General features: G+C 39.2%; 2 protein-coding genes across 4 annotated transcripts in view; both read right to left on the bottom strand.

Moving 5' to 3' along the window:
* Positions 1–388: 388 nt before the first annotated feature.
* VPS26A (VPS26, retromer complex component A) lies at positions 389–32,599 on the bottom strand. 3 transcript variants are annotated; one of them, XM_032312618.1, is made up of 9 exons: positions 32,487–32,599; positions 26,100–26,249; positions 15,426–15,501; positions 14,122–14,278; positions 13,373–13,537; positions 10,467–10,573; positions 7,848–7,916; positions 4,089–4,231; positions 389–2,200 (listed from the first exon to the last, which is right to left on the bottom strand). In XM_032312618.1, the coding sequence occupies exons 1-9, from the start codon at positions 32,487–32,489 to the stop codon at positions 2,087–2,089; spliced, it is 984 nt and encodes a 327-aa protein (XP_032168509.1). In that variant the 5' UTR covers positions 32,490–32,599; the 3' UTR covers positions 389–2,086. The 3 variants fall into 3 exon arrangements, with proteins under 3 accessions (XP_032168509.1, XP_032168508.1, XP_032168510.1); XM_032312617.1 differs by lacking the exon at positions 32,487–32,599 and adding an exon at positions 32,134–32,436; XM_032312619.1 differs by lacking the exons at positions 15,426–15,501; positions 32,487–32,599 and having other exon boundaries at positions 26,100–26,174.
* An 18,440-nt stretch (positions 32,600–51,039) lies between these two features.
* Positions 51,040–60,948, bottom strand: part of SRGN (serglycin) — a 12,311-nt gene continuing 2,402 nt past the window's right edge. Inside the window, 2 exon segments of the mRNA XM_032312677.1 lie at positions 51,040–51,940; positions 55,595–55,742. Of these exon segments, the coding sequence (XP_032168568.1) occupies positions 51,694–51,940; positions 55,595–55,742 (395 nt within the window). The 3' untranslated portion in view covers positions 51,040–51,693.

Below are 60,948 nucleotides of genomic sequence, written 5' to 3'. Positions count from 1 at the left end.
CTCTTAAATGAGTATTAAAAAAAAAAAAAAAAAAAGGTCACATACTCTACCAACTAAGCCAGCCAGGAGCCCCTGCTCTTTTTATTAAAGACACAAATTTCTTTTTTTATTTCTAGTTTTTTACTCAATTCATCAAATATTAATTTCCAATCTTTATTCTTCAAATTGGTTATGCAACAAAGTCTGAACCAGACTGATAAGCATCTTATTTATGAGTGTTTTAAGCCACCTAATTAAAAGCATTATATAACTATTTGAAATTGAAACACTTATAAAAATTTGTTACAAAAATAGCTTCCTAAACTATGAGCAATCCTGTCCTCAATGATAAATCTGACAGTGAGAATTGAGAATAGAGCTATTTTAATCATGCAAATAGCAAGCTTGGTTATCATTTCAAATCCTTTATTATACATCATGGTTGCACAATTTGAGGCTGGTTAAACACAATTGGGTTTCCAAAATTTCTTTGAATAGTTCCTAGGTTTACTACATGCATGTGACCATGAAAATATTTGGCATTTTTAAATTTTGAAACTCTGAACAGGCACTTACATGAAGGAAAACATTACCATTCACAGATAGCCACATTTAAAATAGATGCTCCAGCACATGGAACCTTTTGCCGATAATGAAGTTGGTTACTGACCATTTTATCAAAGTGCCATAGTAGTAAACAGGTTTAAAGAAATGTAACTTGGGTTACTTAGCTTACTCATAAAGTAAGGTTAACGGACAAGACTTGCGCTGAAGTGTATAAAAAAATATTGGTACAAAAACCAGTGAACCCTTAGTGAAAGTAGTTTCACACGGCAGGCTTCATTTTAGTTCCTACACCCCACATTTAGTGTATCTGAGATCAGACGCCATGCATACGAACAGATGACTGAAACCTTCTTTTGGAACTTTGAACAAATGACTTGAATTTAGTGTTAGCGAAATTTAAACAGAGTGGGTGAGATTACATTTCAGTTTGAACTAGCCAAAGTTCCAGGTTAACAAACATGAAATTGTCCAGATCTAGATAACTACATGCTTCACAGGGCCTCCTGAGTTCCCCATCCTCAAATTTTCTCCTGGAAAGGGAAGAGAATATTTGTGAAGGCAAGAAAATTATATTTGTATGTATGTGGTAAAAAGATGCCTTAAATTAAGAAAAAAATTTTAAGTAGTTATAGAAAAATTATATAGTTTTAACTAAAACACCAACATAGAGTCAACTCTACATTGCAGAAAACATACAGTGTACCTGCTGGATAGTAGTAGCAAAATAGTTACTTAATATGGCAAAAAAGAAAGAGAGAAAGGAAAGAATGAATGAAAGAAAAAGAACAGAAGAGAAAAGAGGCAGGGAGGGAGGAAGGGAGGAAGGGAGGATCAGGCAAGCAAGCAGGCCACTGTGACATGCCACATAATCTCAGGGAAAAATTTTAACATTCACACCACAGAAGACTTCAAAGAAGATACAATTCAGGAAGCCACGGAATGGTAGAATCGAAAGCACCTACAGTGAAACACTCCCTATGTATTTCTCAAACACACATGTAGAAACATAAATGTATTTCTCAAAAATATTGAGATGCCATGTTTTAAATCTTTGCCGGATGTAAGGCCCAGTCAATTTTTCTATTTCTATTTGAACACAAACTATTTAATTTTTTGCATGTAGAGAATAGAGGTAATTGTTAGCATGAAAAAGGAGAAAAGTATAATCAACATTACAAAGAAAAGCAAAATTACAAATACCAGCCTACTCACATGAAAATCTTTAATGTTTATGTTTATGCATATCTGGGTGCTTATCATCAGGTCAAAGTATGCAGTTAAAAAAAAAAAAAGGAAAGGAAAAAACGGCAGCTTAAGAAAGTTCCAGTGTTTCAAAGAAAGCGCTTTTTTTTTAATGTATATACATGAAGAACATTTAGTTGTATCATAAAATAAATGCAGCACTGTAAGATAAAGGAAGACTATTATAAATGGAGTTTTGGCCTTTCCCCCCCAACAAGCTGCAGCCATCTTTAACAAGCTGAACTTCATCTCAATGGACATAGGAGTTTTTTGCTTTTCTTTTTTTCTCCTATTCAGTTCACATTTCGGGCTGTTCAGCAGATGCCTGTGATTCTGGTGATTCAAATCGCTGGTGAAAGTTTGTTCTCTGTTTCCTCAATTTTTCAGGAGCTTTTCTCCATAAAATGATCTCCTAGTAAAACATGCAAGACATCAACAAATTAATATTCTCATATCACGCCTTAAATCTTCACCATGGAAATAATGCCACTTCAATTTTAACTAAAACAAAATTAAACTCTTCCCAAAAAAAGCTGTTCTCTTTGCTGCGTGACTTACCTTCTTGCAATTCTCATCTCGGACCACCCCTTCTGCCAACCCTGCCGCTCCCCTCTCATCAGCAGCAATGCACACCACCACCACCACCAATCCAATCTGGCACAAAATTCTAGCTATTAAATGCTTTAAAGAATTCCTAAAATCTGTCCTTGGTTTGCTATTTTGCCCTTATCCAAGTTCAAACCTTTATCACTTCAACCTTAGACACCAAAAGAGCTTCCTGGTAGATGCTTCTGCCTCCAGTACCTGAGGCCCCTTTCTAACCCATCCTTCCAGTCACTACCAGAGTAGTCTAAAACACTGCTTGGATTGCACTTCAGTAGTTCTTGGCACCTCTAGGATAAATCTCAAGCCAGGCATTCAAGATCCTTCATAACCTTTATTCAAATTACCCACATCACTCTGTTCCCCCACCAGCCAAACAGTTAACACTCTTCTCCAAAGCACTCCAAATAAACTTGCCCTGCAATTTTTCCTATATATTCTTCAAATACTTATTCCTCTGCCTATTCAAATCCCACTCCAATCAATCCATCCTAAAATTTCTTTTAAATTCTTAAAATTAAAAAATCCCTGAATCTGCTTTATAAACTCATGATAGGCTGTTTATATCGGTCATCAAACACCCAAATGAATGCCTGTGGGAAGCAATGTATTTATTCAATAGGGCTACAATATGTAACGGGTTTGGAAACTGTAAAGTTTACATAATCTATCTTTTTTTACGGGGTGGAGGGCTGAAGAAGAACAAAGAGAAAATCCCAAGCAGGCTCTACACCAGAACAGAGCCCAATGAGGGACTCAATCTCACGACCCTAAGATCATGACCATCATAACCTGAGCTGAAATCAAGAGTCAGACACTTAACTGACTGAGGCATGCAGGCTCCCCTATTCTATCCTGAGTTACAATTACCTATGTTTAATTTTATAACATTATGGCAGTATCAGCATAAAAGGTTTTCTCTCTTCTAAATTATTGTCAAACTGTAATTTCTCTGTTAATTAGCTTTTATAATTTTTCTCTTTCCATACATATGCAATGTGAGGACCTTGAGCACAAAGTATGTTTATAAAAGGTAGTTTTTATATTCTTCACAATACTCAGTGCAGAGCAACTTCTCATTTAGTTTTGAGTACTCAACTGGAATTCAAATATTTATTAATCTGATTCATAAAAGAGCACTCCACTCACAATCTTCACTGAAAAAAAAGAGAAGTAGTTCTATGATAAATATTTCATATAAAAAATATTAGATTTGGTAAATCTCAGGTAAATTTACAACAGCATGGAAAGCCAGACTCCATAAGTTAATGAAATAATTTAAAGTGATAACTGAAATCTACAGGACACTACTGAATCAAGAAGCAAATTAAAAAACAACACACATATGATCTAAATACACACATTCAAGTTTGTCTGGAAACTAATCACAATGGTGGTGGAATTTTTGTTGTCTTGTTCTTTACTGCCTATTTTTTTTTTTAACAAACAGTAGGTATTGTTTTTATAAAAAAACAAAACTTTCAAAAGAAAAATAAAAGCTCTGCCAAATTACAGCCCATTCTGGAATCCTGTAGAATGACAGGAAGAGATCTATCACAACACTATTCCAGTCACACCTACTTCCTTATCACAGAACCTCCCACTTGCTCAGTACTGTAAAGCTGAGAAAGGTGAGAGCTTTCCAGGTGTTTTCAGAACTGCCACAGAACAAAACATCAGCCTACATGGCACCGTACCTGCTGCTTGAAGTACCTTCTGTCTTCCTCATCAACAAGGACTAGATTCAAAAAGTACCTTACTGAAAATTTTTTGTTCACATCTCGCATTGTAGGGGTTGGATCATATCCTGCTAAAAATAGTCTTATTGGGATTGATTCACCTGAAAGAAAAGCAATTTGCATTTAATTTTAAAGATGATTAAATATGATCACATAACACCTAGAACTAAGCATTATAGAGAAGACACTAACACTTCATTTTTTCATGAGATGGCAGCCTAACAAAAGCTTTTTTTTTTTTTTTTAATTTTTTAAAAGATTTTGTCAGAAAATTCGAGAGAGAGCACAAGCAAGGGGAACAGCAGGCAGAGCCAGAAATGGGTTCCTTGCTGAGCAGGGAGACCAACGTGGGGCTCAATCTTGGGACCCTGGGATCATGAACTGAGATGAAGGCAGGCACTTAACCGAATGAGCTGCACAGGCATCTCAATGTAACAAAATCCTTAGACCAGGGACTCGCAGCGGTGGCACTACTGCCATTTGGGGTCCAATAATTCTTCATTGTGGGTAATGTCTTATTAACTGCAGCTTCCTTGGCCTCTATTCACTAGATATCAGCAGCATTCCCCAAGTGCAGCAACCAAAAATAACTCCAGGCAACATCAAATGTTCAGGGGGCGGTGGGTGGAGCAAAACTGCCCCTAGATGAGAACCACTGCTCTAGAGTCAGAATGCCTGGATTCAGGGACGCCTGGGTGGCTCAGTTGGTTAAGCAGCTGCCTTCGGCTCAGGTCATGATCCCAGCGTCCTGGGATCGAGTTCCGCATCGGGCTCCTTGCTCTGCAGGAAGCCTGCTTCTCCCTCTGCCTGCCATTCTGTCTGCCTGTGCTTGCTCTCTCGCCCTCTCTCTCTGATAAATAAATAAAATCTTAAAAAAAAAAAAAAAAAAAAGAATGCCTGGATTCAGATGCCAACTCTATAACTTACTTGCTGTGTGACCCTGGCCAAGTCACTTAACCATTCTGTTTCAAGTTCTTTATCTATGAAATGGAGAAGAGCAGTAATATCCCTCTTGTAGAGCTCTGTATAGACTGCATGAGTTAATATATGTAAAATGCTCAGAATAGTGCCAGCAGGTAAGTGCTGTTCTAGTAGTTTGGTTATTCTTCATGAAGTTCACCATAATTTCTAATCATGCGAGTAAGTTTTTCAATACTTAACTAATTCACCCAAAGCAACAAACATGTTCTAAATGAAGATTATTCCTTCGTTACCAAAAAGATTATTCAGATTCTCGTGGCTTCTTTCCTAAGGGTAGCTATTTGCATATTGTTTTGAATCTTTTATATGTAATAATTTTCTTGTGCACATCCATTTCCTGAAAGATACATGACCCATTACCTCACATCAAACTGTGTGGTTTCTCTCTGCCTGCCTGTCTACCTACTTGTGATCTCTCTCTGTCAAATAAATAAATCTTAAAACAAAACAAAACAAAACAAAAAACTAAGTGGTTGCCAAAATTTTACAAAGTAATCTTGCTTAACAGGAGTATACACACACACACACACACACACACACACACACACGCATGCACGCACGCACACGCGGGTTTTGAAGTTAGAAAGCCCTGGGCTCAAACACCAACTCTGCAATGATTAGCTATTAAAAGAAACCAGATTATGTCACCACAAAATCTGCCTCTTTGACATAAAAATTATTTTGAGCTGAAGGCAATTAAAAAGTAGCAAAGAGCAGAAAAGGCTCCCTATTTTCTGCCTAAAGGCAGGCTATAAATTCTTTTAACGAAGACATATTCTCATTGGCCCAGAGAAGGCTGATCAGAAATCAGCAAATAAATCTTACTCCACTTGTTTCCTCCCTCAGATTTATTTACCTTCGCACAGCTTGCCACACCCCTGGAAGCCTGCAACTACCTTCCCTTGTCCAGTTAGATCTCAAAATTTATTGTTCTTTTGAAGATGCTATGTATGCTGAAATTCTAAGCCACTGTTTTGGTTATTTTTTGTTGAGGTTTTTCGTGCATGATGTGCACTGCATGCATTGATAAACTTTTTTTCCTTTATTAATCTGTCCTTCTGAGAGTCCCAGCTGAAATACTAAGATGGGGAGAGGTAAAGGTCTGCCTCCCCTACACTTTAACAAGTTTTTTAACCTCTCTGTAACTCAGTTTAATCTGTAGAGTAAGAGATACCATCACCTAAGTTAAAGGAAATATCAGAGCACCTCAGAGTACAATGCCTTACCTACAGTTGACACTCAATAAATGATAGCTACTTTTTAAAAAAAATTTTATTTTTTTAAGATTTTATTTATTTATTTGACAGAGAGAAATCACAAGTAGGCAGAGAGGCAGGCGGAGTGAGAGGGGGGAAGCAGGCTCACCACTGAGCAGAAAGCCTGATGTGGGGCTCGATCCCAGGACCCTGGGATCATGACCCGAACTAAAGGCAAAGGCTTTAACCCACTGAGCCACCCAGGCACCCCAATAGCTACTTATTAAAAGAACTACTAATAGAGTGAGAAAAAGCCAAAGATACAAATGTAAAATGATAAATACTGGGGCACCTGCCTGGCTCAGTCAGTAGAGCATGTGACTTTTTTTTTTTTTAAGATTTTATTCATTCATTCATTCATTCATTCATTCATTGGACAGAGAAAGAGAGCACAAGCAGTGAGAGCAACAGGCAGAGGGAGGGGAAGAAGCAGGCTCTCCACTGAGCAGAACCCTGGGATCATGACCAGAGCCTGAGGCAGATGCTTGACCCACTGAGGCACCCAGGCACCCTGAGCATGTGACTATTGATCTCATGGCTATAAATTCGAGCCCCATGTTGGGTATAGTGATTACTAAAAAAAAAATTTAGAATCTTAAAAAAAGTAAAATTATAAATACTGGCTTTATTATCTTGGATACTAAAGATAATAATGGAAATGCTTGTTTTCTTGGGGGCTATAAGGACTACAGAACCCCACAGAAATGAATGCTCAGCTCTACAGCACCTTGTATTCAGCATTAATAAAAAAGACTTACCAAGATAAACTATTGTAACAGAAGACAAAGTATTATAAATTCAGAACTAGAGAAAAGATAATATATAAATGTCTCTTCTAAATACTAAATTTACATTTTCTTTCTTTCTTTCTTTCTTTCTTTCTTTCTTTCTTTCTTTCTTTTAATAGGCTCCATGCCCGGTGTAGAGACCAGTGCCCAGCCTAGTGTCAGCCTTGAACTCACAACCCTGAGATCAAGACCTGAGCTGAGATCAAGAGAAAGAGGATCAACTAACTGAGCCACCAGGAGTCTCTAAATACTAAAATTTAAACTAAGTAAAAAAATTAAACCTTATTTTAGACTTGAAAGTACTATTACAGTCTTTTAGTATCTATACAAAGATGATTTTTAAAACATCATTGTAAAAATCATTTAAGAATTCACAAATACTGGGACGCCTGGGTGGCTCAGTTGCTTAAGCAGCTGACTTCTCAGGTCATGATCCCAGCGTACTGGGATCGAGGTCCCACATCAGGTTCCTTTTTCGGCAGGTAGCGGGCTTCTCCCTCTGCCTCTGCCTGCCATTCTGTCTGCCTGTGCTCACTCTCTCTCTCTGACAAATAAATAAATAAAATCTTAAAGAAAAAAAAAAGAATTCACAAATATTTTTACACTGCATAAATACTTCCAAACTCAACTGCCATGAACACTGCTATGTGTACCACCTATCACACAAAAGAAGTAAATGGGAAGTCTCTTACCTTTTACTGGTGCGCCATCCATTATTTCATATTTAGCAATTGTTTCTGTTTCTGTGGTGGTACTGGGTCCTAGCACAAAAATGTAAATGACATTAAAAAAAATAATGTAAGTGACATGAAGTTCAATATTTCCAGAATACAATTTCCAACCTTATATTTTCCAATTACTTATTTTAGTACTAATTTATCTTCCTATTTTGTGAAACTTATTCTTTTCTATTTCTTGATCTATACTTAACATACTTATCACTCGACTGAAGGTTTCACTCTCTTCTTACCAAATATATATGGTTCAGAATCTTCTCCATAGAGTTTCTTCTATCAAAACTAGCAATATACATAAGAAATAACGGTTGTCATGCTAGTTTTCTCTGCAATACCCAAACTGTCTTCTTTCAGTCAGTTAACTCTAACATGGAGAAAACATCAAATTGAGAACCTGATTGACATAATTCTTTTAAATTTAGGTGTTCCTCTTCTAAGAAATTATCTGACCCAGACATCTGTAAAAATTCTGTAAAAATGAAAAAAGTATACCAAAACATACATTAATGATTCCAATGTTGTAAAATATATAATATGCAAAGACAATTAAACTGTTTTGAATGAGTACAGATTATTTTTTATTTAAACTTTTCTAGAATCAGCACAAGTTTTAACCAGAAAAAGTGTTTAACTAATTTCTTTTTAAACAACAAAAAGAAACCTGACATTTGATTTTAGTATCTTTAAATCACCTCAACTTTTATTAGGTGAAAATAGAAATTAAGAAATCACAGATGTTTCTAATTATGATTCCAATTGTAAATTCTTAAAAAGCGTGGCCTAAAATTTTCAGCAAAAATCCAACAAATGAGACAAATTCAACCTATACACTAATTAAAATTAAAAAGCAGTTACAAATAATTCTGGGGCAACTGGTTAGCCATGTGGAAAAAACCAAAGTTGAATCTATATCAAGACAAATTCCAAAGAAATTAAGAATTTAAACAAAATCCCCAAACTACATTATTTTAGGAAAATCAAAGCGCAGAAAATTACTTTTAGAACCTCCGTGTGAAAAAGGCACACGGAGGCATAAAACCTGTGGCATAAAACCTAGAGTCCATAGAAGTAAAAACTGGTAAATCTGACAACACAAACAAAAAGAACTTCTACATGGCAAAAACCATCTTAAGCAAGACAAACTGGGGAAATTTTTGCTGCATTTACTTAAGTTTATGTATTTATTTATAAAGATTTTTTTTTATTTATTTGACAAAGAGAGTGAGAAAGAGAGCACAAGCTGGGAGAGCAGCAGAGGAAGAGGGAGAAGCAGGCTCCCCGCCGAGCAGGGAGCTGGATGTAGGTAGGGCTCAATCCCAGGACCCTGGGATCATGACCTGAGCCAAAGGCAGATCCTTAATGAACGTCACCCAGATGCCTCTTTTGCTGCTTTAATCCAGAAAAGGGAATTGATTTCCCTAATATATACAGAGTTTCTCCATATCAGAAAAAAAGACTAATAATTCAATAGAGATGGAACATAGGATATAGGCAATATATACAGAAAAGAAATAAAAATAGCTTTTATACACATGAAAAGATGCTTACCCTCATTCAGAAGGAGAAAACTAAATTAAAACTACAATGAGGAACTTTCCTCCCCTACCCATAAGATCAGCTAAAAATTTTCTAATGTTGTATTGGTAAGAATAGGAGGAAAAGGAGCACCTGGGTGGCTCAGTCAGTTAAGCATCTGCCTTCAGCCCAGGTCATGACCCCAGCCAGGCTCCCTGCTCAGTGGGGAATCTGCTTCTCCCTCTCCCTCTGCCTGCTCCTTGCTCAGTGGGGAATCTGCTTCTCCCTCTCCCTCTGCCCTTCCCCCTGCTCATGCTCTCTCTCTCTCTCTCTCAAATAAATAAAATCATAGAAAAAAAAAGAATAAAGGAAAAAGAGGCTTCTTCCACATTTCTTGCTGGTAATATTACAAATTGGTACAACCCCTAAAGAGGACAAACTGATATGTACCAAAACTACAAATGAATATACTCCTTGAAAGAACAATTCTACTTTTAAGATTTTTATCTCACACACACACCTGCACACATGCAAAATGACATTATTAAGTGAAGTTCTGTTTGGAGTAACAAGTGACTGGAAACAACCTATAGCAGACTGGTTAAATTCTAGTATACCCATGGAAAGGAGTACTATAAAAACGATGAGGAAGTACTCCACACATTGATATGGAAAGATCTCTAAGATATAGTAAGCAAAAAAGCAAAATATGTATCGTACATAAACATTTAACTTAAAAGCAGGGGGAAGGGTATAATATAGGGATAGTTACTGTATATGTATAAGTATCAAGAAATATTTTAAAACTATAAACATGACCTATGAATAGCTGGAGTACACAAATAGGATACTTTTTACTATATAATCTTTTAAACTTTTTGAACCATGTGAATTTATAACCTATTCAAAAATTAATTTTTAAAAAAGCATACATATTAAGTAATATTAAGTCTCAAAGTTAGTATCCAATATGTATATTTATTGTATATCTAAACAATATTTTAAGATTTAAAAAATTTTAAGACAGGAATTTTAATTCAAATACTCTTTTTGACTTACCAATTCCTGTGATCTCTTTTTTGATCAGTTGCAACTCCATATGTTGGATTTTTATTCTTACTAATAAAAAGTAAATTTTTCCAACAATCACATCCTTTAGATGATACCTGTGGGGAAAGAACATACCTCATTTACCAAATATCAGTTTAAAAAACAATCAAAAGGAGCGCCTGAGTGGTGTAGTCGGGTAAGCATCAGACTCTTGGTTTCGACTCACACTGCAATCTCAGGGTCGGGAGACTGAGCCCATGTCAAGCTCTAGGCTCAGTGTGGAGTCTGCTTTGTATTTTCTCTCCCTCTCCCTCTGTCCCTCCCACTCTATCTCTAAAATAAGTTAAAAAAAAAACCTTAAAAAAAAAAAAAAGTAAAATATGTCCCAAAAGGCTTTAGTAGAATCTTTGTAACATGAACTATTTAAGAATACCATTCTGGGGTGGCTCAGGTGGTTCGGCATCTGCCTTCAGCCCAGGTTATGATCTCAGGGTCCTGGGATCGAGCTCTGCGTCCATTTCCCCATTCAGTGGGGAGTCTGCTTGTCCCTCTCCCTCTGTCCCCCCACACTCATGCTCTCTCTCTCAAATATATAAAGTCTTTTTTTTTTAAATACCATTTTGACTAACCATATCATGTAACTTTTTTTTTCCAAAAAATATTCACCATTTTACTATAAAAACAGGAATCAAACTTTTACTTGCCCATCAACATACCTCAAAGAGAAGAATTTGCCTTGTTAACTACAGGTCCTTTACTTAGAGGTTAGTTTCCAAAGAACTTAAGCACAGAAAATTAAGATTGTTATGCTTGCAATATTTATTTGGATTATAAAGATGTTTCTGAACATTAAAACTCTACACAAGAATTTAGTGACCTTCTTACTCTAAGTGCTAGAAGAGTGCAGCTAACAAAGCACTTGCCCATAGAGAGAGACACCACAGGCTGAGTCTGTTGCTATGACAGCTAGTCATCAAAGTCCTTTCCCATGTACTCTGAAATGACATGCTAATAAACCTGGAAATTGGGGCACCTGGGTGGCTCAGTGGGTTAAGCCTCTGCCTTCAGCTCAGGTCACGATCCCAGGGTCCTGGGATCAAGCCCCACATCTAGCTCTCTGCTCAGCGAGGAGCCTGCTTCCCCCCTCTCTCTGCTTGCCTCTCTGCCTACTTGTGATCTCTGTCAAATAAATAAATAAAATCTTTAAAAATAAATAAACCTGGAAATTACTACAATCCCCAGAGGGCTTTTTAACTTTCTCCCAGGTCTGAATCTCAAAATATCATCCCAGGAGTTGATCAGTGTAATTATGCTGGCTTGAAGGGAGGCTTCCAGTGACAAGTTTTAGGTCCTAAACAATTTGATAATTTTATTCACAATATAATTTAAGACTCTGAAGGCATGCTTATATCACATTTTTAGTGATATAAACTGGTGAGTGACAACTAAAAAAGTCATGTAACAGAAAAGTACACAGAAAGGTGATGAAAGAATATACATCCATTTCTTCAACAAATAAACTTCAGTGGAAAAAAAAAAATAGAAGGGGAACTTATAAATTAAATTGAAAGAAATTTAAGTGTCAAACAACCAAATGCCATGTGTCTGGATGCCCTGGATTTGAACAAATCTTGTCTGGATACTGATGTGAATAAAGCATGTGGGGGGGGGGAATGACATTTTATGAGACAATCAGTAAAACATGAACACTGACTAGATATATACAGATATTAAGAAATTATTAATATTTTTAGATATAACAATATTATGTTTAAAATGATATACAATTTTTATGGATGAAATTCTGTGTCTGGAGTTGGCTTCAATATAATCTATTGGGAGTGTGAGGGCTGGATCCAGACAAAACAGATCTGACAGTGTACTGAGTGGGAGCTGGGCACCTGGTACCTGAGGATTCACTGTACTGCTCATACTGGTCTATGCTTGAATTTTTCCATAATAAAGTTTTAAAAAGGCATTAAACAATAAACAAAACAGGAGCCCATTTCTGTAAAAACACAACACATATAAACATAATACATACCTTTCCCTCTCTATGAAAAGATATGCAAGAGATCTTAATTGTGATTAAGTGGTAAAATCTATAAAAATAATAAAGTTAAAAATGGGATCTTTCACAATGCCAAAACTTTTTTTCTTTCTTTTTAAAAGATTTCATTTTTTTTATTTCAGAGAGAGAGAGACAGAGATAGCGAGAGAGAACAAGAAGAGAGGGAGAAGCAGGCTCCCCACTGAGGGGAGTTGAACACAAGGCTCCATCCCAGGACGCTGGGATCATCACCTGAGCCAGAAGTGGACACTTAACCCACTAAGTCACCCAGGTGCCACTACACTGCCCCCCCTCAATTTTTTTTTTTTAAGATTTTATGTATTAATTTGACAGAGGGAGAGAGATCACAAGCAGGCAGAGAGGCAGGCAGAGAGAGGAGGGGAAGCAGGCTCCCCGATGAGCAGAGAGCCCGATGCGGGGCTTGATCCCAGGACCCTGAGTTCATGACCTGAGCCGAAGGCAGAGGCTTTAACCCACTGAGCCACCCAGGTGCCCCTTGCCAAAATTTTCAATAATGAAAAGGTACTACTTATGCAGGCAGAAAAAAGTATTTTGTTTAAAGAGATGACTAGGATAAAGTTATACCAACGCAGTAAGGAAAATTTTTACAGAGAGAAGGGATTAGTTCTGAGATAGTAAGATCCTCTACAAAAAATGACCAATCAGAGACTTATTAGGAATTGAATATGAAAGACACCTGCACTGAGTCAAGAAGATAGACTCTCCACTCCAAGATTTTTAGGTTGTTAACATCAAATTAATGTCAATTCTATCTTTACTTTGACCAATTTACAAAGCCCTGAAAAGCTTATTTCTTAAGTTTTCTGTTGTTAAAGATACTTACTTTGATTTATTATATTCAAATTCTATGTGTAGACAATCTTCAATGCCTACTTCCATCTTAATTGAGTTGTTAACATCAGGATATGTGGCAAGCTGGTGAACAATAAGATCATATTCTTTTATCAAGTCTGTCAGTCTTCTTACTATTGTCACTTTAAGAAAATACCTACAAAGTCAACCAAGAGGTAAGTTAAATCTCCTATGATAAATTTTAGTATTTGAAACAAACAGACATTAACTACAACTCAGCTTTCTCCTTGCTGATCCTTTGGGATCAACTTACTTCACAAAAGAATTCTGATCTTTAAATGCTTCTACCCTCAAAAAAAAAAAAAAATACAAAGTGCAATTTTAAGAAGAGTGTATGTGCTTTTTAAGATGCATCTGAAGTGCTTCGGTCATGCCTACCTGAGGAAATCTATTACTTCCTACCATATACCAAATGAGATCTTCTGGGAAACTAATAAATTTTGAGGTAATTCTGTTTATAAGACAAAGGAAGTACCTAGGGGAAGATTCATACAAAGGAAGTATATAATTAAAACTTCTGATGATGGCGGTGTTTAAATCTACGAGAGAAGGCTCTTATTACCTCAGGTGGGCATTAGGTAGACAAAATATGTGGCAGAATTCTTAAAAATCTGAAGTCTATCAGTCCAGAATTATAATTAAAGTTCTAGTAAGACATTTGATAGTGGCCATTACTTTCTGGTTTTGACACCATCTACGGTTGTTAATATACATTCATACCTCAAGCGAACATTGGCACCGATGTAAGATTCATATGGCTTTTCAACTTGCATAAATTCAAAATCATAACTTCTGCTCTGAGTCAATTCTCCAGGCAAGGCTAGTTCTTTCACTAGGTTTACAAATTCATGAGTATTACTCTTGTCATTGAAAAGTTCTACAAAATTTTAAGCAAAAAAAAGACCAATTATACTTAGTATCTATTTCATTAAAACCCAAACTTCTACCTCCAAAGCAAGTAATTTTTACCAAAAGAATTAGTTGGACTTGTCCCTAATCTACTAGAGCTATAACATAAATTCCATCATCCTCATTATGGTCCACCTAGGCATAAAAAAATTCGAGCCACACAGCACAATGAAAATTTCTATTATAAAAGATGTATTCATTCCTTTAATGTAGTTAGGGCTTGCCCAAAATGAAGCTGCTTTAACAGACACATTTCCAGCGATTATTTGAACTTCCTCCGTTCAAGGCAAAAAGCATTCGTTGTTTTGCTTTAGTTAGGCAAATATATTATCTTGATACACTGTAATATACAAAAGACTTATCAACTATCAGTGAATTACTATAACTTGCCCCTCAAGTATAATCTCATCTGGAATAGATATATAAACAAATCCAATTATAATTTTGATACTTTAAAAATGTGTAGTACATCTTAGAAAGCTAGATTTAAAACTATGTATACTATATTAGAAAGACCCATTTTCTTTTCTCTTTCTCAACCTGCAGTACCAAAAGATTTATACAGTTTAACTTCTACTAAACCAAGAATGCCTCTGAAATACATATGTGGAAAACTACACAATGTGATCTAAGTCAAGAAAAAAATTATTATACCTTTCCTTTTCACATGCAATTTTCTCACAGGTGAGTCTGGCTACAGGCTCACATTAGGTTAGGAAGACAAATGGCATGAGTAATTAGAAAGTGAAGGATGAAGGTGACACTGGTAGTTGTAAAGCTGGTGAAAAATGTAGGCAGATGGAAATTTCAGTGAGTCAACTAATTTACTTGAATTATTTTTCAAGGCTGGTAACTTACATAACTCCTTTCATTTTTAGTAATTAAGTTTAATAACAAATAAAGGCACTATGAGTCAAATATTATTTAATACAATTCAAAGAAATATGATTTAATGTTTATAAAATAAATCCTCTTTTACTATCCAAAATCAATTCCTTCCTTCCATGAAACTAATCTCTAATTCAAAATTTAAGTGCTAAATCCAACTCAAATCCAACTTCAAACTCAGTTATCATTAAAAAAAAAAAAAAAAGTAATACTATTTTAAAACTCACCAATTTGACCTACAAATTCAATTCTAATTCCTTGGTGCTCTAGCCTCTTTCCAGGTTGCTTAAAGGCTAGGTTTACCTGCCAAAACATGAAATTGTAAAAGATGTTAACAATCTTTTGAGTGGGCCTACTAACAGATTCCTTCCAGATGAATGCAATATATAAGTATTTCAGGGATTCATTTCTGAAGTTTGAGACACCACCACATACCGAGATCGTTATGACTTTACAGAACCAGAGAAGGTATAACTTACTCATATACAATCACTTAAACATACGCTTAAAAGCACCTGCTTTGTTAGGAAGGAATCCTTTATAAGTTGGAGAGCTATAAAGACTCAAATCAAAAAAAGGAAAAATCTGCAACCACTCAGATGTGTTTTCTGGTCAAATAGTTAAACAATTCTACACAATAACATTTTAATGTAAGGTAATCACTAATTTCAAGAATTTACCTAAAGATCACTTTCAGCTCTTTGTAACCAAAAATATATTATTATAATTCCTAACCTTAAAAGCAACACTTATTCCCCTGAATCTGCTACTCACTCTAAAAATAGAACGTCTAAAGGTTGAAATTGTATGATTTATCTTACATATTTTTGAAGTGAAATATACAACTCTGAAATCCTAAATTCACATCTGCCAAATGGAAGCCTTAATTTTATAAATTTTGATTTTATAAACTTTTTAATTTGACAAAATATTTATAAAGTACATACGTATTTTTTAAATTTCCAAATGTTTAAAGATTAACTAACATACAAAAAAAGCACACTTCCAGATTTATTCTTTACTATAAAAAATATTGTTAACATGACTCTTAAAAGCTTTTTTAAATAATGCTTCTCAAAAGAAAACAGTAATCAAGGGCCAATAAAAACAGAAATCCAGTTACTTCTGTTTGTAAGTCTATTAAATAAAATACTCAATTTTCGAAATCTTCCAAATCTGTAACCAGAATGAGTTAGTTACTTGCCTTCCAAATTAATATCTCAGAGAAAGAAGTAAATAGTTAAATAAATTGTGGTACATCATATGATGGAAAATTATTAAAGTTTAAAAACAATAAGATCAAAGAATTTTTAATGATGTGGGAAAATGTGCATGATATGTTACATGAAGGAAGCATGGTCAAATTGTACACGAGTATAATGCCAATTATGTATTTTTTGATTACACAAAAGAAATACTATTAAAGCAGTTACTTCTGGGATGTATGAGAAATTTTGTTTTCTTTGTAGTATCCAAGGTTTTGTGTTTTGTTTTGTTTTTTTACAACAGGCAACTAATACTTTCAAACTCAGAAAAATACTTATTTTAAAGAAGAAAGTATAGTTAGAGGCTTCACACACTAACAAGTTGAATTTTCGGTTTGAACCTCAAATAATACAAGCCTAACTCGCAACTATTTCACAAGCCAGGCAGTAATTAGAACTATTCCCTAATTTACACTAATAAAGCACATAAGTACACGATACTTTTATTAAATGTCTAGCCGGCAACAGATCTGGGGAATGCTTTCACTGAAACATGGCTGTGTCTGATATTTTTAAGTTTACAGTTCTTCAAAAAACACTCTGACACCATACTACTAAGGCAGAAATTAGTCATTCCATTTTTCTACCAAATTGCCTAAACTCTGAAATTGTCCTTAGTCTCCCACTGATGTCAAAACACAGTTGCTTTTAAGCCTAATGCAAGATATTATGGAATCCGAAAGATCCCAGAGTTGGTATGCATAATCAAGCATTTTTATTTAAAAGCTGTTCTGCAATGGAGCATAGAAATATAAATTAAACTAAGATTGTGAACTGAGTTAAAGAACATTAATACTAACTGTTACACTTCCATAACTTCTATTATAATTTCAAACATAAAATAGTGCCAAGAATAGTACAAGTAAATCCCACATAACCTGTACACAGATTTACCATGTTTGTATTTTGTCACATATGACAAAATATAATTTTATTATATTTATATATATTACATATAAATTATATAAAATTTATAAATTATCATTCTCTCTATATATAAGATGTGCATGCATACATATACAACTTTTTTTTTAATCAGTTGAGAGTAATTTGAAGATACCATGCTCCTCTACCCATAAATACTTCATGTGTACCTAAGAAAATAATCTCTTAATCACGGTGCAATTCAAAATCAGGAAACTTGTAACTCCGCAGTTTATATTCAATTTCCAACAACTGTCCGAATAATGTACTTTACTCCCTTTTTTCTCCTGCCCAGGCTCCAATCCAGAATCACATTACATATAGTTATGTCCCTTTAGTCTCCTTTAATCTCAAACATTTCTCAGTCATTGACTTTTTTCTTTTTTGAGAGTACGTGCACATGTAGGTGGGGAGGGGCAGAGGGAGAGAATCTTAAGCAGGCTCTACGCTCAGCACTGAGCCCAACACAGGACTGAATCCTGAATCTCAGGACCCACAGAGCATGACCTAGGCCACGATCAAGAATCAGATGTTTAACCAACTAAGCTACCCAGGTGCCCCAGTCATTGCCTTTCTTGACCTTGATGTTTTTTTTTTAAGAATACAGGTCACTTATTTTGTAGAACAGCCCTCAATTTGGGTTTGAGGTTTTATCACAATCAGACTCAGCTTATGCATTTTTGGCAAGAATACCACAGAAAGGAAGTTGTGTCCTTCTCAGTGTATCTTATTAGGAAGTACACGATGCCAAGTGGTTATTTTAACTTTGATCACTTAGTGAAGGTGATCTACCAATTTAAAGTTATTATTTTTTCCCTTTGCTATTAGTAATTTGAGAAAGGTAAGACAATGTATACCTCTTTAAAAAAGGCCATGAAAGCAAAACACAGGGAAACTATATAAAACATATTTACTGTTCTAACAAGCCAATCTCAAAGCTCATTCTTCAGCATCTTTAGCAGCTAATATTCTGTAGATGTCTCCAATAATGCTGTCTTCAGGAGCTGTGTAAGGAGTAAAATTCATCTGTACTGTGTTTAAGACAAACACCTATCAATGTACTACACACCATTTATAGGATCGTTTACAGTAAATTACTGAGATATCTGCACTTTACTGCAGCTGAATACTGTGGTTTTCCAAAATTCATTTCCCGCTGCTGCCAGAAGAATGTGGTCCATATTCATGTTGATGAAAGATACTGAGATAATATTCTTTGTTTAAAGAATTAAACTATAAAGCCCTACAATCTCAGAATAAACATATGTCATTGTTCACTTTTGTAATAAGGAATACAGAGTTCATTATAGGTGACGTGGCACTGGCAACACCTCTTTAAGACAATTTACTTATCACTGTCCAATCTGAAAGAATCTTAAGGAATTATAACTTATGAAGCCACCAGAAATATACCCACATTACTACCAAATTTTTCACAATTATTGTGTCTCAACAGTTAATCAGGCAATCTAGTAAGACTCTCTCAAAATTATTCAGAAGGTAAAAAGTGATACAAGCTGTATTTTGAAAAGAGGATACCTAGCTCAAATATATTCTTAAAGCATAAAAAATTTAGGATACACTACAACTGTTCCAGCCTTAAGGAAGAACAGTCACTTGAACATGAACGAAGCAGTAAATATTCTACCTAAGGATTAAAAAAAAAATCTGAGTAAGTACCTTTCAAGAATTTCTCTATCTTGTAATAATATACATAGTCCCACTTGTCTTAAGAAATGCTTCAAAAACAGGGCACCTGGGTGGGTCAGTTGGTTAAATGTCTGCCTGTGGCTCAGGTCAGGATCCCAGGGTCCTGAGATCGAGCCCTCCTTTGGGCTCCCTGCTCAGAGGGGAGTCTGCTTCTCTCTCTCCCTCTGCCCCTCCTCCTGCTCATGCTCACTCCCTCTCTCTCTCTCAAATGAATAAAATCTTTGGAAAAAAAAAAATGCTTCAAAAAAATCTCCAAAAGACTTTTAACAGACAGCAATTAATTTTAGTTTTAAAAGTATATGCTACAAGAGTCCCCAAAGAGTCCCCAAACAATTCAGTAGGGAATGAATATTCTTTTTAACAATATTGCTGGAACTGAATATCAACGTACAAAAGAATGAAGTTGTATCTCTAACTCATGCCATAAATAAGTATTAACTTGAAATGGATCAAAAACCTATGTAAGACAATTACAAAACTCTCAGAAGAAAACAGAGTATAAATCTTCACTGCTTTGGATGGACAATGGTTTCTCAAATAACACCAATGCATGAGCAACCAAACAAAAAAATAGATAAATTGGAACTTCATAAAAATTTAAAACTTTAGTGCTCCAAAGACACCATCAAGAAAGTGAAGACAAAAGAAGAAGAAGAAGAAGAAGAAGAAGAAGAAGAAGAAGAAGCAGAAGAAAGAAAGACAGACAGACAGACAGACAGGAAGGTGAAGACAATTCAGAAAACAGGAGAAAATATTTGTGAAATATAACTGATAATGGACTTGTATCCAGCATATATAAAGAGTTCCTGCAACTCACAATAAAAAGGCAACCAAATAAAAAAGGTCAAAGGATATAAAAAGAGTTTTCTCCAAAGATTTCACCAGCAACAAGCACGTGAAAAGATGCTCAGTATTAGTTATTAGGGAAATGCAAACCAAAACCATAATGAGATACCACTTCATACCCACTAAAATGGCCATAATAAAAAATGCAGACAATATTAAGTGCTGCTAAGAAACTAAAGAAACTGGAACCCATATACATCATTGGAAAGAATGTAAAATAATGCAGCTGCTTTGGAAAAGATTGGCAACTCCTCTAATAGTTAAACACAAAGTTAACACATGACCCAGCAATTCCACTCCTACATATACATCCAAGAGAAATGAAAACGTGTATTCACACAAAAACTTGTCCACAAATGTACAGCATTATTAGTAATAGTCAAAAGGTAGAAATCCAACTGTCTGCAACTGATGAGCTCATAAAGGAGATGTGGTATATTCATATTCCACATGGATATATATTGGAATACTAGTTAATCATTTAAAAAAGGGGTCTGATACATACTACATGAATGAAGCTTGAAAACATTATGCTAAAGGAAATAAGACGCAAAAGGATAAATCTTAAATGACCACTTTTTTTTTTTTTAAGAATTTTATTTATTTACTCGACAGAAAGAGATCACAAGTAGGCAGAAAGGCAGGCAGAGAGGGAGGGGGAAGTAGGCTCCCCGCGGTGCAGAGAGCCCAATACAAAGCTCCATCCCAGGACCCTGAGATCATGACCTGAGCTGAAGGCAGAGGCCCGACCCACCGAGCCACCCAGGCGCCCTTATACGACCAACTTTAAGAAATAACTAGAACAGTCAAATTTACAGAAAAACAAAGGGGACCAGAGGTACCCAGGGACTGGGAGAAAAAGGAAATGGGTAGTTGTTTAACAGGTACCAAGTTTCTATGTAGGGTGATGAACAAACTTTGGAAATAGTGGTGATGGTTGTACAACCTTGTCAATGTAATTAATGCCACTGAATTGTATACTTTAAAATGGTTAAAATGGCAAATTTTATAATATGTATATGTTTACCAATTTTTTTTAAATGAACCTTTAAAGCATCACACTAAGTGAAAGGAGTCAGAGAGAAAAGGCTATATATTCTATGATTCCATTTATATAAAATGTCCAGAATAGACCAATCCACAGAGAAAGAAATCAGATTTGTAGATTAGTGGTTCCTAGGTGTCTCAGTTCATTCGGGTTGCTGTCACAAAATATTGTAGACAAGGGTGGCTTATAAACAACAGAAATTTACTGTTCACAGTTCAGGAGGCTGGGAAGTTGAAGATCAATGTGCTAGCAGATTTGGAGAGAGCTCTTTTTGTGGTTCAAGAATGGCTGTCTTTTCACTGTGTTCTTACATGGCTGAAGGTATAAGGGATATAAGAGCACTAACCCCATTCATGAGGGCTCTGTCCTCATGAGAGATCATGTCCCAAGGTTTCAACACACAAATGAGGGCACAAATAATCTATTCACTAAGGAAGTGAATGCTAATGATATGGTATTTCTTTTGGGGGTGATGAAAATGTTATGGAATTAGTGGTGATGGCTGCACAATTCTGCAAATATAGTAAAAACACTGACTTGTACATTCTAATAGGGTGAATTTCTTGGTATGTTATTATACTCAACAGGCTATTTTTTTTTTTTAAAGAAAAGAAAGTAAATGCTGCAAACAGACCAATGGAACAGAACAGAGAGGCTGAAAAAGAATCACACAACCTCTGCTATGACAAAGGTGATACTGCAGTGCGGTGAAGGAAAGGATAAATGTTCTAGATTCATGAGATACCCATACAGGAGAGTAAAAAAAAAGGGGGGGGGGGGAACTAGCCTTAATTCCTAGGTTGCAAAGACAAAAGCAACTCCAAGCACTCTGAAGATCTAAATGTGAAGTGTAAAATTTAAAAAAAAAAAAATTGTAGGAGAAAGATAACAGGAGAATATCTTCATGCCCATAAGGTAGGCAAAGATTTCTTAAATAGGATACAAAACACACCAACAAAAAGGAAACATAACATTTATCACCTATTAAAGTTAAGAACTATTCATCAAAAGACACCAGTAAGATAATGAAAAGTCACACCAGAAACTGAGAGAAAATATTTACAACACATATACAAAAGACCCTACACTAAGAAGCATAAAGGCCTTGTACCAAGAACACACACACAAAAATATTACTCATCAATAAGAAAAAAAGTCAATTGAGTAGAAAATCAAGCTCTCCTCACCCCCTAAAAACTAGAATAGGCACTTCATGAAAGATAACAAATGGCCAGTAAGTCTATGAAAGGCTGGTCAACTTCAATGGATGTCAGGGAAATCAAAATTAATACCATGTAACAACCAAGAGAGTGAGAGACCATGAGAAGAAAAGCCATAGACTGAGAAAAAATATTTGTAGAAGACAGATCTCGGAAAGGACTGTTACCCAAAACATTCATAGAACTCTTAAAACAAGAAAACAAACAATCCAATTAAAAAGTAGGCAGATGATCTGAACAGGCACCTCACTAAAGACAGACAGACACTTGGCCAAGAGACATAGAAAAGATGTTCAACATCATATTACCAACTACACACCTATTAAAATGGGACCAAATCCAGAACACTGACAACACCAAATGCTGGCAGGGATGTGGAGCAACAGAACTCTCATTTAAGGAATGAAAAATAGTAGCACTACACTGAAAGACAGTTTGGCAGTGTCTTATAGCACTAAAGATAAGCTTACCATACAATCCAGCAAGCACACTTCATCCAAAGGGGTTGAAAACTTATGCCTATACAAAAACCTGCATACAGATGTTTATATGAGCTTCATTCATAACTGCCAAAGCTTGGAAGCAAGCAAGATATCGTTCAGTAGGTGAATGGATGGGTAAAACTGTGGTACATCCTGATAATAGACTATTATTCAACACTAAAGATAAATGAGTTATAAAGCTGTGAAGACACAGAGGAACTTTAAACGTGTATTACTAAGTGAAAGAAGACAGTATGAAGAGGCTAGATACTGTATGATTCCAACTACATGACATGCTGCAAAAAACAAAACTACAGGAACAATATAAAGGTCAGTGGTTTGGCAGGCGAGACAGGAGAGATGAATAGGCAGAAAAAAGAGGACTTTTAGGGCAATGAATATATTCCATATGATATTATAATGATGGACATATGTCATTATACATTTGTCTAAACCCCCAGAATAACAACACCCAGAGTGAACCCTCAGGTAAACTATGGACTGGTTATGATGTGTCAATGTAGGATCATCCTTGGTAAAAACTGTGCCATTCTGGCAAGTGACATCAATCACGGGAGATGCTATGCATGTGTAGGGGCAGTAGGCATACAGGAAATACCCATACTTCCCTCTCAATTTTGTTATAAACCTAAAACTGCTCCAAAAAAATATTTCTTGAAAAAAAAAAAAGATCTGGGGAAAAAAGCGTGCAGACAGAAATTCACATGTCAAGGATATCATAAAAGGATTTTATTCTTGCTTTGGTTGGGATGTCAGACTCTCAGAACTTCAAAATTACATCTAGGGTATGAGGAATTGTTATGCAGAGACACTACAATGCAAAACCAAGTTTAGAAACCAATTATTTAGTCCAACTTTCTTAATTTTATTGTGAGATCCAGAAAGTTAAATGACTGCCCAGAGTTACCTACCAAGACAGTGGTAAAGTCAAGATTAGAGCTTCCAACTCTAAGTCAATGATCTTTTTATTATACTCAGATATTTCAGAAAACGTAATTTGTTCTTAGTGAACATGCTGGGTCACAGGTAACCAATGCTTGTTTTCTTCTCTTTCTTTAAAATTTTCTTATCAGAGCACTCATAAGTCACCTATTTAATAACCTATTCTAAAGGTATGCCAGGAATCAATCAATATTAACAGCAGTTACAACACTTGTAAAAAAAAAAAAAAAAAAAAGAGAGAAAACCAAACATCATGCACTCCCGATTTAAAAAAAAAAAAACACACCACCACATATACTCCTGCCAAAAGAACTGAACTTGACTCAGATCAAGCTTCTAGATCCAGCTACCAATTTACAGGCAACAACTGTATCGTGAGTATGCAATCACAGAGAACTCTATAGTTAAGTGTCTCCAGTTCTTCAAAGTGTAAGAAAGGCATGAAGAGGGAATCTGAGATTAAAAGAGATTTTAAAAGCGTTATCAATCTTTTTAAGGACGCAAAACTAAACAATTAAGAAACACAAGGAACTATATTATAAAAATCAACAGAGTGGTTTCTTTTGAGAGGAAGAGGCTATGTTTGGGTAGCTGGCAAAGTTCTCCTTCTGGACTTGAACAGTAATTACAAGAAAACATGCCTTATGATTATTTATTTGTTTTGTGGTTTTCAATATCTGTTTTATTTTACAATAAAAGGTTAAAAATGATAAACATCTCAGATCAGTAAATAATCAGACTCCAGATAAAGTATCTTCTGAGCAAGCGATTTTTTAAAATGCAATCTACAGTTATTGATTAGGACTACTACGTATGACATCTTGTAATTCCAAAAATGTAACCTGAAGGCACACTACTTTCCATAAATCACAATGAAGAAGCTTTCATTCCCCTTATTTTCCCATCTTCCTTTTTTTGTCCTATAAACATTAGCCACGAACTCCTCTAACAAACCCAGATGACATAAGATCACTTTAAACCAGACAATGATTGTTCCCTACTAGACTTAAAAACAAACAAAAAGGGGTGCCTGGATGGCTCAGTCAGTAGAGCACATGACTTTTTTAAGTGGACTCTACACCTGGCCCAATGCTGGACTTGAACTCACCACCTCTAGCTCAAGACCTGAGCTGGGATCAAGAGTCAGACACCCAGGGGCGCCTGGGTGGCTCAGTGGGTTAAGCCGCTGCCTTCGGCTCAGGTCATGATCTCAGGATCCTGGGATCGAGTCCCGCATCGGGCTCTCTGCGCAGCAGGGAGCCTGCTTCCCTCTCTCTCTCTCTGCCTGCCTCTCCAACTACTTGTGATTTCTCTCTGTCAAATAAATAAATAAAATCTTTTAAAAAAAAGAGTCAAACACCCAAACCACTGAGCCACCCAAGCACACTTAGAGCACTGGACTCTTAATCTCAGTTAGGGTCTGAGTTCAAGCCCTATCTTTGGCTTGGAGCCTACTTAAAAAAATTATGATTAACGAGTATTAATCATATTCGCTAAGGCATAAGACTACTTTTATGCATCACTTGATAAGGAAAAGGGGGAAAAGTGAATCCTTACAGAAGAGATCACAGATGCACCTGATCCTACACAGATACATTACAAATGTACATTAAGTCCTCTACGAAGATCAACAGACACAACAGTGGCAGTGCAGAGAGATAAGCTGTAAAGAATGAGAAAGAAACACTTAAAGGTCTACTGAAGAGTTATCCCCAATCTCTGTAACTCAACTTATGTAAAAGGAGAAACAAACTTTGAGTGGATCACAGCCCCTTTGGAAAAGTGAAGCAAAACAGATGCATAGTCACAAACACAAAATTCTGCTTGCAATTTTATTTTATTTTTTTTTTAAGATTTTATTTATTTATTTGACAGACAAGAGATCACAAGGAGGCAGAGAGACAGGCAGAAAGAGAGGAGGAAGCAGGCTCCCTGCTGAGCAGAGATCCCGATGTGGGGCTCGATCCCAGGACCCTGGGATCATGACCTGAGCCGAAGGCAGAGGCTTTAACCCACTGAGCCACCCAGGCACCCCTGCTTGCAATTTTAGACTCTGCTCCTGTAACCCGTCCACTTTAAGACTTTTTCCTGTAAATACGCTAATGAATCAAGGATTTTAGCTGAACTTCTAAAAAAAACTTTCCACCTTGGGGCACCTGAGTGGCTCAGTGGGTTAAGCCTCTGCCTTCAGCTCACGTCATGATCTCAGGGTCCTGGGATCAAGCCCCGTATTGAGCTCTTGCTCAGCGGGAAGCCTATTTTCCCTCTCACTCTCTGCCTGCCTCTCCGACTACTTGTGATCTCTGTCAATAAATAAATAAAATCTTAAAAAAAAACTTTCCACCTCTAACAAAATCATTCAAATTTAGAAACAGTACAGACAACTTTGGTGATTAATTCTAATACCTTACATCTAGGTACTTCGCACAAACAAAAGATTTACCTTTCCTGAAACGGATTCTCCGTCATAGAAAAGATAGTGTTTTTCTACTTTGCCATCTTCAGTTTTCATTTCGGCCATTTTCCTGGTCTCCCCATCATTAAGGACAACATCAATCTCACAAATGGGTCCAAAAAAGCCTCCAAGAAAACTCTGAAATAAAAAAGGAAAATAAAAGGAAATATAAAAGGAAAATGCTCATAATTATGTTTTGTCAGTCACTACATTTTATAATACAAATCTAAGTATCTCTTACCTACAGTTAAATAGAATGCGAATCTGTAAGTTCAACATGAAAGTAAGAACTTACATCAAATTCGACCTCAAAACTAAACAAAATTTAGTATAACAATGTATATACAGCTAATATTGTACTGTACATTAAAATATCTTAAGAGAACAAATTCATATTGCATGTTTTTTGCCACGGTTTTTTAAAAGACAAAAAGAAAACTAAAATTTAAACATGCTATAATTTCAATCATTTCCACAGGTAACCACTATAAATAATCAATTACTACTATACCAGAAATCTAAAAAATTAATTCTTAACATTTGGACTTGAAAAGCTATCTTTAGTTATACTTCTATGCTGTTATTTCATATGCAGCACTCATACAATCCAAATTATGCAGTACTCATACAAATCCAAATACATTATTATAACGTACTATTTACTATAAAATGCACTGCTATATAGGTCTGACCAGGAAGTGTTACATTGTAAAAACTCTTGAAATAGAACTGGCTGTAATGGAGAAGACTAAATTTCTGTGAATTTTTCCAAAGAAAATGTGTAAGCCTTGTTATGGAAATCCTGAATATGACAGAAATATAAAGGACAAAAATCAACCGCTTATGAATGCCAAAACACATTAGTTGATAATAATATGGACTCCATTAGTAATTCCAATATCAGATACAGTTGGAGATCATTTTTGTTACCAAAGAAAGCTGGTATTCTAGTCTTTTTATTTTTTTAAGATTTATTTATTTTATTTATTTATTTATTTGACAGACAGAGATCACAAGAAGGCAGGGGGTGGGGAGGAAGCAGGCTCCCTGCTGAGCAGAGCGCCCCATGCGGGGCTCTATCCTAGGACCCTAAGACCATGACCTGAGCGGAAGGCAGAGGCTTAACCCACTGAGCCACCCAGGTGCCCCTAGTCTTTTTTTTTTTTTTTTTTAATTTATACCAACCGTCCTCTATCCTGTCATCCTACATCCCTTCTTAGTCTGCCCTACACAACCACAATAATCTCTTAAAAACATAAATCTCATAATTTTCTGTTTAAAATCCTTCAGTGGGCTGGTAAGAGTATAAATTGGAACTACTTTAGAAAATAGTTGGTATTTGGGGCACCTGAGTGACTCAGTGGGTTAAAGCCTCTGCCTTCGGCTCAGGTCATGATCTCAGGATCCTGGGATCGAGCCCCGCATCAGACTCTTTGCTCAGCAGGGAGCCTGCCTCCCCCTCTCTCTCTGCCTGCCTCTCTGCCTACTTGTGATCTCTGTCTGTTAAATAAATAAATAAAATCTTTAAAAAAAAAAATTGTTGGTATTACCTGGTTAAGCTAAAGATATACATATCCCACGACCCAGAAAATACACCCTTAGATATATACCCTAAAGAGAAACTCTTACATACATGAACCAGGAAACAAATATAAAAATGTTAATGATATCTTGGTTCATAAAGCCCCAAATAGGAAACAATCCAAATATCCATCAACAAGAGAATGGATACATAAATTTTATTCTATATTCATACAGTAGGCAAAGGGATGAGACACAACTATACACAATAATAACTTTCACACATACTATAGAATTACATTTATTAAAAAGTCATAAACATGTAGCGCACACTATAGCATCAGAAGTCAGGAAGTGGTTAGAAGAGAGCATAGAGGGAGTTTCTGGGGTGCTAATTAGGCTGTATGCTTTCATCTGAGCACTTCACACACAAGTTTGATCACTTTGTGCACTTATTCTTCTGTACACTTATCTGTGCACTCTTGTGTACTTCAATGAAATGTTATTTTAAATATGTGCACACGTGAGTGCACAAGTGCACGTGCGCGCAAGCGCGCACACACACACACACTGTATTCCCTGACATGGACTGCACATATCTGGTCTATCATCTCTCCAGTCACACAAGCCTCAAATTATTCAAGTTAATCAAATCTGCCAGGTTCCTTCTTGTCCTAGACCAAGTATCCTTAACCTAACTAACTCAGCCTCTGAATCTCAGTCTGACTCATTTCCATAAAGAGGCCTCCCATACGTTCCTAAATTGAAACTAGAGTCTCCAAATTTAGGCCTCACAACACCATGTAGTTTTATTACTTCATCATCTGTTATAGTGTGTGCTTATTCAATACCTGAATCCCTGACTGAACTCCAGGAGGACAGACACTTTATCCTTTGCTCACCACTGAAGACATAGTAGCTAGGAGTAGTGTGTGGCACTTAGTAGAAAGCATTCAAATACCTACTGAGTGTTAATTTTGAATAAAATACATACTCTCCTGATACTAAAAAATAAATGGATACACAAAAGAAATGAATTAAACCCAGAATATCTGGAAAGATGGGAGCTCCCCCAAAGGAAGTTAGCTTTGGTGCAGTAGCTACGTCTAGAGCAAGGAACTTTCCTCAAGCCTCAGTTCTGTCCTCAGGTGGCAGAGTAACAGCAAGCAAGTTAATGATCCTCTCAAAACTCTGCAGGTCACAGGGCGATACTATGATCAAAGGAGACAATGCTTTCCTAAATTCTGAGCTTGCTTTTTTGTTATTATTAATCCTATATAAACAAAAAGATTATAATTTCAAGAAATCAACTCAAAGAATTGGCAGATTTATACTTCTGACATACTACAAAGACACAAACAGCATTTTTTTCCTTTCAACGTTTTAATCCTTCCTGGCAACTTTACAAATAAAGTCAATTTTAACCAAAAAATTAATTTTAATCAGAAAACTATTCTGGGGGCGCCTGGGTGGCTCAGTGGGTTAAGCCACTGCCTTCGGCTCAGGTCATGATCTCAGAGTCCTGGGATCGAGTCCCGCATCGGGCTCTCTGCTCAGCGGAGAGCCTGCTTCCCTCTCTCTCTCTCTGCCTGCCTCTCCATCTACTTGTGATTTCTCTCTGTCAAATAAATAAATAAAATCTTTAAAAAAAAAAAAAAAGAAAGAAAACTATTCTGAACTTAGAATGAAAAACATCAATGATAGGTCACATGCAATGCCCCTTTTCAGTTAGCTTTCATACTACAAGTTTTATACTCAAAACTTGCTTAAATGGTGTTATTTTTTTCCTAAGGGCTACAGATAAGAGAATGTATAGCAGCTCAAAAGCAGGCTGCTGATATTTACTAATTCTCTAAAACGTGAAAACTACAGAGCCAGCCAGGGTGGGGGGAAGCTATGGGAAGAGCAATTCTGAAAGGGTAGAAGACAAGAGCCTCATTTAAGATATAAATCGCAGCAGAAAAATAAAATGTAATTTTCTCATTCCCCTTAATACATGCCAGAGCTGCTTCTGGGAAAAATGAGATTTGAAAACAATAAAAATTATTTTACGGATAAAAGAATTGTTATGGTAACTTTTTCCACATATGGATATTTAACACACAGAACTGAACTTGGGATTTGAAAGCTGATATTAAAAGATCAATTAATCAAAAATAATGAAATCAAAATTTCCACTAAATAAAGTGGTGTAAAAAAGACTGAAGTCTCATGAAACTTCACAATTAACCAATAACGTAATTATGATTAAACAGTCTCATTTTGACACCAAAGATAAAAATGAAAAATTCCTAGGCATTAAAAATCTGAGAAAGCTATGTGGTATCTTCTATTACTTTCTGTATGCAGAAGAGTATTTTGTAACTAAAAATTTAAAAAGCAGACTTACTTTTCAACACAGTCAAAACACTAATATGGGGAGAGAGAAGAAGGTATTTTTAAAAGCCTAGTTACAGCACATGCATAATAGGCTGAGTAAAAAGCTATAGTACCTTAACAATGTTAACAGAAACTTTAGCACCAGGATAACATCCAGTTTTCCACACTAGGACACATCAAAAATGAAAGAGTCCTACTGAAAGCCCCAGAAAAGTGTCGATGTCTTACATTTAACAAGCAGGCAACAAAGAGAAAAAAAAAACTGAGAAAAAAAGTTTGTATTTTCTGTTTTCCTTCTAAAAGAAGTTGAAAGAGAAATATTTTCTACCCAAAGTCTTGCTTTTAAAGTCTTTATTGCAAGATGTGCATCTTCTGTTTTTTCAAAGGAAAATTCATGAAATTAAAAGTTTTAAAACTCCTCACAAATTATGATAGTTCTCCTGATAGGTAAAGAGGAAACAAAATACATAATTGGCAGGATGGTGAAGACAGTGGAAAGGGAATGAAAACTGTAAAGAAGGTTAGAATACATTAACAGAGACTTTTGCTGCAATTACAGATGAGACATTTTAAAGCGAAAGACTACTCAGTTCTGGTGAAGATATCTTCAAGTGAGCATTCAGAATATGAGATTTTCAGGACAGTATTAGACAGTATTAGACAAGTATATATAAGTCAAAACTCAGGTAACCTTTAAATAACTAGACTCCAATATATATGACTATTAAAAGATTATACCATTGTTTTTACAGTTTTCTACTTGTGGCCTAACCCTCCTATCACCTTTAGGTTAATTTAAGATTTTTCATATAATTCATAAACCCATACTGAGCATTACCATCCAGCAAAACTGCATGTGGATATGTTAAAAGCCAACAAACTTTCTAGCGCTCACTTTAGAAACTTCACTCCTTCCAAGTGATGTAAAGAAGTGCAACTCAAGGTGAGTGGAAAGGGAGACTCTCAAAATTTACACAAGCAATGAAACAGCAAATTTTCATGCACGGATTACATTTATGCCCAGTTAAGTGTTCTAAAGCTTTACAATTTAGTTTATGCTTGGCCAGTAAGTTGAAAATAAATTCAAAAGCCTATTAAAAGTAATAATTTTTAAAATAAGCAAAAGACTTTTAAGTCTTCTTGGCAAAGTATATTCAATGAAAGAATACTTCCTAACTCCCTGACTAGGCAAGGTCTTCAAATACTTCCTTGTTAAATTTATCACAACTGTTATTTCCACGTTAAACAAATAATTATACAAAGAGATGTTTACCTCCCTCTAGACTGTAAGGTACAAGAGAGAGCAAGGACTGTTTCACTTTTGCTAGTGGCCCTTGGGTACGCCTAAATAATTATCTGCTGCGTGAAAAAAAAAGGCCCCAAGTTTAAGAATAAATATGCCTGTCTTCACTCTTCTGATTTTAATCAAATCAACTTGAGTTTAAAATGTATTTATTCAAAACAACTTTTTTTTTTTCTTTTTTAAAATACACCTAGCTTCGTCTTCAGCCAAAAGTCTCAAGCAGTTTCCTGAACCGGTGAGTTCTGGGAAAGCTGATAGTATCAGGCGAGCACACAGCAGGCGCTCAACACATGCTTGCTAAATGAAATGAATACCCGAAGTGAGCCAAATGAGACCCAATCTAGAGGAGATGGCCAACACACACACAGTTAAACGCATCGTGCCCACGCCTGAGCTTCCCACTAACTGGTGAAAGTATTCTTGACTTTCCTCCCTCCTCTGTTCCCTAGGCCATTTCAACATCCCAAAGCGTTAAGTTTCCAGAAAATGGCTTGGGGAAGGAAATGACCGCCAGAGCTTAAGCTAGCAGGCACAAAACCAGTCTTCTGAATTAAAAACGTCCCCACTTCAGTGTCCTTTTCCTTCTCTCTCCCATTCTACAAGTGTCAACATCAAGGCTGAACTGGGGTCAAGATATCGCCGAATGTCACCACATCGAGATAAAACCAAAACAAAACCCCGGAGTTTATCAATCTCGTGACCACTGGAAGAGTGACCCCAGTCCCTCCCCCTCACCCCAGCCCGGAACTGGGGGACTGCCGGGTCACTCCACCTGAAGGGAAGCGAGGCTGTCCGGAAGGAGCGGAGGGACTTGGCTACCTTGGAAGGGGAGGCGGCGCTGAGCCCCCGCACAGGCGGGGTCCGAGGACTCAGCCAGGGCCCCCACAGCCGGTCGAGGAAGGCGGGCAGAGCCTCCGACATGGCCAGGAGAGCGCGCCGCCGCCCGCAGGTGCTCGGGCCTCTGCGAGACCGGGAAGAGGCGGCGCCGCCGCCGGCCCTTCCCCGATCCCGCGGCGACCAGACAGGCCTAACCCGGCTCCCCGCCCTGCTCGCTGCCCGCCTCCTGCCGTTGCCCTCCGCCCCACCCGCGACACGGAGCCCGCCGTTGGCCGTCCCGCCGCGCGCTCTGAGGCCAGAGCCGGAGTAGAGCGCGCGGTCCGCCGCGCACTTACCATTGTCAGCGCCGCCGCCGCGTTCCCACCACTTCACTCCGCTTCCCTCAGAACTCCCAGTCCAGATTCCCTCCGCCCAAGCGCCCGTCACGTGACCTCGAGCCGCTGGCCGCACGTGACCCCTCCCTTCCTCTCCTCTCCTCCCTCTGCTCCAGTCCCCTCCCGGCCTCTTGCCCCGCCCCACTGGCCAGCCTGGCCCTCGAAGAGAGGCAGCTTGGAGGCGGGGCCTCGTGCTCCACCCTGGGGCTGGGGGGCGGGGCCACCGAGATGCCGTAAAGTGGGAGGGGCCTGAGTGGACGCAGGCTCCTCTGGGCGTCCTCGCCCTATCTTCGGTCACATGGGGGGCGGTTCGCTGACGGGCTTCTTTGCCACGCCCAATTCCCCTTCCTTAGGAAGTTTGAGTAACTGAAAAGGGGGAAAGAAGGAGGGATTGTTCTGCCAGGCGCTCTAATCGGGTGGGTACGGGGCCGCCAAGGCAAAGGGGAGCTGTCACCCGAGGCGCTGCTTCCTTAGGCCTTGCAAGGTACAAATTCTCTTATCCACGGAAGAGGCATTCTTCTTGTATCTTTCTGGAACTCGACCCGGCTCCCTCTCCCACTGGGAGCGGCTGGGTTTTGAGAACTAGTTAGCTTTGTCGCATACCCTGAAGAGCCGGCCAGTGGGAAAAACTTGAGAGCGGTACATCTGTTGTTTTGTCAAGTACACGGATAGTTTGCGACCTAGCCACCTAAGCTGTGCTGTCCTGCCAGTACGTGAGGGGGTTGGGGGGCTTCGTAAAACAGGCGGTGCAGCTAGTTTGACTGCATCCAGATACTGTGGTCTAAGCCTAGAGGCAGGCCCTCCGGATGAATGGGATGCTGTTTTAGTTTTTTAAAAGCAGGTTGAACTGCCGCAGTGTATACGTGACCAAAGCAGAAAAATGATCATCTGAACGCACCATCAGTGTCCCATCATAACAAAACAAAATCAAGTTTGTGAGGCAGGGCCATAAAGCAAGTATAAAATTGTAAAAGGCTTGAAATTAGAGCATGGTCTCTAACCACACTAAAATTCAACTAGAGATAACAAAAAGAGAAAATCCGCAAATATATGGTAACCAAGCAACATAATTCTAAACCTCTATGTCAAAGAAGGCAGTGGAAACTTAAAAATAGTTTGAACTAAAAGAAAATTATAATAGAATTTATGTGATACAGCTGAAGTATTTATAGGGGGAGCTGTGGCTTTAAATGCATGTATTTAAAAAGAGTTTTTAAATCAGCAGTGTAAGTTCACATCAGGAAATAAAATCATACTAGCATGTGGAGGGGAGCAGGGTGTATGTGGGAACTGTACTTCCCACTCAGCTTTGCTGTGAACTTAAAACTTCTCTAAAATAATTTTAAAAACAGTAAAAGCCCTCATGTGGGTAGTTATATTATCTTCAACAAAGGTATCATGACAAATCAATGGAGAAAGGACAGTTTAACAAATGATGTTGGGAAAACTAGATACCCACTCGCAAAAGAATGGAGTTGGAAGCTTATCTTACACTGTGTATAAAAATTCACCCAAAGTGGGTTTAAGACCTAAAGCTATAAAACTGGTAGGAGAAAACTTAGGGGAAAATCTTCTTTGGACTCGACCATAATTTCAACAAAAATGACAGGCATAGCACAGGCAACAAAAGCAAAGAAAGACAAATGGAACTGAATCAAACTTAAAAACGTTAGTGCTTCAAAGGACACAACAGAGTGGAAGGGAAACCTATGGAATAGGAGAAAATATTTGCAAATCCTATATCTGACAAGATATCCAGAATACATGTTACTCCTACAACTTAACATACATTCTTCACATCTAGAATAAATGAAGAATGACCACAACTCAATAATAAAAAACAAATAACCCAGTTAAACTGTGGGCAAAGACCTCAAACATTTCTCCAAAGATGTTATACAAATATCCAATAAGCATATGAAAAGATACTCAACATTCAGATAAATGCAAATCAAAACCACAAGGCAGCACCTCACACCTACTAAGATGGTTACTATCAAAAGCAAAAATAACAAGTATGCCTACGAACATGGGGAAATTGTAACCTTTGAGCACTGTTGGTGGGACTGTAAGATGGTGAGCCCCTTATGGAAAACAGTGTGGAGGTTCTTCAAAAAATTGAGAATAGAACTGTCATCACCCAAAAATCTCACTTCCGGCTCTATATCCCCAAAGAATTGAAAGTAGAGTCTCAGAAATACTTGCATATTCATGCTTATAGCACATGTGAACACTCATATTCATTCATAATAGCCAAGAGGTAGAACGAACCCGAATGTCCATGGATAGATAAATGGAATATTATTAATCCATCTTCAAAAGGAAGGAAATCATGTCACACACTACCAAATAAATGAACCTAGAGGATGCTGTGCTAAGTGAAACAGGCCAGTCGCAAAAAGACAATGACCATATGATTCCACTTATATGAGGTATCTAAGTCCAATTCATAGACACATAATAGAATGATAGTTACCAGAACCTGGAGGAAGGGGGAAAGAAGAGTTACTATTTAATGAATATGGAGTTTCAGATTTGCCAGATGGAAATGTTCTGGAGATCTTTTTCACAGCAATATGAATATACTTAACCACTAACAAACTGTACACTTAAAAATGGTTAAGATGAAAAATTTTATGAGTTCTTTAACAATGAAAAAAAATTAAACTCAGAGCAGAAAGAAGGAAGACAAAGAACAGAAGTCATTGGACTAGAAATAGGCAGGCAATAGAGAAGATCAGGGAATGCAATAGTTGGTTCTTTGAAAAGATTCATAATGTTGATAAGCCCCCTGGCAATACTAATCAAGAAAATATGACAAAATGTAAATTAACAGTATTAAGAATGGAAAAGAAGACATCACTTCAAATCCTACAGACATCAAAGGGATAATAGAGAAAAATACATGAACAACTTTTATGCCAATAAGTTTGGTAAGTTAGGGGAAATGGACACGTTCCATTAAAACAACTTTCTGAGGGGCACCTGGGTGGGTCAGTTGGTTAAGTGTCTGCCTTCAGCTCAGGTAGTGACCTCATGGGTTGTGAGATCGATCCCCACATAGAACCCCACACTCAGCAGGGAGTCTGCTTGAAGAGTTTCTCCTCTGCCCCTCCCCCACTTGAGTGCATTCTCTTTCTCTCAAATAAATGGATCTTTTTTGTAATTTTTTTTTTTTTAATTTGAGAGAGAGAGACAGTGAGAGAGAGCATGAGAGGCGAGAAGGTCAGAGGGAGAAGAAGACTCCCCATGGAGATGGAAGCCCCATGTGGGACTCGATTCTGGGACTCCAGGATCGTGACCTGAGCTGAAAGCAGTTGCTTAACCAACTGAGCCACCCAGGTGCCCTCAAATAAATGAATCTTTTAAAAAAATATTCTGGATAAATCAACTTAAATTAATTTAAATAAAAATAAATATTCTGAAATAAACAAAAGAGGATATACAAAATTTGAACAGTCTTCCATCAGTGAGATTAAAGAGAAAATTTTAAATCTTCCCACCCCAAAACTCTAGGCTACAGAATTCACTTGTGGGTTCTACCAAAATGTAGGAAGAAATAATATATCAAGCTATCTACACAAACTTTTTAAGAGAATATAGGAGGAGAGAACACTTGCCAACTCCTTTTCTGAGCCATCATGACCCTGCTACCAAAATCTGACAAGGACATCACAGGAAAGAAAACTGCATATCAATATCCTTCATTAAATACTTAGCTGCAAAAATCCTAAACCAAGTTCATAAAGCAGAAATTTCTGTAAATACCATGATCTGTGGGTTGGCCCCACACTGGTTAAATGTGTTCCTTTGTGTACCTATAGAATTCCTAGTTAGTGGAATGGGACAACATCTTTATACATGTTTTAAAGTTCTTCTCAGGGGGCACCTGGGTGGCTCAGTTGGTTAAGTGCCTGCCTTCAGCTCAGGTCATGATCCCAGGGTCCTGAGATTGAGCCCTATATTGGGCTCCCTGCTCAGCGGAGACCCTTCTCCCTCTCCCTTTCCCTCTCATTCTGCCACAATCCCTGATTGTGCTTTCTCTCTCTCTCTCTCTCTCTCTGTGAAATACATAAAATCTTAAAAAAAAAAAAAGTTCATTTCTGTTATTGTTGATGTTCAAATCAGCATTAAGATATAAAGTGAAATGAAACGAAAACAAATGAAACTTTTAGTCTACGGCTGCAAAGAAAGCAAGGATAAATCTAAGGAGAAGGAATGTGTTTTTATGTTTTCCCCTTCCAGGTGGTATGTCTATATAGAGATATATAGAGATATATATTGGTCGATATCCAATAACTGAGAGTATTTTCTGGAGCTGATCTTTGGATTCTAGGATCCAAACAGGGATCCAAATATTTGTTCATTAAACATATACTTAAAGAGTTCTCACTAAATGGCAGATGTTGTTTTAGGCTGTGGAGATAAAGTCAATTAGAAAAGAAGAAGAGGAAGAGGAGGAGGAAGAAGAGGAAGAGGAGGAAAAAGAGAGAGGAGGAGGAGGAAGTTGTTCTTATCCCCAAGGAGCTTATATTGTAGTGTAGGAAATGGTCAATAAGCAAGTAATTAAATATAATAGTTTCAATTAGAAGAAACCACTAAGAAGAAATAAACATGGTGACATGAGTAGAAAAGAGCTATTTTTAGATAGGGTGGTAGGAAAGTGACATTTAAACTGAAATCTGAAAGGAGTCACCTACTAGGAGAACGGAAGGAAGAGGTCCATCCCAGGCAGAACAGCGGATGCTAAGGTCCTGAACTAGAAAAAAATCTTAGTTCTTTCCAGGAATGGCAAGACAGTGTAGCTGAAGCCTAGTGAATGAATGATAGGGACAGTAATACAGGATGAAAAACAGTTAGAGAACAGTACCGTATAGTAAGATCTATAGATTTTGCTCTCCTCTCCAGATCCAAGGAGGATTGTAGGGTCGGAATTTTAAAGCAGCATTTTGCGATTTAGCCTGTGTACCGTCACAGCTCCGGGGAGAACGGTCTCCTTCCATCTTCATTCCGCCAGAGGACTCTACTTACTCCCTTCGAATAGTCTCTCTTCCCTACCAGATTCAGGGAAGGAACCAATAGCTACAGATTCACCCCGTACCTCTGACCAACAGCAATATCTAAAATCCACTAAATCCACAATAAATATTTTGACTTCATGTTTTCAATTTTTTTAAAAAGATTTTATTTATTTTGTTTGACAGAGAGCAGTAGACAGAGGGAGAAACGGGCTCTCTGCTGAGCTGGGAACCCAACACAGGACTCCATCCCAGGCCCTCTGGATCATAACCTGAGCTGAAGGCAAACACTTACCCGACTGAGCCACCCAGGCGCCCCTGACTTAATTTTTAATTAGAGCTGTACATCTACTTGGAGACTGACTATTCCAACCCTTTTATTAGGATCAAAAGACTATACAACTGAGTAATGGAGAACACCTGATGTCTTAACTCCCACTCCAGTTCTTTTTAACTTCTAGACTCCCCACTTGATATTAGTAGGTAACAGTATAGTCAAGTACATTTAATAAGTGAGATAGAAACTGGATGGGGTCCAGTGATTTCTAAATTTCTAAAAGCTATTTTAAAGCTGTATTAGATATTAATTAGTATGTTATTCATAACTGTAGTGACACTGGTATTGTCATTTGAGCTGTGAGAAGAAAATCATTATAGCAATGCAAGTTTTCATGAAATAAGACATTATTCATGAAAGAGGAAGGGGTTCCTGGGTGGCTCAGTGGGTTAAGCCTCTGCCTTCGGCTCTGGTCATGATTTCCCTGGGATTGAGCTCCGCATCCGGCTCGTTGCTCAGTGAGGAGACTGCTTCCCTCCTCTCTCACTCCTGCCTCTCTGCCTACTTTTGATCCCCCTCTCTTTCTGTTAAATTAAAAAAAAATCTTTAATGAAAGAGGAAAATGACTTTTTTTTTTAACTTAAATTCACCAGTTATCTTGACTGCTATTCTGGTTCCTACCTACTTTTGTCTGGGAGCCTAAGTATCAACACATCAAAGAGAATAAATGAAAGAAAAGTAGCAGAAGCAAAAAAATACCGGTGAGGTCAAGTATAGATAAGAGCTGGCCAAAAAAAAAAAAAAAAAAAAGCTGGCAAAGAAGGTCACAACAGTGGCCAGTTTATACTAATGACTTTTTCTACTCATCAAAACCCAGTAACTGTGCTATTGGAATTAATGCAAGGAACAACAGAACTGTTGAGCATGTTTTTATTTATTCATCTAACTCCCTATCTATTTGGTAAGCCAGAATGTTAAAGCTAGACAGTAAGAAGTGAAGTGTTTTGCTAGGCGAGGACTGCGACCTCACTAAATTTGTCCTTTGCCAAAAAAAAAAAAAAAAAGTGGGGGGGGGGGAATGTAATTAACTTACAAGCATTGGCTTTCATAAACAAAAGTACCAGGTTTAGGTAAAAAAAAGTATTCAGTAAGAAGATAATTTGAGTTTTATATACCTACCAGGAACCACTTAGGAGAAAAATAGTACTTTATTGAAATTTATGAAGACTAAAAAGTCATGTTAATAACTGTGACAGTGTAAAGCAGCAACTATTTGCAGAGTTAACAGCCAAAACTAAGAGAATCAAGTATAAATACACCAAAAGAATGAAAAAATTAAAATCTAATTTAAATTATGCTAAGTATAAAAAACACCTTTTTCTCAACTTAGAATATAGATATATATTCTATCCAGAATTCTATTCTAAAATCCATTTAGAATATACATGTAAATATATTTATAGGATCTATAGATAGTAGGAAATACACGTAAAATATATAGATATATTCTTAACTTCAGCCAGTACAGCTGTAATCATGCTAAATAGTCTTTGTCCTTTTTTGAGTTGCCATTGTAAATGACAAGTGTTTCTCTCAAAATATATAGTTCTTTTCTTTTTTTTTTTTTAATAAAGATTTTATTTATTTATTTGTCAGGGATAGAGGGAGAGAGAGCGAGTGAGCACAGGCAGACAGAGAGGCAGGCAGAGGCAGAGGGAGAAGCAGGTTCCCTGCCAAGCAAGGAGCCCGATGTGGGACTCGATCCCAAGACGCTGGTATCACGACCTGAGCCGAAGGCAGCCGCTTAACCAACTGAGCCACCCAGGCGTCCCTATAGTTCTTTTCTTTATGTACTCATACTTAATGTTTTATCTGACTGTTCCCTTTTCTTTTTTATTGAGATATGATTTATATACAGTGAAATGTGCAAGTCTTAAGTATACAGTCTGATCGGTTTTGACAAATGCAAACATTTGTTTAACCTACACCTCTATCAAGGTATAGAATGCTGCCATCAAGCCCAGAACACTTCTTATATCCTCTCAGCCCATTGCATCTCCAGGAAGCAAACACTATTTTGATTTTTTTCAATATTGGTTAACGTTGAGTGTTTTGTAATGTCACAGCAATGGAATCATGCAATAAGTACTCTTTAAAAAAATATTTTATTTATTTTGAGAGAGAGAGCGTAGTTGGGGAGAGGGGCAGAAGCAGAGGAAGAGAGAAAATTTCAAGCAGACTCTATGCTGAGTGTGGAGCCTGATCTAGGACTTGATCTCACAACTCTGACATCATGACCTGGGCCAAAATCAAGAGTTGGTTGCTTAACTGACTGAGCCACCCAGGAACCCCTAATAAGTATTCCTTTGCAAGGTGGCTGGGTGGCTCAGTTGGTTAAGTGTCTGCTTCAGCTCAGGTCATGATCCCAGGGTCCTGGGATCGAGCCCCACATCGGGCTTCTTGCTCAGCAGGGAGCCTGCCTCTCCCTCTCTTACTCCTACTGCTTGTGTTCCCTGTCTTTCTGTGTTTCTCTCTGCCTAATAAATAAGTAAAATCTTTAAAAAAAAAAAAAAAGAAAGAAAGAAAGAAAGAAAGAAAGAAAGAAAAGAAAAAATAAAGACTCGGGCACCTGGGTGGCTCAGTCAGTTAAGTGTCTGCCCTTGACTCAAGTCATGATCCCAGATTCATGGGATCGAGCCCTATGTGGGGGGGGGGGTGTCCCTGCTCAGCGGGGAGTCTGCTTCTCCCTCTTCCACTCCTTCTGCATCCCTCCACCCTTCAGCTCCTGCTGTCTCATACTTTTTCTTTCCTATTTGCCACCTTTCTGGTTTTGTTGTTGTTGTTGTTCTCTTTTCTAGGGGATTTCTCCCAATTTTATGTTTCAACACTTAAAATTATTTTGCTTCTGTGTTAGGGTAGCGAACTTCCAAGATGGCCCCCAAAGTTCCTGACCTCTATGTAGTCCCTTCTCAAATTCTTCAAGGTCGTTCTGTATGCCCAACACAAACAAGGTGGAAGTAGTAGTGTGTGACTTGCAGAGTTGCTCTGACTTGTTCTCTCTTGGATCATTCACTCTGAGAAAAGTCAGCAGCCATGTCATGTCATGTGGATTTCCAGTGGGGAAGTCCACAGAGTGAGGGACTGTGGACTCCTGTGGACAGCTAGTACTACCTTTTCAGCCCTGTGAGTGAACTGTCTTGGAAAGCTGGTCCTCCACTCCAGCCAAGTCTTCAGAGGACTGTCACCCAAGCTAACATCCTAACTGCAATCTTATGAGAAGAATCCCACCTTGCGGTTTAGACCAGAATCACCTAGGTAATCCACTCCGAGATTTCTAATCCACAAAAACTATGAAATAATTGAAGTTTGTTGTTATTTTAAGCCAATATGGTTTTTGTTTAAGATCTTATTTATTTATTTGACAGAGTGAGAGACAGAGAAAGAGGGAACACAAGCAGGGAGAGTGGGAGAGGGAAAAGCAGGCTTCCTGCTGAGCGGGGAGCCCAATGTGGGGCTCGATCCCAGGGCCCCGGGATCACGACCTGAGCCAAAGGCAGATGCCTAACGACTGGGCTACCCAGGTACCCCTTAAACCAATAAGTTTTGAGGTAATTTATTAACAGCAATACGTCATTAAAAGATACTATTTTATTTTTAATTCCCAAGAGCTCTTTCATATTCTCTGAACACGTCATTTTATTAGCATTTTGTTCTTGCAAAGATAAAGACATAAAACATCTAGAAATCAACATATAAACATTTAAAATGTAGATTTGTCCTTAAATCACTGAAATAATTTCCCCTGTAACAAATCACATATCAACTAGCAACATGATGGTGATAGATAAGTTCCAAGTTTCTATGGACCGATAATAAATGATAAATCTTACTATACCATTATAAGCTGGAAACATAACTGATAAGACTTAAGTCCAAAAATAATCACTGATTTAGTGCAGTGGATATCAAGAAGAGCGGGTATTTCTCCCTAATGGCATTTGCCAATATCTGGAGACATTTTTGATTGTCTGGTCTCTAGGAGAGCTATTGATATCAGAAATGCTGCTAAACCTCTTACAAGCACAGGGCAGCCCCCTACAACAAAGAAGCATCCTGTCTGAAATGTCAATAATGCTGAAGCTGAGAAACCCTGGGTTAGTATAAACCCAAGAAGACAAATAGAGTTCTGAAAGATCAATTGTATTAATATTTTAAGCAGTGACTCAAATGATGAAACAGACTACTTGCTGGGGGAATGGAGACAAAAGCTTTTGCAAAATCAATCATTCTCTTTGCTACTTTAGCTTTTTGTTTATAATTATTATAGACTTGAAAAAATATCTACAATGTAAAGTGAATTATAGCTATTTATGTGTTTTCCCATTTACATTGTGAGTACTCTTTTTTTAAAAAAAAGATTTTATTTATTTATTTGACAGGCAGAGATCACAAGTAGGCAAAGAGACAGGCAGAGAGAGAGGGAGGAAGCAGGCTCCCCTCTGAGCAGAAAGCCTGATGCAGGGCTTGATCCCAGGACCCCAGCATCATGACCCCAGCCAAAGGCAAAGGCTTAAACCCACTGAGCCACCCAGGTACCCCGTGAGTACTCTTTTTGATCAGATTTTATTTATTTGTTTATTTGTTTGTTTGGAGAATGGGGCAAGTTGGGGCAGAGAAGAAGAGAGAGAATTCAAGCAGACTCCACACTGAGCACAGAGCCCGACAAAGGGTCCAATCTCATGACCCTGAGATCATGACCTGAGCCGAAATCAAGAGTCAGATCCTTAACCAACTGAACCACCAAGGCCCCCATTTTGAGTACTCTTAACTACTCTTAACTCTTAACTCTGGGTATTCTTTTTTTTTTTTTTAAAGGTTTTATTTATTTACTTGACAGACATCACAAGTAGGCAGAGAGGCAGGTACAGAGAGAGGAGGAAGCAGGCTTCCTGCTGAACAGAGAGCCTGATGTGGGGCTCGATCCCAGGACCCTGAGATCATGACCTGAGCCGAAGGCAGAGGCCCACTGAGCCACCCTGGCACCCCAACTATGAGTATTCTTAACTGTTTAACTGGATCCTTTGTGGGTTCTTGTTGATTGTGTAATACTTGAGAAAAGGTGACCAGGAATTAATAACTCAAAAGTACTAATTAGAACCCTAAGGTCTCCCTTTCCAGAAAGCCCTGTAATTCTAGCAAATCATTGATAAACAGAACCCGAAAGGTAAAAGAGTGAGAATTAGGAGGAAAAAAAAACCTACAAGGGTCCTACTACCCTTATGTGCCTGAGAATATTTCCTTCCACCTGTCTACCTTCCTTTGTGCCAGACAAGACTAACATATCCTTTCTCACTCAACCTCTGTGAGACTCTAAGCTCAAGGACAAAGGCTATCTTGTATGTCTTTGTTTCCCTTTGTGTCTCCAGCCCCAGCACCTTATCTGGCACATAGATGGAATTTTGAATCTTATGAAGCAGCTGTAACACATGTTTCCATGATTATAATTGTCTTAGGGGCTAACTATGTGCCAGGCGCTGAGCTAATCATATCTCATATCTTGCCTCATTTGATCTTTACCACAACCCTATGGGCAAATATTGTTAACCTATAGGATAGACAATGATAATAACCCATGATTATTGATCACTTGCTCAATGACGCTTCACATACATTAATTTATTTAATCTTCTCAATAACACTGGAAGGTAGGCACTATCGTTATCTTCATTCTAAAGAAGAAACTGAGGTACAGGGAGATTAAGTAATTCATCTAAGCTTGCCTGGCTGGTAAGTGACAGAGTTGTGAATCCAGGTAATCTGTCCTCAGAGGCCACACAGTTAACTCCTTCACTACAGTGAACTCCCTGGACAAGCTTAGCAGAAGGAACTTGTCTTGATTAATCATGGGATCGAGCCCCACATCGGGCTCTCTGCTCAGCAGGGAGCCTGCTTCCTCCTCTCTCTCTCTGCCTGCCTCTCTGCCTACTTGTGATCTCTGTCTGTCAAATAAATAAATAAAATCTTTAAAAAAAAATTGCTAATAAAGACTGGGGCGCCTGGGTGGCTCAGTGGGTTAAGCCTCTGCCTTTGGATCAGGTCATGGTCTTAGGGTCCTGGGATGGAGGCTCACATTGGGCTCTCTGCTCAGCAGGGAGCCTGCTTCCCCTCTGCCCCTGCCTGCCTACTTATGATCTTTCTCTCTCTCTCTGTGTCAAATAAATTAAAAAAAAAATTTTTTTAAAAGCTAATAAAGACTGAAATTAGTATTTAAGCCAAGACTTTGCAGTTCTAAAGCTCATACTTTTTCATGCAGTCTAATTACCTCTCTAAAGATAGAAATAATCTATATTTCCTTTGGGGCAAGTTGAAGATTTTTCCCAATAAAAGTGTCATTTTTTAAAATAAAAATCAACCTGGGGATGGGTTAAATGGGTGGTGGGTGTGAGGGAGGGCATGTGTTGTGAGGAGCACGGGGTGTTGTATGGAAGTGATGAATCACTGAATTCTGTTCCTGAAACCAATATTACACTGTATGTTAAGTAACTGGAATTTATAACTTTTTTTTAAGATTTCACTTATTTTATTTATCAGAGAGAGACTGAGAAAACAGAAGCAGGGGGAGTGGCAAGCAGAGGGAGAAGCAGGCTCCCCGCTGATCAAGGAGCCAAATGTAGGACTCCCTTCCAGGTCCCTGCAATCATGGCCTGAGCCAAAGTCAGACGCTTAACTGACTGAGCCACCCAGGCATGCCAAGTAGCTGGAATTTTTTTTTAAAACTTGAAACTACCAAAAACAAAAACAAAAACAAAAACAACCAGCCTACACTATATTCTTTCTTCAGATGTGTAAAGCGTAACACTTAAATAGAAAACACAAAGCAGGGGCGCCTGCGTGGCTCAGTGGGTTAAAGCCTCTGCCTTCAGCTCGGGTCATGATCTCGGGGTCCTGGGATCGAGCCCCACATGGTGCTCTCTGCTCAGCAGGGAGCCTGCTTCCCTTCCTCTCTGCCTGCCTCTTTGCCTACTTGTGATCTCTCTCTCTGTCAAATAAATAAATAAAATCTTAAAAAAAATAATAAAAAGAAAACACAAAGCAATATGTATATTTTCTAACACTTGCCTTTCCCCTTCTGCTAAACTAGTTATGGGAGCCACAAAATAGGTCTCATGACAGTAACACCCTACTGAGCAAAAAACCTCACAAATATCCTGTTAAATAATCACAGGTAGATTTAGTAATGGAAAGATCAAGGTATAACGTAACAACTGTCACCAAAAGTAAATTGCTATAAAGATAATTTCTGTGAGTTGGGTTCTATGAGAAGCAAAGTTGTAGAGCAAGCTTACCAACGGGTATTCTTAGGATCAACAACGGTGCAGAAGGTACCCGAATGTTGACAGCCGTAGCTTGAAGTTCAGTAGGATTCTTATTATGTCCCCTGGTGAAGAAGTTTCCCCTAAGGAACTGTGACATCTAAATCTGCAGAACACAGAGTTACAGGGATAGGAAGCACAAATTCCCCACAGTGGGTCTGATGTTAACTACGTCCTATCCTACTTCGACTTCTTGGTTCCTGGAACCATGTATTCTACATAGTACGGACCCAGCACGATAGAAAGCTTATTGATTTAACATGTGTACTGCATCCTGGAAGTTGGCATCCCAGCCTCAGTGTATTATATCAACGCTGGTATCTTGGCTGTTACATTCAACAGCTATCATTCCATTGTGTGGGTGGCATCTGGGAGATGTGATGGAACCCGTGGATCTCATGGTCATGTACCACTGCGGAAGTCTTTGCTGTGAAGTGGCTCCTTTGGTTGCATGCAATCATGTTTGTGGATCAGACATTCTAAGGATCAATAACCCTTAGATACTGGTGTTGTTGAAGGCCCTGTGGGTAAGAAAGGCAAATCCATACCTAGAGTACAGGTCTGTTCCTATTAGAACAAATCCCTGGCCCCTCCAGGATGGAAAGGGCCTGACACAGTCAACTTGCCACAGAGGTCTCCTTGAAAAATGGCGCCGTACCAGTGGCTCAGCAATGAGCTCAGACATGTCGTTCTCACCAGCATATCTTTATTGCTTGGGCCTTCCTGCAGAACAAAGTCCTCTGGTGGGTTTTCAAGGCTTACGGTCTGTTCATTTAACATACTCACTTCCTTAAACCTTTTCACCCCTTCTTCCACTGCCCACCATGGCGGCTGTAGCATTTCCAATCCACTTGAGAAGGGTGGTCACTTCCTTCAAGCTTCTGAGAGCCATTTTAGCGATGCATCAACACTTTCTCCTGGAGTTCTCACCAGGGTGTTAAAACGTGTATCCCACAATAGTACTTCTAGGTTGGTAAACGCTACTTGATCCTACTCTACATTTTATTTTTATCCCTTAATCTAGTGCTCTTAGAATTAAGTCCCACAGATACTCAGCTGCAGAGATACATGACAGCTGGGTCCTGCAGAATCTTGAGAGTATATTACCTTTCTTTCTTAGCAGGCCCAATGTTTCCCTGTTCATTTTTATTGTAACTGTAGTCATTGACCTCAGGGCTAGGAGGGAAGATGGGGATAGGCCTTGAGGGAGTGTCCATGTGATGTCGAAGGGCACACGCCTCTTAATCATTTTCAAGTCAGAGGAAAGCATTAGTTCTTAAGGAAGGGGCCTCTTCTTAAGTTCAGAGGGCTTGAGAGAATCCGGGGCATCAAGATCTGAATGTATCAACCTAGATGTCCTCTCTCAGGGCACACTGTTTCCTAATCAGGGCCCTGACTTTACATAACAGACTTGACTAGGTTGACAAGTTAACATTGGAGAACTCCGTTAGTCTTCATATTACATCACGGGCCTGGTCCTCAGCTGCTTCTACCCTTCTACTATGGAAGAGAGCTTCTTAATACAAGCATAACCATCTGATGGTGCTTCATGTCCTTGTGATTCGCAGGTATTGTGTTTTTTAGAAATTGGTTTCTGGCATCCCTGCACTGAACACGTCTCTCGGCACCATTTTTTCACCAGCATTTGCTCACTTTCTGTGTCACATTGTGGTAATTCTCACAACATTTCTAACTTTTTCATTGTTATTGTATTTGTCAAGGTGATCTGTGATCAGTGATCTTCGATGTTACCATTGTCATTGTCTTGGTGTATCATAAATTGCACATATAAATGATGGCAAACTTAATCAATGAATGTTGTATGTGTTCTGACTGCTCCACCTATCAGGCAGTTCCCCCTGTGTGTCTCTCTCTCCTCCAGCCTCCCTATACCGAGACACAACAATATTGAAATTAGGCCAGTTAATAACACTACAATGGTCTCTTAGTGTTCAAGTGAAAGGAAGAGGTGCATGTCTTTCACTTTAGATCAAAAGCTAGAAATGACTAAACTTAGTGAGGAAGGCAGATTGAAAATCTGCATCGGCTGAAAGTGAGGCCTCTTGCACCCAACAGTTAGCCAAGTTGTGAATGCAAGGGAAAAGTTCTTGATGGAAATGAAAAGTGGCACTCTATTGAACCCACGAATGATAAGAAAGCAAAATAGCCTTATGCTGATAATGGAGAAAGTTTGAGTGGTTGGATAGATCAAACCAGCCACATCATTCCCCTAACCCAAAACCTAATGCAGAGCAAGGCCCTAACTCTCTTCAATTCTGTGAAGGCTGAGAGAGGGGAGGAAGCTGCAAAAGAAAAGTCTGAAGCTAGCAGAGTTTGCTTCTTGAGGTTTAAGGAAAGAAGCTGTCTCCATAACATAGAAATGCAAAGGGAGGGGGCACCTGCATGGCTTGGTCAGTTAAGTGTCCCACTCTTGATTTCAACTCAGGTCATGATCGCGGGTCAGGAGATTGAGCCCTGCATGGGCTCACACACTGGGCATGGAGCCTGCTTAAGACTCTCTCTCTCTCAAAGGAAAAAAAATGTGTAAGGTGAGGTAGCAACTGCTGATGTTAAAGCTTCAGCAACTTATCCAGAAGATCAAGCCGAGATGGTTCACGAAAGCGCTGCACTCAATAAATAAAACCGGGGCATCTGGTGGCTCAGTGGGTTGAGCCTCTGCCTTCGGCTCAGGTCATGATCTCAGGGTCCTGGGATAGAGACCCACATTAGGCTCTCTGCTCAGCAGGGAGCCTGCTTCCCCCTCTCTCTCTGCCTGCCTCTCTGTCTACTTGTGATTTCTCTATCTGTCAAATAAATAAATAAAATCTTTAAAAAAAATAAACAAAACAGCCTTCTGCTGGCAGAAGATGCCTAGAACTTCCACAGCAAGATCAAAGTCAATGTCTGGCTTTAAAGCTGCACAGCACCGACTGATTCTCTTGCAAGGGGCTAATGCAGCTGGTGGCTTTAAGTTGAAGCCAGTGTTCATTTACCATTCCAAAAGTCCTGGGGCCCTTAAGAATTCTGTTAAACCTACTCTGCCTGTGATCTATAAATGGGGCAAAGCTTAGATGATAGCACATCTGTTTACAACATGGTTTACTACCTGCTTGCTTAGAAAAAAAGACTTCAAAATGTTACTGGTCATTGACAATGTCACCAAGTCACCCAAGAGCTCTGATGGAGATGTACAAAGAGGTTAATGTTATTGTCACGCATCACACAGCATCCATCCCGCATACTGGATCAAGGAGACCTGGAACAAGACTTGAAAGTCTTATTATTTAAACAAATATATTTCTTAAGGCTATAGCTGCCATGGATAGTGATCCTCTGATGAGTCTGTACAAAGTAAATGGAAAACCTTCTGGAAAGGATTCGCCATTCTAGATGCCATTAAGAACATCTGTGATTCGTGGGAAGTGGTCAAAATACAACATGAATAAGGGTGTGGAAGAGGTTAATTCTGAACTTCCTGGATGACTTTCAAGGGTTGGAGACTTTGGTGGAGGTAGTAACTGCAGATGTGGTGGAAACAGCAAGAGAACTAGAACTAGAACTGGAACTGGAACTAGAACCAGAACTGGAACCAGAACTGGAACTAGAACTAGACCTAGACCTAGAACTGGAACTAGAACTAGAACCGGAACCAGAACCGGAACCAGAACTAGAACTAGAACCGGAACCGGAACTGGAACTAGAACTAGAACTAGAACCGGAACCGGAACCAGAACTAGAACCAGAACCAAAACTGGAACTAGAACCGGAACTAGAACTGGAACTAGAAGGGGAGCCTGGAGCTGGGGCTTTGTGGCTACAAACTCATGACCAAACCTGAACAGCTGGGGAGTTGTTTCCTCTGGATCAGCAGAGAAAGTTGTTTCTGGGGACAGGAACTAGTCCTGGTGAAGATGCCATGAAGGTGGCTGAAATGACAGCTAAGGACTTAGAATATCACATCCACGGTTAGAGCGGAGGCAGGGCTTGAGAGGACAGACCCCAGTTTTGAAAGAAGTTCTACTATGGACAAAATGCTACCCAACAGCATCCCATGTGACAGAGACATCATCCATGAAGGGAGAGTCGATCAATGTGGCTAAAATTGTCTGATTTTAAGAAATTGCTGCAGGCACCCCAAACTTGAGCAACCGTCACCCTGATCAGCCAGCAGACATCAACATCAAGACAAGACACTTCAGGGGCGCCTGGGTGGCTCAGTGGTTTAAAGCCTCTGCCTTCAGCTCAGGTCATGATCTCAAGGTCATGGGATCAAGCCCTGCATTGGGCTCTCTGCTCAGCAGGGAGCCTGCTTCCTCCTCTCTCTCTGCCTACTTGTGATCTGCCTGTCAAATAAATAAATAAAATCTTAAAAAAAAAAGACAAGACACTTCACCAGCAAAAAGATTATGATTCACTGAAAGAGGATGGTTAACATTTTTTAGCCATAACTTATTTTTAAATTAAGGTATGTACATTGTTTTTATAGACACAATGCTATAGCATCCTTAATAGACTATGGTATAGTGAAACATAGCTCTTACACGGAATGGGAGACTAAAATTCATTTGACTCACTTATTGCACTATTCACTCTATGGTGGTAGTCTGAAACCGAACCTGCAGGGTCTCTGAGGCCTGCCTGAAAACTTGCGGGGGGGGGGGGGGCGGGTAGGGGGATCTCATTTGTTTTCACAGTTAGCCTTTAATTCATTATCCTTGATTTTTCATTGTCTCTTTTGAAACTCTTCATTGCTTCCAGCAATAGACATCCAATACTATTGTCTTTATAATTACTACTGTCTCCTGTTTCTCAATGCCTCGTACTCTACACCAGGGTGCCCTCCCTCACACTGGTGTGCCAACCCAGTCCATCATCTGAAAATGTTAACAGTTGTAAACCTGTCTTGGGACTGTGCTGCATCTACGGCCAGGGATGGGGTCCTCATTGCCAGCCGCAGCAGGGGATCTAACTCCATATTTATGGGAGAGAGAAAGAGGGAGAGCACACACACGAGCTCGTGGCTGGAGTGGGTCGGGGGAGGAGTGCATGGCAGAGGGAGAGGGAGAAGCAGACTCCCCACTGAGCATGAAGCCCAATGCAACGCTCGATCCCAGGACCCCAAGATCATGACCTACGCCAAGGGCAGATGCTTAACTGAGCCACCCAGGTGCCCCCCAAGTCCCATGATCGCATCTGCCTTCCACCCCTCGGGCACCAACTATCACAGGCTCGATTCCCCATGGAGCCAGGCAGACAGTTTCTAAGGGAGCTCTCTCAGGATACCTGGAAGGAGACTGGAAGGAAGCAAGACTAAGCAAAGAAAAAAACTGCACTGCAAAGCCGGCCCAACAAAGTGTTGACAATCCTGTCAGGGAGCTCAAATCTGCAATTGCCCTTCTGAGTTACCCGAAGTTCAGGGGAAGCGCCTGGCATTCATATGTTCCCACCAACCAGTCATTAGATGCTGGCTGCCCTGGGAAAAGGTGGAGCCTTGGACAAGGTGGCTCTTTTCCGCAGAGACTGATTTGTGTTAAGTCCTCAGTGCTGACGAGGAGATCTGGACCGCGCAGAACAGGATTCATGAAAATGACGCTTACAAGCTTTTCAGAACTCAGGGGAACCAGGATGGGAAAAGCCTTCAAGAAGAGGAAGTGTTTGGACAAGAACAAGCTTCTTGTTCTCCCATAACTGTCTGCTTGATTTGCTAGTGAATAGGATTGGATTCTAGTTCCAAAATTTGCTCTGTAAAATAATCTCACAGATTACTTTGTTGATAAGACTTCTAGAAACATCTGAAAAAAATAATTATTTCCTGAGTTTAGAACAAGAGACCCCAGACAGCTTAACATGTTGATTATAGTTCTGCTTTAATAGGATAAGATTTGAAAATACATAGATATCCAGGGAGAAAAGTAAAGCAGTATGAATTATTGAGAACATACTGTGCTTTACTTTGGGTGTTCCGTTTCTAATTATAACAGCAATCCTACTTCTCAATGAACAATGTCCACCAGCTCTGCAAACACATCCAGTGGTAACATTAGAGTAATACGCTTTACACTGGACTTGTCAAACGGCCGCTCTATAAATTCATCATGTGTTGCATCTGGGTTTCACATAAGAAAAGAGGCATATCTATAATTCACAACCAGAGTCAGGTTTCTGAAGACTTAGATATGAAATATTGCTTGTCAACTTGCTTCTCAAACTGAACTTTTAAAATAAGTATAATTTATTCTTTAAAGCAATTTTATAGACAAGAATGGTCCAGTTAATTTCATAATGACATTGGTTTAATATGATACAAAGGAAATACAGGTATTTTCCAGGACAATAGGATAAAGGAAGCTTTAAGAATTCACGAGAGAAAAAAGGTAATAAAACCTAAACTTCTTTTTCAGATGTTTTAAAGTTTCCATAAGATCTTTTGTTGTAAAATATTTAACTATGATACATAAAATATATTGAATGCACTGCCTGACATCAAGATGGAAACTCTTTTACACAATAAAATTCTCTTCTGGTCCATCTTGGACCAAGTCCTAGTTGTCTGATGGTGGATTTCTCTTCAGAGGCCGAACGTTGTAATAAAATGCATTGTCTTCATCTACTGATTAGTATTCTTCTTCAGTTTCAATTAAGCCACTTCCAGATCCTGATCCAGAGCCAGAGCCAGAGCCAGAGCCAAACATAAAATAGTCCTCAAAAAGAGGGATGACATAATTGGAGTTCTGGGGTCTTATCATTCTGAAGTAAGAGAAAAATGAAAGGGAGAAAAAAAAAGTAAAGTTTGAGACTTAAGGAATATAATCATAATAAATTTTTTAAGATAGAAAATTAATGCAGCCAGCTGGTTGCTCAAATTAAGTTAAAAGTTTCCCAGTTATTCAACACTTTGAAACAAAAAACAAAGCAGACCTTTCCACATGTTTGCCTATACTTGTACTTAACTCATTCTATTTATCAGTCAACATCTATGCATTGCAGACTCATAATAAACAATGCTACTTTTCTTACCACTACCATAGTAATTCTGTACTTGGTAAATTTAAGGAGTCATTTATTTAAAAAAAAAAAAAAAGAAGAAGAAGAAGAAGAAGAAGCCTTTCCCATTTTCTTCCATTAAAGAAAGGACAAACAAGTGTAAGTTAGCTTAGATAGATGACATTTTTTCTAACATAAAATTTCTACAAAACTAATAATTCACAAAATATCAACAAAACTCATTCTTAAGAAATTCTCTAACTAGGGGCGCTTGGGTGGCTCAGTGGGTTAAACCGCTGCCTTCAGCTCGTGTCATGATCTCAGGGTCCTGGGATCGAGTCCCGCATCGGGCTCTCTGCTCAGCAGGGAGCCTGCTTCCCTCTCTATCTCTCTGCCTGCCTCTCCGACTACTTGTGATTTCTCTCTGTCAAATAAATAAATAAAATCTTAAAAAAAAAATTCTCTAACTAGTTAAACATTATGTTTACCACCAATTAATTAATTTCCTCTCAAAAAGTAAGTGTATTCATTCAGCTGGGCTCAGTTTGGTGGTTAGAAGTCCACTCGGCACCAAAGACCAGAGGAATGGTGTTACTCCTCAGTGGTAGAACAAGGCAACTAAGCATCTGAGACAAAAATTAATATTATAGTCTATGGGTCATGTTTTCCATGAAAATAACAATCCACAGGCCATATAACAGATTGGAGCTTCATTCATGCATGCATTCAGTAAATATTGAACATCCAATCCCTGTTCTAAGTGCCTAGTTAGGAATGGGGACTGACAGATGAGGTCCCTGCTCCAGAAATTTAGAACTTGTTGGGGAAGACAGACAATAAAAAATGAATAAATTAGGAAAACACGAGGCGGTGCTAAATGCCTTGCGGAGAAGTGAAATAGACTAATGTACTAGAGGGTGACCAGCAGGTTAGTTACACTGTGAGGTCAGGGAAAAGGGATCAGAGCTGGAAACACAGATAGGTAGCGCCATATGCACGCCTGCACATGCACACGCACAGTGGAAGCCACAGAAGAGGATGAGGTCCCCTAAACAAAATTGCAGATCAAGAAAGGGCCTTGGACAGAGTCAGGGCCACACCAACAACTTATTAAATACTGCACAGAGGAGAAAGAACAACCAGGGAAGCAGAAGAAAACTCAAGATAAGGTGGGGCCATGGAAGCCCAGAGAAGAACACATTTCAAAGGGAGGAAAGAAGGGTTGGGGTGGGGGCGGTCAACTGTTTTTGAAGGTAATTAAGAAGCTGAGTAAGGAGAGGAGTAGAGAGTAAACAGTCGATCGGTTAAGCAGGAGTAACCTCGACCTTAGCAAGGACTCTGAGTGGAAGGTGGGAACAGAAGTCCAAACAGAAGGGGGAGAGGAGCGAGGAGATAGGAAGCATCCCTTTCGATAAGTTTTCCTGTGCAGAGGAGCAGATGGCTGGAAAGGACGCAGAATCAAAGAACAGAGTTCACCTGACTGTACGAGATGCTAGAGAATGTCTGCACACCGACAGCAAGAAGATACTGGGCTCAGAGGAGTGACGGCAGAGCGGACGTCCTAGAGAAGTGAAGTCAGCCAGCGGATAGCGAGGAAACTCAGAGATGGGCGACAGTAAGGAAATACCTCGCTCTCTGGGCTAGAGGGGCAATGGAAGAAGGTGGTATTATCTGATCCCAGCATCTGGCAGGAGAGAAGCCATGGAGGAGGCAGCGGTAGGGCTTGAGAAGAAATATCCTGGTCTCCCCCATCTCCCTCCTGTGCCTTCCATTGGCCAAACTCAGCCACAGACCTGGGAGCCTAAGAAAGGCAGACAGTGGGATGAGCCCTCACTCCCCACCCAGTACAGAGCAAGAAGGGAAATGCAAGATGGACAGGAGGGCAAATGGGCCCAGGACTGATACAAGAGCAGAGATGGTTCATTCGTAAGTGTCAGGAGTGTGAGAGTAAGAAGGAAGCTTTCCTGGCTGGGGAAAGGGGAAGATCTAAGAGATTTAAGAAGAGAAGAAATGGTGCAAAACAGTTGTTTTGGAGAACTTGGGTTATTCCTCTAACATTTTAGATTTAAATGAATTACTATGGAAACCCCTGAGTTAAAACCAAGGAGGATGTTATAAAATCAGTTTCAGGCTTATTGCTGTGGGCTAAAAGCGGCAGCACAGGAGCAGGATGGCAGACTGGCATTTTGAGGGTGGTGATGACGTCATCTCTCATGCAGTGAATGCCAGTGATGGAGAGAGTCACCGGGACCCTTCACCGGGACCCTCAGACGGATGATGGTCTTACCTGGCGTGGACTTGATGATCCACCCAGTTTCAAGGAGACTGACTTTCAACGGTTAATCTTTTAAATCTAAGGAATAAGCCTTCTACAAGAATCCTTTTCATAGTACAGTTTTGCTGCGTGTTATATAACTTTGATATTCATTGAAATAATTGATGCAAAGACAATTCCATTTTGGTTACTTACAAATTCCTGTTGGATCTTTTTTGCAAGTTTAAAGCAGGTTTGAGTTGATCAAGAAGAGGTCTGGCTTGCTCTCGGACAAGTCATGGCCATTTATTCTTCCTTTCCCTAATTTCTTTTTCACTACTATCTAATCTCAGTACATTTTTATTGCCCCTCAAAGATCCCGCACGTGTACTCCCCACTCTAGTCCTCTCTCTCCTCCAGCCCCCCCAGGACCACTCATCTATCTCCCACCTTTATAGATTAGCCTATTCCAGACATGTCATGTCGACAGAATCATACAACATCTGCTTTCTTTCACGTTGCGTAATGTTTTCAGGACTCATTCATGTGATAGCATGTATCAGGAGTTTGTTCTCTCTTTGGGCCAAATAATAGTCCGCTTCATGGAAAAACTATGTTTTGTTTACCCATTCGGTTGACAGACTCCGATTGGGTTTCAATGGATACTGTGCTCTGCTTACATAAATAATGTTCACTCGTTTCCAGTACTTGCTGGTGAAAAGCACTCGATGTCTGTCTCTGCCCCCACAAAAAGACCTTACAAAAGTATAGATGAGGGGCGCCTGGGTGGCTCAGTGGGTTAAAGCTTCTGCGTTCAGCTCAGATCATGATCCCGGGGTCCTGGGATCGAGCCCCACATCGGGCTCACTGCTTGGCAGGGGACCTGCTTCCCCATCTCTCTCTCTGCCTGCTTCTCTGCCTACTTGTGATCTCTGTCTGTCAAATAAATAAATAAAATCTTTTTTTAAAAGTATAGATGAATCGTGCATTCTTGCGCATCTCAAATGCCAGTAAACACAGTACTGTTTTATTACGTACTGTGCAGCGAGAACCAAACCATCAAAGCAAGAGGCTGAAGAAAGACCTTCTGGACAGCACTCCCATCTCCAAGCCGAGATCTTAACAGATACGGGTGAAAGGAAAATAAGGGAAAGTTTACTTACGAAGAAGGGTCGGTCCTCAGAGGAAGGATTCTCTGGGATTCCCCTGGAAGCAGGCTGAATGTGGGTCCCTTTTCTTCCATGCAGTTTGCAGAACTGTCATCAGGATTGCAGCGTACCCACTGGTACGTGGCTTTGCGCACAGGAAAACCTGCCCAAACAAGGAAGCTACATGGTTAATTCGTATCTCTTATATCTCTTCTAATCACCCTGTTCCTAAGAAATTTTTGATTCAGTTGATTCTAAATTTGGCAGAAGGTAAGGTGTGGGCTGGTTTTATGACCGTAAATATAACATGTTTACCTGCTGTGTGCCAGCCTTTTATACACATTGTCCTCACAACAACCCTGAAAAGTAGCCCAGAGTTTAAGGTTAGAATAGGGCTTTGGCAGGGGCACCTGGGTGGCTCAGTCAGTCAAGCATCTGGGATCAGGTCATGATCCCAGGATCCTGGGATCGAGCCTCGCATCGGGCTCACTGCTCAGCAGGGAGCCTGCTTTTCCCTCTCCCACCCCACCCCTCCGCTTGTGTGCCCTCTCTCGATGTGTCTTTCTCTGTCAAATAAATAATAAAATCTTAAAAAAAAAAAAAAAACAATAATAGGCTTTGGCAAACAGCTGCCTGGAGTAAAGTCCGAGTTCTGCTACTGGTGAACTGTACTTTTCTAAAAAAAATAAAATAAAATAAGTAAATAACTCTTAAAAAGGGGCGGGGGCTGGGTGGCTCAGTGGATTAAGCATCTGTCTTCGGCTCAGTCATGATCCCAGGGTCCTGGGATGGAGCTCCACATCTGGTTCTTTGCTCAGCAGGGAGCCTGCTTCCCCCTCTGTCTGCCTGCCTCTCTGCCTCCTTGTGATCTCTCTCTCTATCCAATAAATAAATAAAATCTTAAAAAAAAAAGCAGCATCAGCTCTCTGGAGACTGATATCGATTCTCCAGGGTAGATTATTAAATTTTTTTAAAGCAAGGAACACGGGGCACCTGGGTGGCTCAGTGGGTTAAGCCTCTGCCTTCAGCCAAGGTCATGATCCCAGGGTCCTGGGATCGAGCCCCGCGTCGGGCTCTCTGTTCAGCAGGGAGCCTGTTTCCCCTCCTCTCTCTCTACCTGCCTCTCTGCCTACTTGTGATCTCTGTCTGTTAAATAAATAAATAAAATCTTCAAAAAAATTTAAAAAAAAAAAAATAAAAAAATAAAGCAAGGAACACTATGCATTGTGGTAACATGTGTGTGTGTGTTTTTAAGACTGTATTTACATACATGCTTACGTGCAAGTATCTTGAACCTCTGAACAGATACAGAACAAACAGCCTCCCTGAGGGAACTGGTAGGCAGAAGACAGTGGTACGTTACTGCATATCCTTTGAAGCATTATTTATTTATTTATTTTTGAGAGAGAGAGAGAGAGAGAGAGAGAGAAAGAGAAAGGGGGAGAATGAGTGGGGGAGGGGCAGAGGGAGACGCATACTCCCCGCTGGTCTGAAGGCCAGTCGTCCAAAATGGGTTAGTTCTGTCACTGCCTGGAGCCTGGAGGTAAGGTAGCAAGATAACATGCAATGTCTGCCCCTTACTGGCTGTGGATCCTTGACCAACTTACTTAACCTTCCTGTACCTCCGTAGATCGAATAATGAGATATAAACGCTAGGTTCTTAGAATAACACCTGGCACCAGGTTCGAGCTCTCGCCATGCTAGTTTCTCTGATGAGGAGGAAGACCACAGTGACCAATCTCTGCTAGTGGACAGCTTATAGGGATCAAGAATTTAAATACTCATTCTACCATTTAGTACCTGATTCTCCATTTCTCATCGTTTAAAGATGAATAACAGAGCCCCAAATAGTTCCAGTCCAAACGAGATAACAGTATGTAAAACATCTAGCACAAATCTTTAGGTATGGTATTTACTATGTTTTCGTTTTCTTTCTCCGTCTCTGATCCTTTCCCAAAACAGCCTAAGTCTGACATCTGGTCGCTACTTAGAAGCCCCGTTGTTGTACATGGGGTAGAAACCCAACATCTCCAGCAGAGGGCGCCAGCTTCACGCTCTGTGCCGGCCAGACCAGGGCTGTCCAACAGCGTTAAGACCAACACACAGGTTATTTTCAGTGTTCCAGCAGCCGTATTTTTAAAAGTAAAAAGAGACAAGCGAAATTAATGTCAACACATTTTACTCATCCAATGTATTCAGATATTGCTACTTAATATAAATATATTAAGCAATATAAAAGTTATTAATGAATATTTTACAGTTTTCTTTTCATGTAAGTCTCCAAATCTGGTGTCTATTTTGTACTTAACAGCCCATGTCAGTTTGGACTTTTGCCACATTTCAAGTGCTCGGGGGATATCGTTCTGGACAGGGTAGGTCTCGGCATTCTCCTTTTACATGCAACTGGTGTGCACGCAACTGAGGTAATGTTTGCAGAGATAGGAAGTTACACAGAAAAGCAAAACTAAAACTTAAGGAGGAAGCATCTATTTTTTCACCCACATAACAAATACAACTTTGGCCAATTAGTGAAAACAAATTCTAAAATACAAAATCCACCCCCCGACCCCAGAATTCAGAATCTCAGTTTTTGAAATTTATAGAGGGATTTCTTGGGGAGCCTGGCTTGCTCAGTGGGGGAGCATAAGACTCTTGATCTTAGGGTTGTAAATTCAAGCTCCACGTCGGGTGTAGAGATGACTTAAAAATAAAATCTATTTTTTTTAAAAAAAGGGGCTTCTTTTGGGGGGGTGATGGGAGACTGTGGTGATAGTTGCATATATCTATCAATATACATTAAAAAAATTGAGCTACACATTTTATTTTTTTAAGAATGTATTTATTTATTTGAGAGAGAGAGAGGGTGAGTGAGCAAGAGTGAGAGAGAGAGAGAGCATAAGCCAGAGGAAGAGACAGGAGAGAAGCAGACTCCCACTGAGCAAGGAGCAAGATGCAGGACTTGATCCCAGGACTCTGGGATCATGACCTGAGCTGAAGGCAGATGCTTAACCGACTGAGCCACCCAGGTGCCCCTGAACTATACAATTTAAATGGATGAACCGTATAGTTTGTGAAGGCTATTTCAATGAAGCTGTTTAAAAACTTGTAGAAGTTGGGGGCCTGGGTGGCTCAGTGGGTTAAGCCGCTGCCTTCGGCTCAGGTCATGATCTCAGGGTCCTGGGATCGAGTCCCGCATCGGGCTCTCTGCTCAGCAGGGAGCCTGCTTCCCTCTCTTTCTCTCTGCCTGCCTCTCCATCTACTTGTGATTTCTCTCTGTCAAATAGATAAATAAAATCTTTAAAAAAAAAAAAAAACTTGTAGAAGTCTCCCCCTCCCCCCCCAAAAAAGTTTATCTAATCTGGGGCTGATCATTTTCAGTCAGCTCTAAAGTAAAAAGCACAGTTACAGACACAAAGTTCCTGACGTATCTACTGAAGAGTATTGGCAGGATGTGAATTCAACAGTGTCAGCCTCTGCCGTCATGGGACTACCTTGACTCTATCTTGCTTGGGAGCAATGTCTTATGATTACTGTAATTGAAAGAAAAAAAAAAAAGAAAGAAAAGAAAAGGGAGAATGCTAGTGGACACAAAGGTTATCTTTCTCAAAAGCCCCACCTGCTGGATCTGCTGGTTAATTTTGTGGTGGATTCCAGGGAAAAGAGTGGTTTTATTTAGAATCCTTTCCCTCACCGTCCCCACCACGATACACGCGTGTGCGCGCACGCACACAGGCACACACACACATAATGTCACTAGTCCTGCTTTACCAAAATGCTTTCTAAGAATGAACATTACTCCTGTCATCCCTCTGCATCTTTCTTAAAAACTATTTTTACTTTTTATTTTATTAAAGTAGTCTCCATGGCCAACACTGGGCTTGAACTCCCAACCGTGAGATCGTAAGTCACGTGCTCTATGAACTAAGCCAGTCAAGTGCTCCTCTCTGCAATTTTTTATACGATTATATCAAAATTTCCCTAACATCATCACAATTTACCAATTTCCTGTTCTTAATGGAGATTTGCTACAGGTGTGTTACAGCAACTTAAGCGGAAAATGTCATGGGCGGGTTAAAAAAAAAGATCATTTTTGGTCATTGTTTTGGTAGCATTGAAACAGACATCACATCACTAAGCTGGAGTTGCTTCCTATTGGACAATCAATTCCACAAGACATGTAAGGTTCCCCCAACCCTGCATGGTTTGATAAGCTATAAACGTTCCAAGTTTACTTTCAATATCTCTCTCTCTAACCCTCAATTCAGTGGTAAACTTTATAGCAAGTCTACCATAGTCAAAGCAAGGGTTTTTGTTTTAAATAAAGAAAATCTCAAAGTCATAAGTTCAAGTCTCATAAGGGGCCCCTGGGTGGCTTGGTCATTAAGTGTCTGCCTTCGGCTCAGGTCATGGTCCCAGGGTCCTGAGATGGTGTCCCACATGAGGCTCCCTGCTCAGTAGGAAGCCTACTTCCCCCTGCTTGTGGTCTCTCACTATCTCTCTGTCAAATAAATAAAATATTTTTAAAAAATGTTCGAGTCCCATGTTGGGTGTAACAATTACTTAAAAATAAAATCATTAAAGGGGCGCCTGGGTGGCTCAGTGGGTGAAGTGTTGACTCTTGATCTCAGCTCAGGTCTTGATCTCAGGGTCATGAGTTCAAGCCCCTTGTTGGTCTCCACACTCAGCATGGAGCCTACTTAAGGAAAAAATATTTAAAGAGGGAGGGAGGGAGAAAGAAAGGAAGGAAGAAAGAAAATCTCTAATCTACCTAGAAGACGGCCAAGCTGCAACAGAAAGTTAACTCTGACCCTGAAACCAGATGGCCACTTCTAGCATTAACTAGTTGTAACCGGCCTAAAGCAAGTCTCAAATATTTCTCAAGAGGTTGATCTAAAGAGCAAATGAGATGGTGAATGCAAGATCAATTGCATTCCAATACCACGGGCACTTCTCCTTTGGAAATACCCTCGTTTTTCAGTTCATTCACTCTTTTTTGGTTCCTTTTCCAACAAAGAGCTAAACCTACCAGGTAATGACATAAATGCTAGTACTTTATACGTTTTCATAACAGTTTCTTCACTTTCTGATGAATACCTACTATGTAAGGAAAGTTTTTGCTGTTTAAAAGATTTTATTTATTTATTTGAGAAAGAGAGAGAGAGCACGAGCAGGGGCAGAGGGAGGGGGGAAGCAGACTTCCCTCTGAGCAGGGAGCCAGACGTGGGGTTTGATCCCAGGTCCCCGAGGATCATGTCCTGAGCCACTCAGGCACCCAGGAATGTTTCTGTTTCAATTCCAGTTTTACCTACTGAATCTTAGCAGAGAATGTGATATTTGGGGGAAATCTCGACTATATAAAGACTGACTTA

The sequence above is a fragment of the Mustela erminea genome, chromosome 14 (assembly GCF_009829155.1).
Source record: "Mustela erminea isolate mMusErm1 chromosome 14, mMusErm1.Pri, whole genome shotgun sequence".
Classification (NCBI taxonomy): domain Eukaryota; kingdom Metazoa; phylum Chordata; class Mammalia; order Carnivora; family Mustelidae; genus Mustela; species Mustela erminea.
Note: the sequence above shows the minus strand (reverse complement) of the source record. Positions and strands in the feature narration are given on the sequence as shown.

Coding starts and splice junctions, on each gene's coding strand:
- VPS26A (XM_032312617.1), bottom strand. CDS start 32,235: ATGTCGGAGGCTCTGCCCGCCTTCCTCGACCGGCTGTGGGGGCCCTGG. Junction 14,279..15,425: donor TGAATTTGTAGGTCAAATTG/GTGAGTTTTAAA, acceptor AAAATTTTGTAG/AACTTTTCAATGACAAGAGT. Junction 7,917..10,466: donor AAAAGAGATCACAGGAATTG/GTAAGTCAAAAA, acceptor TTTTTGTGCTAG/GACCCAGTACCACCACAGAA.